The 72089-nt window shown below is 35.2% G+C and overlaps 2 protein-coding genes and 1 long non-coding RNA gene across 3 annotated transcripts; all 3 read right to left on the reverse strand.

Annotated features, from left to right (window-relative positions):
- Window positions 1-18719: 18719 nt before the first annotated feature.
- Window positions 18720-19261, reverse strand: LOC122598599. Its single transcript, XR_006323661.1, has 2 exons — window positions 19142-19261; window positions 18720-19006 (listed from the first exon to the last, which is right to left on the reverse strand). It is a non-coding gene; the product is annotated as an uncharacterized LOC122598599 (long non-coding RNA).
- Window positions 19262-25591: 6330 nt separating this feature from the next.
- Window positions 25592-35956, reverse strand: LOC122597028 (arogenate dehydratase/prephenate dehydratase 1, chloroplastic-like). The gene is made up of 12 exons (XM_043769667.1): window positions 35790-35956; window positions 35031-35109; window positions 34233-34325; window positions 33949-34153; window positions 33792-33868; window positions 33332-33374; window positions 29774-29785; window positions 28064-28182; window positions 27890-27986; window positions 27374-27434; window positions 27175-27256; window positions 25592-26115 (listed from the first exon to the last, which is right to left on the reverse strand). The coding sequence occupies exons 1-12, from the start codon at window positions 35954-35956 to the stop codon at window positions 26059-26061; spliced, it is 1092 nt and encodes a 363-aa protein (XP_043625602.1). The 3' UTR covers window positions 25592-26058.
- Window positions 35957-58170: 22214 nt separating this feature from the next.
- On the reverse strand, window positions 58171-58560 carry LOC122597030. Its single transcript, XM_043769668.1, has one exon. It carries the CDS (start codon window positions 58558-58560, stop codon window positions 58171-58173), a length of 390 nt encoding a protein of 129 aa, XP_043625603.1.
- Window positions 58561-72089: the final 13529 nt, after the last annotated feature.

Raw genomic sequence — 72089 nt, forward strand, 5'->3', positions numbered from 1 at the left:
AGTCGTAATGTCATAATGATGGCTTATCCCTTAGTGGCAACTTGTTGGCTCGTCTCTCGGTGTAACTTGTCATTAGGTAGTTATCCATGATTATTACCCATTATAAATACCAATTTATTGCCAAAAAGAAATGGGTTTTCATCCATTGTGCCTTTACTTTGACTCTGCTCTTCACACACTATTCCCGTTGTTTTGCCAGGCTTCACTCAGGTATATTTTCTTCATCCGTCTTCTGTTTAATCCTTGTAATCGTAATGTCGAAAAGAAGAATAGAAAATATCACCATTATATTGAATCGTTATGCCTACCAGAGCTTCGTAGTTGCGTATTTTTCACAAAACCCCAATTTAGTCCGTTATTCGGAAAGAGGGAAATCCATATGCGATCCTCCGGTGGGTTTTGTAGGTATGTATGTGAAGGCGTTTACCCTTGGTAACCTTAGGATCCACTTCTCATCTTTCTTTCTTGCCGTCGTAGACTACTACCAATGTCATATCTCTACTCTTCATCCGACTGGTATTGTAACAATCATTGCTTTCCAAGTCCTATGTTATGCAAATCATATAGAACCATCTGTTGCCTTATTCAACTTCTTTTATAAGTTGAAGGAATATGGTGATTGGGTTACTGTTTTGAAGAATGGTGATTATGAACTTTTTATTACTGGTGGTACTGAGGTCGGGGATTGGAAGAACTTGTTTGTTTTCGTTGATCAATTGTTGATTCCCCCTGGTCATAGTGGTTTGTTAGATAGGAGTAGGTTGAAGTATGAGTCGATAGGTGTTCCGAGTGTTTTTGGTGTCAGACAGGCGAATGTCGATTACCTGTGTTCTTATGGGTAAAGTTATGTGTATACCCAAGGTTGTATTGTTTAAGTCTTGAGTTGCAAGGTGTTGGGAGTATGGCACTTTGGATTTTGCGATTGAATTTGATGGTAAGGGTAGGTTAATTCCTCTGCACTTTTTGTTTTCCTTTTATAAGTTAGGATAGATACTGATCCTGGTTACCTGTGTTGTAGAGATGTCTTTTAAACAACTCATTGATAGGCAGCCTATGTTGTCCGGTGTCGTCTTTAAGCCAGTGGTTCTGGCTCCTCCGCCTGCTCTTTCAACTGATATCTAGGAGGGACTTTCCCCTGATCAGTTGCATGAGGTATTGATCCCTGCAACTTAAGAGCCGGTGGAGGAGTAGGACATCATTGACGTCTCAGATGGTGTTGGTGAAGATGTTGAAGAGGGGGAGAGAACCCCAAGAGAATATTGTTGGGAGTCTCTTGAGAAAGAGAAAGAGTTCGTCCAAGAGTGCTATTGGTCACCAATCAAAAAAGTTGAGAATGAAGGTCAATAAGGTTCCTCTACAGTCCTCATGTAAGTCTTTATTAATTTCTTGTTTCTCTCTGAGAATTTTCTGTTATAAATGTGACCTTTGTTATTTATTGTCGTAGCCTTCAACCCTCTTGAGGAAGCCCTTGATGCGTCCTCCTGTCATCGTGATCTGTAGAGCATTGCTCCCTCTGGATGGGTGAATGGTTTGATGAATATGGAGGTGTCGGAGCTTTCTGCTTTCTTCAACCGCTCTATCTTTTGGAGTGCTATTATTGGTGGTGCTCTAGATTCAAGATTGTGGGAGAATGCTGAAGAGTCCGGACCATCGAAGGAGCAATCCGAGGAGTTGATGACGGATAAGCTTGCTCTAGAAGCCAAGGTGGCCGACTTGGAGTTGGACTGTGGGTCCTTATAATCTGAGCTGAGCACTGCGAGGACTGATGCACAGAGGATCATTGCGTAGAAGGAGATAGAGGTGGAGTCTTTAGGCAACCAGGTGCGGGAAAAGGATGGGTTAGTGAAGGAGGCACAGGATGCACTTGCAGAAAAGTCAGGGAAGTATGGGATGCTGATCGTCGAAGTTATTCCTCGTGTGTGCAAGTCCTTCATCAATGTCCTGGAGGTTGGCAAGCTGTTGTCAAAGGTCTGTAGTTTGAACAAAATTAATGCTGAAGCGGGATTAATGCGTGCTCTATCTGCGGATTGTATGATCAATCTAGAGGATCGCACTATCCCGGAAGACACAGCTGCTTGCCTTGATTCTGCTCTGGATGATCTGGCCAACATTGATTCTACATACCTCCGAAATATCACCTCCAATCCTGAAGCCTCTCCATCTGATCTCCTACTAACTTCCTTCATGATGTTGATGAACTTGTGTTTGAACAATCTTTCCATATTTTAGACAATTCTTTTGGTGTCCTGTGCGCCAATGGACAATTTTAAATATTTGAATGGATGTTTAGTAAGACCTTCCTTTATGTTGGGGAAGGTCATTGTATATCGTCTTTTGACACCTGCAATCAAATTAACCTACTCTTAACTTTGTCATTTTTACAATAAGCTCATCTTTGAGTGGTTTTTTGGCCGTTCCCTTTTTATTCGGGAGGCTCTTTTTGTTGCTTCGTGAATGTCTTAATGGGCGTCCCCTTTAACATTTACATGAAGTTTTTCTTATTAATTTCTTTACGCGCGTTTTGTTTTATTTTGATCGATCTTGTAAAATTTTGTTGAAAGCTTTATTTTATTTGCAAAATAATTGGTAGGAGGACGTTACATAGTAAGGTTCCTAGCTGCTCGCTTTCTTTATCGGGACTTATCCGGTTAGCTAATCCGGGTTTATCCCTTTTGTCTTTTTAGGGAGTTTACTTTTTGACGGAGGTCTCTATGAACCTCCATTCTTCTTCCCGAGCCTCTGAATTTAATGCTCTTCTTTGCACCTTGATTCCTTTTGCGTGTCCTCCGCTTGAACACTGGTCTCTCCGGGGGACTGCATTTTCATTCCTAGGTGAGTGGAGGTCTCTCTGCCTTCGTCATCTGAAGAGCTTCGTCTGTCCCCGTGAATCCGTCATTCATTTAGTAGGTTGGATGACAATGTCGCCATCTCTACTTCGCTTTGAAATTTTATTTGCGAATGGATCGTTGATGCTACGATCCCAAACTTTCGCATTGCCTCTCTCCCAAGGATTGCGTTGTTTCCAGAGTCTATTGTGACTACCAGAAACGTAATTTTCCCCGTTTTCCAGTTCGGGTATTTTCCGATTGTCACTTCTGTACGAAGCTCCCCAATGGGCCACATTCATTCTCCTACGAATCCTATCAGTGGCCTGTCGACTTTACGTAGCTTTTCTCTCACGCTCCTTCGTAATTCGGAGAAGTATTTTTCATAGAGGATATCGCATTCGCTATCATCGTCTATCTGGATGTTCCTCAATTTTAGTCCCGCGATGTCAGCTTCAATTACAATTGGTTCGTTGGAGGGGACTATGTCCTTTAGTGGCAGGAATTGATAGTGCTGCTCCTGAGGGGAATCCTTGTGCACCTCGGAGCGTATCATGAAGATTTGTGCTGGTGGTGTTTTCTCAGTTTTATCTGGTTCACTCTTTACTCTTGTTGCTTGGCGGATTCCTTTGACAAGGTGGTCCAATTTTCCTGACTCTACAGCCTCCTCTATGGCCCTTCTTAAATTTCTACAGCTGTTTGTGTCATTCCCATGGTCTCTGTGGTACTCACATTACTTTTCAATGTTTTTCTTTTTTGTTATTAGTTTGGCTGGGGTCGGGAAAGTCGAAGTGATCCGCTCTGTGAGGAAAATTTGTTTTGGGGTTTTGGTGAGATTGGATAGGATATCAATTCCATTATCTTTGTATCTTCCTCCCCATTAGCTATCTTCTCGTCCATATCGGGGAACCTTCTGTTTCCTCCGTAATCTTTACGCTTTCTCCCTGAGGAGAAATCCACATTTGTGGTTTCTCTGGCGTCTAACTAGATATGAGCTTTGCCTGTTAGCCCATCATAAGTTTCGGGCAAGTCAGTGCTCAGGTGTTCAATAAGGTCTATCGTGCGTAGCCCATGGATAAGTACAAAAATCCTTTGGCTCCCCGACAATCCTCGCACCTGTTGCGTTTCATTAGTGTATCTGGTGGTGATGTCTCTTGTCTTTTCGTCTTCTTTCCGCTTAATGTTGTGCACAATAATGTGTGTCTTTCTATGCTTTTTCTGCATCCTGAGCTGCGATTTGAATTTATTCTTGAGCGTTTCGAAACTGTCAATGCTGGTTTTAGGCAGTCCGTCGATCCATTCTCGTGCATCATCTGTTAACGAGTATGAGAATGCGTGGCATGTGGTCGGTATATCCCACCTCTGAATTAAAGCCGCTCCGATAAACTTCTTCAGGAAGTCGTCTGGATCGCTCTTCCCATCATAGTACCCCAAGTGCTGTGGGTATTTCATCTTAGCTGGGAGGGGATGACTCTGTATGGCCAGAGAGAATGGGCTCTCCGTGTTGACCGAATAAGAGAGATCTACTGGCTCCGGATCTTCCCTTTCGTAGGAGTCATAGTCCAGACGGATCGCGTTCCTTCTGGCTCGGGGGAATCCTTATTGGTTTCCCCTTGGCCTTTCCTCGTTTTGTCGTGTTTTTAGAAGGATCTCCGGACCCCTATTGGCCCTAGGTGAGTGCCTTTAGAATGGTTCTTGAAACGCTCATTCTCTTTGACTTGTTGAATTCAGTCGTTCTCCTATCTGTATCCCCGTTCTCCTTGGCGGGGTTACGGCTGTTTGGGTCCGTCGTTCCTGTTGGGCGGTTATCCCCTCAGCCGTCCTTATTGGGGGAAACTCTGCCTCAATGTACTCGTCCACCGAGTCAGAGTCGTATTCGTGTTTCAAATTCCTAGTGACGTTCCGGACCTGATCTGCCTCTCTTAAGCGGTTCATGATTGTATTTAGTGTGTTATAGTTAGCTCGTACATATGCTTCGTTTATTTCATGCTCACTTGATGTTGATGCCCCGTTGTTACCCCCTAAGGGTATCTGTGTTCTTTGGCTTATAGATGTAAAGCCAGGTCTGGTCTGCTCCTGGCTCTGCCTCTGGAAGGGTATTACTGTGAACCCACTGCTCCGGGGAGGCGTCACTGTGGGCCTATTTGGTCCTTGGTCGGACGGATTTGTTACTGGTCCTCCAAAATGCTGGCCTTGTAAGGTTGTTCGGATCCTGGGCGGGTTTAGGCCCTGTGATACCGGCCTTTCAGTCCCTTGGCCTTGCGGTGTTACTGCGGGTCCGCCTAACCCTGGCACAGATCTATTTGGTGTACGTTCTTCCAGGGCGGTCCGTTCCACAACGCGCTCCTGCGATGCAAATCTTCCTGACGCACGCTCTTCTAGTGCGGATCGCTCCATGGTGTGTTCCAGTAATGAAGATCTGGTCGGGTACCATTTTGAGGAGGTGACCATGGGTCTATCCTGGTTCGAAGTTTGGGTCTCAGATCTTCCAAGGGCACCCTACATGTTCGACGTTCACCCAAATTTCAGCTATGGCCGCCTGTTGTAGTGATGGGCGGACGATAGTTCTAACCGGGCGTGTCAAAAGAGAATCCACCTTGGGAGTCTGATCCTCCCGGGGGTATTCGTGATCCTCCCGAACCAGGTGTCCTTGGGGGGTAATCTCCGTCAGCCATAGACTATTATGATCGTGGGTGGGATTTTCTTTGTGTTTTTTGTTGTATTTTTTTTTTAGTGGTGTCCCACGTATGGCGCCAATTTGTTTGATCAAATAATCTCACTATGGCTCAACCGGAGGTGTGAGTAAGGGGAATGAAGATGTTGATGTTAGTTTGAAAGCGATTCCCTAAAGGTAATAGGGCTATGGTCGCTTTATGCCAGTTGTGTGTTGATCCCAAGTCGTTTCGCGCGACTTAGGTTTTAATAGGTGTAACACCCGTCATTTAAAAACCTGGACTTTCAAAAACTTTCGCCTAACGGCGTTTAATAAAAACGGAAAAGGATCTCGTATAAAGCTGCCTATCCGTAACCAGATGAAACATTTGAAAACATTTGGTGTTACTATATGCATCATCAAAATAATAAAAGAAAATCCAAGTCTTGGCACCAACATAAATGCCAAGCATTATTACATAGTCTTTAATCATAATATCGTAAATGAAGTAGCCAAACAAAAGGCTAAGGGTAGCTTAAGCATCAAGAACACAATGGTATCGTCTTTAATGTCTCTACCCATGCTCACCAAGCTATCCTTTCTTTAGCTCCAAACTCATCTAATCTGATGGCACAACATTTTCAAAGATCAAGTGTTAGCTTAATAAATTAGCTAAGTAAGAATAACATATTTGAAAACATTTCCCAATCAGATATATTAACAAAAGCATATCATCGTTATATGTTAATATCACATGAGCATCAAAAACATCATAAACATAAGAAACCTGTAAACATCATAAGCATCATATAGCATAACACATCAGGAATTCATCATAGTCCTAAATGTGCCTATCATCATAAAGCTTTACTTTTCATCTTTCTTTACTTTCTTTATTTCTTTACTTTTCTTTTGCCTAGACGTAGGCTATGTGACATAAGCCACACATACTTAGGGATGTGGGGTTGTGTGTAGGCGGTCATAGACCATACAGGGAGTCCTCACACCCGACATGATGGGTAACCAATAAGGGGTCCATCAGCGTCGTTAAGGAAAGACAAAGTAATTTCCAACTAAATAAACCGTTTATGCCTTTACGCATTGGTGGTTAGTTACTCCACCCGGAATAAACAAACATAACTATGCCACAAGGAGCAACTCAAGTGACCACGTACGCACTAGCTTTACAACTAGCACGGGTTAAGCTTAACACAACTTTACATAAGCTCGAGACTTCTTTATTACATTAGTTTAGGCTACACTTTCACCTAAACTAATCACTTTTATCTTTACTTTATATTAACGTAGGCTACACTTTCATCTAAGTTAATCACATATAATCTTTACTTTAGGGCCCTTAACATGCACGTGAACATGGCAATCCTAATCAAAGGACTAGTGACTAGGTGATAAAGGCACACATGTAATCATATCATAAACATGTCGCCATTATGTGTTCACATATCAAAAGCATAACATTATATCATGATCATTTAGCTTAAGCATAACATCGTATCATGACCATATAACATAACATGGCATCATATCATATTCACATTTCATATGCATATCTTCATTCCATAATATGGGAACTTACCTTATGCCTTTGCAACCTGCATATACATGTCATTCATCATAGAAAGGTAAGCATCATATCCCATATCAACCTCCCATAATCCCCTTTACTTTACTTTTAATCATACATAAACGTTTGGAAGGTTTTACTTATGAAAAACGTGTTTTGTTGTACCACCAGGTGACAAAAGATGTTTTCTTACCTTGGTACAGCTTATGAACATGTTATGAACTGATTATAGTGCTTGCTAAGTGCTCCTGACTACCTATAATGAAGCACGAATGATCTAAGCATCGAATGACAAAACTCAGCAAAAATAAACTAGGTGTGGCGCACCTAGATGATGGGTGCGCCGCACCCCCAATGACTACCACTAGGTGTGCCACACCAGAACACAGCACCTCCTCTCGGGAATAGTGAGTGCACCGCACCTCCCACATGGGTGCATCGCACCTACAGCTGGACGGGGAAAAACCCACTGTTTATGAATCCTAAACGAATTCCAATCCAATCCACACCCCATGAACGACCAATAAACATAAAAATGGCCTATTTCAAGCCTATTTGCTGCTATGAAAACATCAATTGATTCAAGGCTTGATTTCAAACATTATGGTGATATTTAATCACCCGAAAAAGACGTTTAATCATTAACAAAACACCATTAATCCAACCCAAACCCTAAAACTCAAAAGGAATTGGTATGAATGAATCCATGAGTCATAAATCAAAGGAAAAATACTCACTATACCTGAAGATGACAAGAGGGGATGCAAATCTTAATCAAAACACTCTCGAACCAACCAAACGACAATGAAATCGATCAAGGAATTAATTATGGTAAAGGGTGGTGGTTAGGGCTCAAAGAGAAAAGGATATTATGAATGATTAGAAACTAAAGACCTGCTCTTTGACCCTAATCCCATTTTTGACTTTCACCCTATACAACTCAATAAACACTTTAAACACCTTTAAAGGCATATAACTACATCTTATACACATTACTACGTCAATCAATAAAACATTCAAGCCTCACACGCATAACACATTAACTACATAGTAGCATTAAATCTAACATAGACTTAACGGACATGTTACGTTGACTTAACGACTCAAGTCAACCGTTAAATAAAAAGTTTGGGATGTTACAATTACGTCCTCCTTAAGAGGATTTCGTCCCCGGAATCTCATCAGAAATGAATAACTCTGGATACTTCTCTTTTATCACGGACTTGGTTTCCGAAGTTAGATTTTCACCATGATTATGCTTCCATTTGATCAACACAAGGTCAATCATTTTCCGGCGTATTTTTTTTTTGCTTTCTTCCAAGTATTGCTACCGGTTCCTCAATCATTCTTTTTTTCGGATCAATGCTCACATCTTCAATAGGATTAACACTCGATTCTTCCGCCAAGCATTTGCTCAAATAAGAAACATGTAATGTGTTGTGAATTCCATCCAATTCTGGAGGCAATTCCAACTTATAAGCAAGATCCTTAATGCGTTTTAATACTTTGAAAGGTCCAATGAAACGTGGACTTAGCTTTCCTTTCTTTCCAAAACGAATCACTCATTTCCATGGGGAAACTTTCAGCATCACCAAATCACCAACTTTAAACTCAATCGGCTTCCTTTTCTTGTCGGCATAAGTCTTTTGTCGTTCTCTTGCTACACGAAGTGCTTCCTTCGCAACATTAACTTTTTCAGCTGAGATTTCAATGATTTCAGGTTCCGTAAACTGTTTTTCACCGGGTTCCATCCAACAACTTGGAGTTCTATATCTCCTACCATAAAGCATTTCAAATGGTAGCATTCCAATGCTTGCATGATAGTTGTTATTATAAGCCAACTCGATCAATTTCTAGTGACCATCCCATTTCCATTCCGGAATCTGCAATTGCTGTAACAAACCGTATGGCTTTTTGTGTTTAGCTTTCTCACGTGCACAAATCAAACATCTTTCAACAAAATGAGCAACTTCTCCCTTGATGTTTGGCCACTAATAGATAGACTTCAAATCTGCATACATCTTTGTAATACCGGGGTGAACCGAATATCTTGACCTATGTGCTTCTTCAAGGATCAACTCTCAGCTACCTTCAAGCAATGGTACCCAAATTCGACCCTTATAGGTTTGCAATCCACGGCTGTTCATTTCCATAACAAGGCTCTTCTTCTTCTTACCGATACTTTCTTTGTCAACATTTTCTTTCAGAAGAGCCTTAGCCTGGGCTTCCTTGATGCACTCAAGCAAACCAGACTTGGCTTGGACAACCATACTCATCAATTTGCAAGAAGAATTCTGCACCTTTCGGCTTAATGCATCTGCAACAACATTAGCTTTACCAGGACGATATTTAATCTCACAGTCATAATCTTTTAGAAGTTCCATCCATCTTCATTGTCTTACATTCATATCCTTTTAAGTGAACACATATTGCAAACTTTTATGATCAGTGTACAATGTACACTTAGTGCTATATAAGTAGTGTCTCCATAGCTTCAATGCAAACACCACAACAGCTAACTCTAAATCATGTGTCGGGTAGTTCTTTTCATGAGGCTTCAACTGACGTGAAACATAAGCAATGACTTTGTACCTTTGCATAAGAACACAACCCAAACCTGAAATAGGAGCATCACTATAGACAACAAGATCATCGGTACCTTCAGGTAAGGCGAGGACAGGAGCTTTACATAACTTTTTCTTTAACATTTGGAAGGCCTTTTTCTTGTGCTTCAGTCCACACATACTTCACTCCTTTCTTTGTCAATTCGGTCATTGATTTAGCTATACGAGAGAAATATTGTATGAACCTTAGATAATAGCCCGCTAAACCAAGAAAACTCTTGATTTTTGTGGGTGTCTTTGGCTGTTCCCAATTGGAGATTGCTTCCGTCTTTGCGGGATCAACTTTAATACCTTCAGATGAGATGACATGCCCGAGAAACTGAACTTCTCGAAGCCAAAATTCACACTTTGAGAACTTTGCATATAACTTTTTCTTCCTAAGGACCTCAAGAACGGCTCTTAAGTGCTCACGGTGCTCAGCTTCAGACTTTGAATAGATAAGAATATCGTCAATGTAGACAATCACAAAATGATCTAAGAATGGACGACATACCTGATTCATCATATCCATAAAAGCAGCAAGAGCATTTGTTAACCCAAATGGCATGACAAGAAACTCAAAGTGCCCATAACGTGTACGAAAAGCTGTCTTGGCTACATTTTCCTTTTTGACTTTTAATTAATGATAGCTGGACTTTTAATTAATGACATCTCATACCTCTTTTCCTTTATGGTCCTTGTCTCTAACCCAATGGGTTAAACTCAATTCATCAAATTTTCTTCCATCACAACACTTCATTTTTAGTCACAACTCTTTACATATACCGCATAATAACGCGTAGTGGATAAAACTCAATCACAACACACTGCACACTAATCAATTGTACAAGTTTGTCAAATTCTGACTGGGAAATCTGCACATTACCTTAGGAGATCGTCTATCGTAGCAACAAAGACATTTATCGACGGAGGAAGCGAGAAATTGAGGAATAAGGCTAATCAACATAAACATAGATTAAGCATCAAACATAACATAAGCCTTAACCTACACTCTCACTCATCCCAACCCGTCCTAAAAGCATTTCATCATAAAGCTAAAGCATAGCTACTTAAGCCTATCATTTCTCATGCGGTTTAAGTCCAAAATCCTAAGGTTTTGGTCGAATTTTGGTTCACTTAAACCATTTCTCTGATACCAACTTGTAACACCTGTCATTTAAAAACCTAGATTTTCAAAAAATTTCGCCTAACGGCGTTTAATAACAACGGAAAAGGATCTCGTATAAAGTTGCATATCCGTAACCGGATGAAACATTTGAAAACATTTGGTGATACTATATGCATCATCGAAAAAATAAAAGAAAATCCAAGTCTTGGCACCAACATAAATGCCAAGCATTATTACATAGTCTTTAATCATAATATCGTAAATGAAGTAATCAAACAAAAGGCTAAGGGTAGCTTAAGCATAAAGAACATAAATGCTATCGTCTTTAATGTCTCTACCCATGTTCACCAAGTTATCCTTTCTTTAGCTCCAAACTCATCTAATCTGATGGCACAACATTTTCAAAGAGCAAGTGTTAGCTAATAAATTAGCTAAGTAAGAATAACATATTTGAAAACATTTGCCAATTAGATATATTAACAAAAGCATATCATCGTTATATGTTAATATCACATGAGCATCATAAACATCATAAACATAAGAAACCCATGAACATCATAAGCATCATATAGCATAACACATCAGGAATTCATCATAGTCCTAAATGTGCCTATCATCATAAAGCTTTACTTTTCATCTTTCTTTACTTTCTTTATTTCTTTACTTTTCTTTTGCCTAGACGTAGGCTATGTGACATAAGCCACACATACTTAGGGATGTGGGGTTGTGTGTAGGCGGTCATAGACCATACAGGGAGTCCTCACACCCGACATGATGGGTAACCAATAAGGGGTCCATCGGCGTCGTTAAGGAAAGACAAAGTAATTTCCAACTGAATAAACCGTTTATGCCTTTACGCATTGGTGGTTAGTCACTGCACCCGGAATAAACAAACATAACTATGCCACAAGGAGCAACTCAAGTGACCACGTATGCATTAGCTTTACAACTAGCACGGGTTAAGCTTAACACAACTTTACATATGCTCGAGACTTTTTTATTACATTAGTTTAGGCTACACTTTCACCTAAACTAATCACTTTTATCTTTACTTTATATTAACGTAGGCTACACTTTCATCTAAGTTAATCACATATCATCTTTACTTTAGGGCCCTTAACGTGCAGGTGAACATAGCAATCCTAATCAAAGGACTAGTGACTAGGTGATAAAGGCACACATGTAATCATATCATAAACATGTCACCATAATGTGTTCACATATCAAAAGCATAACATTATATCATGATCATTTAGCTTAAGCATAATATCGTATCATGACCATATAACATAACATGGCATCATATCATATTCACATTTCATATGCATATCTTCATTCCATAATATGGGAACTTAACTTATGCCTTTGCAACCTGCATATACATGCCATTCATCATAGAAAGGTAAGCATCATATCCCATATCAACCTCCCATAATCCCTTTTACTTTACTTTTAATCATACATAAATGTTTGGAAGGTTTTACTTATGAAAAACGTGTTTTGTTGTACCACCAGGTGACAAAAAATGTTTTGTTACCTTGGTACAGCTTATGAACCTGTTATGAACTGATTATCGTGCTTGCTAAGTGCTCCCGACTACCTATAATGAAGCACGAATAATCTAAGCATCGAATGACAAAACTCAGCAAAAATACACTAGGTGTGTCGCACTTAGATGATGGGTGCGCCGCACCCCCAATGACTACCACTAGGTGTGCCACACCAGAACACAGCACCTCCTCTCGGGAATAGTGAGTGCACCGCATCTCCCACATGGGTACATTGCACCTACTGCTGGACGGGAAAAACCCACTGTTTATCAATCCTAAACGAATTCCAATCCAATCCACACCCCATGAATGACCAATAAACATAAAAATGGCCTATTTCAAGCCTATTTGCTGCTATGAAAACATCAATTGATTCAAGGCTTGATTTCAAACATTATGGTGATATTTAGTCACCCGAAAAAGACGTTTAATCATTAAGAAAACACCATTAATCCAACCGAAACCCTAAAACTCAAAAGGAATTGGTATGAATGAATCCATGAGTCATAAATCAATGGAAAAATACTCACTATACCTGAAGATGACAAAAGGGGATGCAAATCTTAATCAAAACACTCTCGAATCAACCAAACGACAATGAAATCGATCAAGGAATTGATTATGGTAAAGGGTGGTGGTTAGGGCTCAAAGAGAAAAGGATATTATGAATGATTAGAAACTAGAGACCTGCTCTTTGACCCTAATCCCATTTTTGACTTTCACTCTATGTCAAACCTCGTCCCTAAGCTTCCAAACGTCACATTATTAGCCCAAAGCACCTATAGGAACTATATACAACTCAATAAACACTTTAAACACCTCTAAACGCATATAACTACATCTTATACACATTACTACGTCAATCAATAAGACATTCAAGTCTCACACGCATAACACATTAACTACATAATAGCATTAAATCTAACATAGACTTAATGGACACGTTACATTGACTTAATGACTCAAGTCAACCGTTAAATAAAAAGTTTGGGATGTTACTACAGGTTTTCTCCGGGTTTATCCAAAGGTCGAATAAACTACTATGTTTGATTGTAGGGTTTTTATATACTACGTATGGTGTATATGTGATGAATGTGTCGTATGACTTCCTCCTCTATTTATATAGTGGGTAAATAACTTGGAGAGGAGGGTAAGAGAATTTGGGAAAATCTCTTCCTACTTTGTGAATATCTTGTTTCTTTCATGAGGAGATTTGTGGTAATCTTGTTACCAAACCGTGTCCGAGTTAGTCGAAGTTGATACATATGCTTTATTCGAATAATCATTGAAAAGATCTATATCTGGCGTTCTTGACATATCTTCTCTTGGAGCTTGGTAATTGATATCTTTGGCTTCGAGTTTAACTGTTCCGGACGGTGGCCGAGCTCCGTAATGGCTAAGTAGTTCTTTCTATACGAAGTTGACTGCTTCTGCTTCGGATACGGAGCTAGAGCTCCATATAGGGTATATCAGCAGATGGAAAATAAAAATAAGCAAAAAACTAATATGTAACCCATAGTTGAAACTCTGAGCAGTATGCGATATGACAAGATCCTGAATAGTGGTTCGAGGAGTATCGTGGAAGGATAGTAACTCGTTATGCAGGCTAGTTACTATTCATTATTCAATCTCTATTAATAAAGTATATAATATAATACATTGTAGATTAATGATGAGGTTTTCGGTTTGAGGTATCATAGGTCGAATCCATCGTTTTTAAAAATCGTTGAAGATATCACTGTCAAATTCCCAAGATTTTGGGATGCAGTGAATGCGGCTGGTAGAAGAAATTTTGCCAATTCAAAAGTGCACATGCGCTACGACAACTAGCGTGCCATAACATACCAAATATTTATGATGAAGGTTTGTCGTTCTATACTAGGAGTGCTCATGAATGTTTATAGTTATTTTACAATGCAATACTTCATATATATATATATAGTGAAAAGTATCTACGTTTTCCAACTAGCCACGATGTTCCACGTTTATATCAGGCGCACGAAGCTAAACATCATTTTCTTCGCATTATCCATAGAACATGGAGAAATTTTCCAACTAGTTTACGTGGGCAATACCATAAGGGTGATCATAAACACCCGAAAATCATTCTTGAAGTCGTGGTGTAACATCCGTGACTTTTGATCTTATTTGACTTGCAAGTAAATGTAATTAAGTGTAAGTGACTTTCATGAATAAATGAGAATTCTCAAGCGTTTTGTCAAGTTTTAGCGTGACGTTAAGTATAATTACATTTACGGGTTCATTTTGGCGTTTAATTGATTAACGAATAGCTATTGGTCGGATTTAGCGGAGCGGAAGTGATTAGCGTCCATTTTGTGATAAAAACCCTATCGAAAGGCCTCATTTCTATGTCTTAAATGAGTTAATATTCCAGAAGTATCGGTACTTAATGAATCGTATGTTTACGCAGGTTCACAGAAGATGCGAGAGAGGGTAAATGGCATCAAGTAACTCAAGATAAAGGCCTATGAAGTTACAAGACACAAGGAGGTGATTCGGGAGCCAAACAAAGAGGTACGAAAAGCAGCAGCAGCTGCCAGCGTCGCTGGCCCAAACCCAGCGCCGCTGGGTAACCCAGACCAGAAACCGACTTCAGCTCCTATTTAAGTCAAACTAACCCTCAAAACCCAAAGAGATAGCCGATTCAGCAGCCCTAGCCGACCATATTCAACCCTAGGTCGACTTTGCAGATTCCAAGGAGATTTTGGAGCTTCTAACATTTTCTGATCTTCATCCTCAACCTATATCTACTCTTTTATTTTACTTTCAGTTGGTAAACAATCTCTTTCATCTTTTTAAACTTTGTTATTCCTATAATAAAGTCAGGCTAGTAGGCTGAATACTTGTTTGGATCGATGTGATCATGAAGACGCTTATTGTTTTACTTTATTTGTTAAAATCTGTTGGAGTGTGTTTTACTGTTTATCGTAGATCCATGTTTTAGTAGTTCTTCATATTTTTATCGGTTCTATATCTGCATGTATTGATTTAATTCTGATGATCGGTCTATAATCATACACTAGGATTAATACATAAGGATGGAAAACAACTAATCGGTCTGTAACTAGATGTAAAAGGTGATTCACTTGTACCCGAGGGATTCAGAACTGTAGTAATTAGAATGAATAGAACATGATGCTTAAGAATGTCAGACGCGATCCTTTGAATTGGAAATGAGCATTGTGGTCACCGGAGATAATTACTATCTGGTCATGGCTTAAGAGTCGGATAACTAAAAGATGAATTAGTAACACAAACTTTAGGTCATTAATGCATAAACAATGAATCTAACGAGAATTTGTTTATAGGGTAGTGTGAGTCTAGCGACAACACTAGTTAATTAAGCAAAGTGAATTTAACGAGAATCTAGGCCGTGATTAAGTTTTCAACAGACTAGCAAATGAGTAGAATAGTATTTGGTCATACCATAAGATCGGAGATGTCAAACAAGTATTTTAATTTAATTATTGTTATTTGCTTTTTCAAACCATTTTCAGACTAAGCCTCTCGCAGAATAAGCGGTTGCGGCTTCTATTTACTTTTATTTGCATTAGTTTAATAGGAAATCGTGATAACCCTACAACCGCTTGAATTACACGTAATACTAGATTAGGTAAAGCAACGCGTTCCTGCGAACGATTCTGTTCTTATCACTAAACTATACTATATCTAATCGGGTCCCCTGTCCGTTAAGGTGTATGTGTTTTTGAGATATTAACTTGTACAACATTTTTATAAGTTTAAACACTAGAAAGAAAACCACCATCAGGAAGTCTCATTTTTGGGCCCTTAGGCCGGCCTCCCACTCAACACACAAATCGATCACACATTCATTTCCTTACCCACTTGTTATGGGTGAAATTTCAAGTGCCAATATCTTGAAGGTCCAAGATCTTGACGTCTCAGGATCTTAACGTAGTTGAATATTCTGATTACTTATTAATATCTTATTAACGGTATATTTCGAATGGTATTACTATTTCCAAATGAGCTAAGTATGCAGATTCCAAAATGTTCGAGGTAAAGCTTGGAAAGATACCTCTAACGGTATGATATATATTTCGCACATGTTACAACTCCTCAACACGCAAGAAAGACTTAGTCCACCAACATAATCGGACTTCAAGTTGATTTCAGAATATCTTCAACGGCCACAATATTAGTCAAGATATGCTCCAACATTCACTTATAAAGACCCAGAAGATCCCTACAACTTCGGATAGTTAGTTAGGTCTTAGGTCTATATAAACGAATGGGGCTGATCGATAATAGGTATCTAATCTTTTGTTTACTTACTGCTCACAACACTGGTATTCACACACTACTCTCGTTACTCTCTTATTTATTCTCACACTTAGAAATATCGATTAACCAAATTCAACCTTTGTAATCATTTTAAACACAACTAATAAGAGAACAAAGGCAGGGACGATTATTTCCTCCCATGGTTTTTATGTCAGCAATCCTTAAAGGATTAAGGGCTTTTTCTCATGAACAAATCTCGGTATTCTTTGCTCCTTATTCGTTACTTATATCGCATCATATATCTAATATTTACTTTAATCTTGCTTATTGTTATATTTATCATATAATTAGCATTACATTCTGTTTTTTATCAATAGTTTGCGAATATCTTTGACCTCCATCTCTGGTTTAAGTCGACATAATCTTTGATAAACATCTTTTATTTAACGCATCTTTGAAACTCAACATATTTTACAAGCCTTTAACCTCACGAACGAAAGTTTGGTTACATTATTCCAAGTATTCATCGTAGATTATCTTAGGTAATTTTTAACAAAAACAATTGGCGCCCACCGTGGGGCGAAAGGTGCTTTCAATTAATTAAAGATCTCTTTGATTTTAATTAAACCGATTTTGGTGATGCATATAACAAAATCAAGAAAATCATGTTTTTTGTTTGATGCATACAATAAAAAACGTGATTTTTTCGATTTTGATGAATCAATGTGTTGTTAAACACTTAAATAATGATAATTAGTTATGCACTGTGTTAGTTTTATGGACTTTAATGCATCAAAATGATGTTTTTAAATGTTTACACCGTTCTTATGTTAAGAGTGTTCCTATCGTATGTTATATGTATGTATGTATATGATATAAAAGAGATATTTTATGATTAAAACTATTTTTTTAAGTATAGTTGATTAGGTATTAGTATATGTAAACAAACATAAACAAACAAATATTCACGAACATAAATGAACGATGTTCACGACGATTGTTCACGAACAGATTATCAAGCGTTCATGAAAATAAATGAACGAAAGAGAGCTTTGTTCATGTTCGTTCATTTAACTAAACGAATAAATTTTTGTGTTAATGTTCGCTCATTTAACTAACGAACGAATACGAACGAACTTCCAGCCAAACGGTTCGTAAACTATTTATAAACTGTTTAGTTCAATTACAGTGAACACTCCCACCCCACACAAAAATTTAAATAATGGTGGTCCAATATTCATTCATATATAATAAATTGACGCCATTCATCTTTTACTTATCATCGCTTTTCATTTCTACGAACATAATATATTATGAATTGTGGATAAATTATTCTGGTTAGTAGTCCACTTGACATTAAAGTTTATGTAACATGACAAAATATTCATATTTGTTTGATGTAAAGAGACACTTTTGACTTCGAGTCCAATTAAGTGGAGTCCAAGTTAGTTTTTGCCTACTTTGAGTTACGTTATACCACTTCGTATTATCATGTAACTAGTCTTTAATCTGGTATGAACATACGGACAAAATATAATGACGATATATAACCATTTTTTCTAATTATTTGAGTTTTCTCTCAAAAAGTATTTGGTAATTATTGCATGAGTGCTACTGATTGTAAAAGATGGTGTCATGAGTAACCTAGTTACATTTGAAGAAAAAAAAAATCATCTTCTGTTGAGATCGGCCTCGGAAATATTATCAGACGGATTCTGGCCGTTCCTAAAATCGGCCTCGGAAATATTTAACGACGGATTTTGGGACAGACATAAATTTTACCGACGGATTTACGACAGACATATTTAACGACGGATTTGGGACGGTTTAATTAGCGACAGATTTGGGACGGTTTAATTGGCAACGGACTATTTTAACGACAGATTTGCGACGGGCTTTTTTCCGACGGATGAATTTGCGACAGATTATTATTTAGGGATATTGGATTACCGACGGATATTTCCGTCCCTAATCCGTCACTAAAAATTTTTTCAAAAAAAAATATATATATAAATACAGTATACAATACTGTAATGTAGAAACAATTACATTTATAAAGGAAATCAAATATGAACCAAATATAAAAATCAAATATACGAAACAAGAAGTTTAAAGAAATATAACTTTCCAATTAACAAATGCTACTATCATTATACACGTCCAAATTCCATTACATAGATAAAAAAAAAATCAAATAACAAATATAATAAAAATGTAAATAAGTATCATAGATCTAAAAAAAAATGGAAGAAGTAGAATACAGAGAAGGAAAAAAGTAGATCTCTTTGGCAACAATGAAGATCCATAGATGCCAACTCGTTTTCTTGTTTATCCAATAGAGTGTTATTCGGTCATGGGTATTAGATCCGCACCAAAGTAACAAAAACTTTTAGATCTATAGCAAAATAAATATAATTAGATCTAACCAAGAAATAAATCAAAATGTATAATAGATATTGGGAAACAAGATCTGATAGACTTGTAAATATATATATAGAGATGGAATAAAAATTCGTATTCAAGAACTTACCTTGTAAATACATACCTTGTAACATAAACTCATGTGCTGCCACCACCATTTCTCTAATGTGTATTTCTATTCTCTACCCTTTATTCATTTAATAAATAGAATGATATTAGATAAACTTTGGTGGTGGTGGTGGGTTGTATATTGATCAGGGGAAAGAGGGGTTGGTTTGTTTTTGTTAAAAGTGATTGTGAGCCGTAGGATTAAATTTTGGAGTTGATGTACTTGCCACTTGATTATGATCCGTGTGAAGGGTTTTCATTGGTTGAGGGTTGAGTAATACAAATAGTAATATTCCTAATAATATAGTCGATAGTTATTGTAAGTTTGTAACAATAGTCAATAGTTATCTATATTTTTTTATAAAAATTATTATACCCTTCATTTTTAAAAATAGTTACACAATAGTTATATGTGGAATTATTAAATTACCCTTAATAAACATCCACTACGAAATAGTTTTTATAAAATACCAAATTTGCACTTAATCAATTAATTTACACTTTAAACCTTTATTTTAATAATTAACACTTTAAGACCTTTTTATCTAAAAATAATCACTATCATAATAAATCAATTTACACCACTTGACACCGCCACCACCACCAATAGTATCATCTTTAAATCTTGATCCTTGATTTTCATCTAAGAGTCAAAAAATTACCCTAACATGACAAGAGTAACTTTTAGTTTTTATTTATTAAAAATATGTTTTCAACAAAAAAAACATAAATGTTGATTCCTAAATACAACTATATCACTAAATAGGTACTTATATGTGAATATAGATGCTCGTATACTCGAGAAAACGCAAAATCGCATACTGGTCCGTCCCTAATCCTTCGCTATTAGGGACGGATTAGGGACGCGCAATTACTTTTTTATTTTAAAAAATACATTTTCGAAAAGAGGTCATAAACTTTCATTCCTAAATACAACTATATCACTAAATAAACATATTAAAAAAAATAAAAAGTGTAGAAACCCACACATCCTTGTGAGTTTATCTACAAACACTTACGTTCGAGTATAAAACTACATATACGTGCGCTAAGTTAAAGGTGTAGACGCATCAAACAAAGCGAACAATTATGTATATATGGTACCATTAGGACTCAATATATATAAGAACACTTAATACATACTTATATGTGAATATAGATGCTCGTATGCTCTAGAAAACGCAAAATCGCATACTGGTCCGTCCCTAATCCGTCGCAATTAGGGACGGCTAATTATTTTTTTATTTTAAAAAATACATTTTCGACAAGAGGTCATAAACTTTCATTCCTAAATACAACTATATCACTAAATAAACATATTAAAAAAAATAAAAAGTGTAGAAACTCACACATCCTTGCGAGTTTATCTACAAACACTTACGTTCGAGTTTAAAACTACATATATGTGCCCTAGGTTAAAGGTGTAGATGCATCAAACAAAGCGGACAATTGTGTTTATATGGTACCAATAGGACTCCATATATATAAAAACACCTAATACATACTTATATGTGAATATAGATGCTCGTATGCTCGAGAAAACGCAAAATCGCATACTGGTCCGTCCCTAATCCGTCGCTATTAGGGACGGATTAGGGACGGCCAATTATTTTTTTATTTTTAAAAAAACATTTTCGACAAGAGGTCATAAACTTTCATTCCTAAATACAACTATATCACTAAATAAACATATTAAAAAAATAAAAAGTGTAGAAACTCACACATCCTTGTGAGTTTATCTACAAACACTTACGTTCGAGTATAAACTACATATACGTGCGCTAAGTTAAAGGTGTAGACGCATCAAACAAAGCGGACAATTGTGTATATATGGTACCATTAGGACTCCATATATATATATAAACACTTAATACGTACTTATATGTGAATATAGATGCTTGTATGCTCGAGAAAACGCAAATCGCATACGGGTCCGTCCCTAATCCGTCGCTATTAGGGATGGATTATGGACGACCAATTATTTTTTTATTTTAAAAAATACATTTTCGACAAGAGGTCATAAACTTTCATTCCTAATTACAACTATATCACTAAATAAACATATTAAAATAAAAATAAAAAGTGTAGAAACTCACACATCCTTGCGAGTTTATCTATAAACACTTACGTTCGAGTATAAAACTACATATATGTGCCCTAGGTTAAAGGTGTAGATGCATCAAACAAAGCGGACAATTGTGTTTATATGGTACCAATAGGACTCCATATATATATAAAAACACTTAATACGTACTTATATGTGAATATAGATGCTCGTATGCTCGAGAAAACGCAAAATCGCATACTGGTCTATCCCTAATCCGTCGCTATTAGGGACGGCCAATTATTTTATTATTTTTAAAAAAACATTTTCGACAAGAGGTCATAAACTTTCATTCCTAAATACAACTATATCACTAAATAAACATATTAAAAAAATAAAAAGTGTAGAAACTCACACATCCTTGCGAGTTTATCTACAAACACTTATGTTCAAGTATAAACTACATATACACTGACTCGGTTGAACATGTGAACGCCACAAACAAATCGTCCATTGGTGCGTAGATCGTAACATTAGAAATCTAAATGTATAAATACATTTTATCGTTACTTGTATATGCAAATCATTACTCTTATAGTCGAAAAAATAAAAAAAGGTATATTTGGTCTGTCGCAAATCCGTCCATAATAGCGACGGATTAGGGACGTAAAGATTTAAGTCCGCCATAAATCCGTCGTTAAAAAAATAGATTTGGTCCGTCCCTAATAGCGACGGATTAGGGACGGCAAGTTGAAGTCCGTCGTAATTCCGTCCCTAATGGTGACGGATTTCCGACGGTCCTAATCCGTCCCTGATACCGACGGATTAGGGATGGCAAGTTGAAGTTCGTTGTAATTTCGTCCCTAATAGCGACGGATTTCCGACGGTTTATATATCTGTCGGTAATCTGTCCCTAATCCGTCGTAAATGTTTTTGTATGATTTTTATTGGTTGTTTGTCTGAAATCCGTAGGAAAGCTGTCGGTAATTTGGGACGGAATTTTTTTCCGTCGGAAATCTGTCAGTAATATCAGTTTTTCTTGTAGTGAATGAAAATCGTTATGGATCAAAAAAATCTTTGTGCATTAATTTACATATTTCTGCTTTATTAATCGTTATATAATAGTTTTATCATGATTTAATTGTCAAAATTTTATGTTATTTATCTTATTTTAATACTTATTTTATAATAACTAACCACTCAATATGTTAATTTAATACACTGTAAATAAATATAGTCTCCCAGTTATATAAAATCTTCCAAAAAAAATTAAAAATGGTTTCAAATAGTTATTTTGAACAAAAAATTCTTCCCAGTTAATTACAATCGTAAAGTTTGATATCCTAGAGTGAATATAATCTCTAAAGTTATTGAATAATTTTAGCTATTTTGACATATTTTGTGTTTCAACAGATATTGGAGAAATACTCACCACAGCTGAAATTTTCATGTATGATGTGTGGACCATTTTTAGGGGATAGAACATCTTGAATTTTAATTTCTGCTCAATTATATTCCCAACTTGTATAGATCATGTGGCAGAGGAGAATATGACCACACAAATACACAATGAAGTTCCAATCCATCATATATATGGCCACCAAAATTCTATGATACGGACTTATTTAATTTTAGGGACACTTTGTACAACTTTTAACATATGTATGAACTCAATATGATTTTAGTGGGCCAATTAATTAATTAAGCTTTTACGAATTTACATTCGAGTTTGTTTATGAAAAATCGATACACCAAGCTTCATAGCAAGACGATTATTTTAGGTATCTATCTATAAATAAACTAAAACAGGATTGTAGCATATTTTGATCGACAAGTTGCGTCGTATTGAAACGACAAGTGTTTTTTTAATTATATTTATTAAACAGTAATCTATTTAATAATATTCATATATCCGTATTATAATAAGATTTCTATAATAACAAATTTATTATTTTATTAATAAAAAATATGAAACATATAAAATGAAAATTAAATATAATTTGTAACGAATGCTAGATATTCTAATATTCCTCCTTTTTTTTAGTTAAGTAAATCTTTTACCTCAAGATTATAATGATCAACTATTTACTTACGAATTGGTCTAGTTTCATTAACTAACTTACATAGCAACACCTATTATTGTTATTTACTATTATTATTATTTAATGTTTTTTTATAAATAAAGAACAACAACAACAACAAGGTACCCAATCTCGACATAAGCCGGGCTATGGGGGAGGTATGATGTAGACAAACCTTATCCTTACTCAAAGGTAGAGAGCCTGCTTCCAGATCCACCGGAGTGGAAGGGACCTCCGGCCCAAAAGTGAAAAATAAGGTTAGATCCACCGGGGTGGAAGCCTTAACCGGATAGGGATAATCTCAATCTCAAACTCTCAATCTCAATCCCACTCTTCAGATCACAAATTCAGATCTTAGATCTAGAAATTTGTTACCGTTAGGGAGAGGAAGAGGTTAGAGAGAAAGAAGAGAGAGATTATTATATTATTTTTTTAAATAAATTAGTAAATATAGTTATGTCTTTTAAATAAAGACATAACTTTATTTATTAATTTATTTGTAAAGTTACTTTCGATTCAGACGTGATAGAGATAATTTTAATCAGTGATTTGTTAGACCCCAATCCCATCCTCATAGAAAATATCTTGAGATGAGAAAGCCAAGACTCAAACCTGAGATCTTGGGAAAAACTCTCACCTGAGCCCCACATAGTGAATTTAAAAGATACCCTTGACCAACCCACTTATAAATTCAAGCAATCATATTTAATACAATTTAAAATTTAATAGATTTTCTTTTTAGCTGACAATTTAAATTTGAAAAGTGACTCGAGTTTTAAGGTCAAAGACATTATAAATAGGTCACTAATCCCGTCGATTTACAATTTTAATTACAATTTAATGGTAACCTAGGTTAAGTAAAGGGACTATTTGTCGTCACCATAATCTCATCATAAAAACAAGTATTGGAATTATTAACATCCTCGATAAGGAAAACGTAGGTTAACAATCAACGAACATTATTAATTAAATAACTCTTCAAACTATGGTTGGAGGAATAAAAACCTTGACTGCAGTTGAAGTCAAAAGTAAAAGTTGACATTGAATCATATCATTTTGGATATTTACGAGCTTGGGAAAAAGTAGGAGTTTTTTTTCCTAATGGGTGTAGTATGAAAACTTATTATCAAATTGGTATGGTTTCAAAAATATTTACCATTTTAGTATAAAACCTAATTAAATATTATATTTATAATATATAAAGACAAGAAAAAGGATTAGTTATCATCTGTTTTTTCATTATCATGTTCCTGTATTGAACAGACAATGATAATGATAGAGTTGATATCTAAATCTAACATAAGACGTTAAATATGATGATGGGTTGATGACACATCAACTTAAAATATAGCAGAAAAATCAAATTAAATTTATGGATTTTCAACTTAAGCATATTAACTCGTCTTTCGTTTATATAATGCCATATAAGAATGAATTTAAATAGTAAATGTACTTGCTAAGCAGAGTACTTGTACCACAAAGTGATGAAAGAATCTGAGCATGCAAAAAGAATTAAAGTTTGTTTGCTTATATTGAGCAGATTCAAGATGAAATCAAAAAAAAATAAATTTCATATAAATATATAGAGAAAAATAATTAATTTGTAATAACAATACATACCAAGAATCAGAACTATGACAGCTTAGGGAAGTTAGTATAAAAATATTTTTTACTTGATTAAAAATAATAGTCCTCATTCAATGTTGTGATATATTAGTACTTTGATCTGATGATGTTTCAATATACTCCGTACTTGAAATCATATGAGGAATATAAGGACTTTTATTAAGTTTTAAATATTAAATTGAAAAAAAACCGTAAATGTTATCTAAAAAGAAAACATAGGTCAGCAAAGTGATCCAATGATCACAATTTATTTTTCTTTTTCATCCAAAGGTTGTAACTTTTTTAGAAATAAATTTAAGTGGTTGTTTAATAGTTATTGTAGTTATTGGGAGATATAATGTTTAATTAGGTTTTATACTAAAAAGGTAAATATTTTCAAAACCATACCAATTTGGTAAATAAGTTTTCCCATTACACCTATTTGGAAAAAAACTCGAAAAAGTAGTAAGTTGAGTCTTAAAGGATACGATAAATGCGGTAAAGAATATGATCCCAAAAGTTTTTAGGACTGGCGGTGTATGTTTTTGGTAAAATAATGCTCATAAGATTTACGCGAGCTAAGAAAAAGGAGCATTTTTTATGGACAAGATAGTCGATAGAGCAGTACAAGTAATAGAATTTTGAGTATCTGGAGAAGTGGCGGGATAAAGAAAAGATGGAAAAAAAGGACTACTTATAAAGGATCAGCGCATACGAAAGATGGATTAAAAAACCTTTGTGATGAGATGTGTATCCTAAGAAAGTGCAAGGTACAGATCTCTGAGAAATTATAAACACAAGTTAACAACCTACTAGATATAACCCAAAGGTTGCTGTAGTAGCATAGAAATACAAACATACGAACGGAAGATGTAAATGTTTTTGCATCCCATGGATGTTTGAAAAGCAAGAAAGCCGCCATTAAGCAGCATCAAGCATCTTGAGCTAATCTCATTGTTGGTGAATCTAGTTTCAAAGCTTTTCATCAAGTTTTTGCATACTATGCTGCAATTTACAAACTTTTACTCATGTAGATGTTATCCGCATATACTATATATCATCTATTCGCTGCATCAAAGTTTGCCAAGGTTTTGAAAGGTTGCTGTTTTCTATTAATTACTTTACATCAACACTAAGTCAGCATGGAGCCATATATTTTGTGATATGAACAGTTGAAAGAACACTCATCTATTGGAATGCATCCACTGGATAGCAACCTAGAACACGAAGGAAACAGCAAAATTCCTGCAAGAATTATAGATAAAGAACTCATTGTTTGTACAAACAGATTAATCATCTTGCCATTTTTCAGGAGAAACACTAATTCTATTGACCCTCAAAAAGTCAAATATGGACTTTTCTGATAGTAGGAGTATTTTTGAACAGAAGTTATCAAACACAGGGCCGGTCTACAAGGGGGCAAAGTGGGCGACGGGCCGAGGCCCGGTTTTTTAGGGAGCCCGATTTTTTTTATTTTTATATTATATATATATATAATTAAAATCTATACCGGCTTTATAAAAAATAAAAAACTTACGCAGTCAACACAATTCGACAATTCTCAAGCAGTCAAGCGGTGCTCTGTGCCTCTGTCAAAGTGATCACATCATCTGATCATCACACAAATTGTCTTTTGTCCCTACTTTGCTTTAAGTTGCAGATAATATTTGTATTTTATGGAGATAATAATTAATTAACCTTATTAATGTTTAACTTTATTAGTTATTAATTATTATAAGAAAAAGGTTTAATATTTTATACAATTAACCATAGATATAATAAAATTTGTTGCGCTTAGCCTATAGACCCTTTTTTGACGCTCAGCCAATATCTATGAATCTTAAGGGACGACCCTGATTCAAACATACCATTTATTATTTCATATAATTCCACAAGCTTTTGTTTTAAGAGTTTTGAAGATGAAAATAACTCGTTTGACCCTTAAAAGTCCGCCCTCGTATTTTTTGGACTTGTATGGATTGTATTATATTATGAAGTTGAAATAGAAACAAATGTGAGTTGATTATCTCACATAACTCCATGTAAACTATCAAGTTTTTCTTAAAAAAAGACAAAATTCATATCAATTATTAGGATTTTTTTGTTTGACCTCAGAAGTCAACCAAAATTTCCCGTGGCTGTACACATGTTCCTAAATCAAAATTTATATACACACCATCTTAATCAAGCAGTAGGATGTCGTATACCTACCACGCCTCTCTTGTGTAATCGGTTTTTATGAGGAGAAAGATGATGTCTTTGTAATTGGATACAAAGAAAATAATATGAACCATGACCACAAACCTGCAGATGTCTAAGAGCATTTTGGGCACGAGGCTCAGCCATTGAAACTTCAATATCAATGTAAACGAAATAGTTGAAGTACATGTCACAATCACGTCAGATGTAAGCGATTAAAAAGCATCATCTACTGTCAACAAGATAAAATAAAACCAAATCTCAACAATTATCCCAGGAAGTCAACTCTAAAAAGTGAACTCACTTGGTTCTCCCTTTGATGCTATCATCGACGATTTTTAGTGGACGATTGGCCGGCTCTCGATCTATAATTAGATTTCGGAACAAAAGATTAGTCAAATGATTACTTTTAAGTAGAGGAGACAAAATAGGCATGTGGCTGGAGCTGACCCCCTAACAATATTTTTCTCATAAAAAAACTTTTGCAAGTAATAAATGAATTAAATGATAAAGATAACCCTAAACCTTTATCAGCAAAATAACATCCACCTGTAATATGTGAACATTAGATAGTATTTAAATGTCCTCCATTGAATGGGAGTCGACTATAAACTATCCATCTTTCTTGGATTCCTAGCAACCGTTGTACCAGTTTGACCCATTAAATCCATTTTACCTTTTTCCTTGTAGTTATTTTGTTACCGTTTGACCAGTTATCAAGACAATATAAACCAAACTGGCTTGTTTTCATAATGAGAGGGCTGACATTACCATCTCAACTTATAGTTAAAGTAGATCAGATTTAGACGAGAACTGGTACAAGTTACCTTTGATAAGTTGATATCCGAAAGAGAAAACACTGACAACGCTCTGAATAATACTCCGGGACCTTCTTCCAATGTGAAGACAATACTTGTCTCGAAAATGAAATTATTTTTTTCATCATTAATACTGACAAAGGATGTGGCATGAAAGATAAAGAATAGATCTTTACCTTATGGGGTTTGTTAGTTCCTAGGATTATAGGTTCTCTTGCTACTATTAGAAAACGAGTGATGTTATCTGAATCATTTTGGATTTTCTTTGAAAGAATGTTGAGCCCATATATTTCTGCTGCCCATTATAGAATAATGAAGGGAAATGGAATTGTAAATTTTGTGTATTAATTAAGAATGATTACAGGATACAAGATTATATATAAGATTATATATCAGAAAACTGAAATCTATATCTATTTATATCTATCAATTTAACCGCTTAAATATATATTTGAATACTAACTAATTTCTAACAACCTTTTAATATTTACACTTCTGACCCCTCTAGTTTCTAATCTTTCTAAAAATGACCTTAACTTCTATATACCCCCTCAAGTTGGAACCTCTTGTAGACCCAAGTTGTTGCTCAAAAATGAATGATGTGAAGAACCCAGAGCTTTAGTCATGATGTCTGCCAACTGGAAATGTGTAGGGATATATGCTGTTTGCAGAAAACCTTCTTGAACCTTGTCTCTTGTAAAGTGGCAATCAATATCCAAATGTTTAGTTCTGTCATGATAGCATGGATTAGCAGCTATTTGTTGAGCTGCTTTATTATCACAAAACAGAGTCAGAGGAACCTTAACAGGAATGTGTAAATCCTTCAACAAATAAGTAAGCCACACTAATTCACAAGTAGTAGCTGCCATACTTCTATACTCTGCTTCTGTGGAAGATCTTGAAGCAGTTGCTTGTTTCTTAGTTTTCCAAGAAACTAATGCATGTCCTAAGAAAATACAATAGCCAGTGAGTGATCTCCTTGTCATCAAACAAGAAGCCCAATCTGCATCACTAAAACCTGTGACCTTCAATTGTTGTTGTACAGGATAGAACAATCCCTTTGAAATGGTCCCTTTCAAATATCTTAACAAATGAACAGCAACCTGCATGTGAGGTTCTCTTGGTGAAGATACAAATTGACTCAAGTGTTGTACAACATATGATATATCTGGTCTTGTCATTGAAAGATATAACATCTGCCAATCAACCTCCTGTAAGATTCTAGTTCTAACAACAATTGGCCTTTATCAAGAGACAATTTACCATATGTGGGCAAAGGAAAACCAACTGGTTTAGCAGCAGTTAAACCAGCATCCTTAAGAAGATCTAAGGTGTACTTTATTTGATTCAAATAAGTCCCCAATTCATTTCTGCATAATTCTATGCCAAGAAAATACCTTGCTAAACCCAGATCTTTGATAGTGAATTTTCTATCCAAAGCCAATTTAATCTCTTTAATTTCACTATCATCATTCCCTGTGACAATTATGTCATCAACATATACCAAGATAGCAGTAAATAAGTCCCCCTTGGCTTTGACAAACAAAGAATAATCATGCTTAGACTGTTCAAAGCCTAATGAAGTAAGAAATTTTATCAGTTCAATATTCCATTGTCTAGAAGCCTGTTTCAAGCCATATAAGGATTTATTTAATTTGCAGACTTGGTTTGGCAATGCTTTGTGATAACCTTCAGGTGGAAACATGTATATTTCCTCATCAACAAATCCATGAAGGAAAGCATTATTTACATCAAGCTGATGTAAAGGCCATTCTTTTGCAGTAGCAATTGCAATCAATACTCTTACAGTTGCTGCCTTTGCAACTGGAGAAAAATTATGCTTGTAATCAGTCCCTTCTTGTTGATTAAAACCCTTGATAACCAACCTTGCCTTAAGCCTTTCAACTGTACCATCTGACAAATATTTTGTTTTGTAAACCCATTTTGAAGAGATTGCCTTATGATTAGAAGGCAAAGTGGTCAAACTCCAAGTATTGTTTTCTTTTAAAGCCAAAAGTTCCTTTTCCATCGCTTCCACCCAACCTTTATCTTGAACAGCCTGAGCATAAGTTGAGGGCTCAAAGTTGCTTAAAACATTTGCTAATGAAGCCACATAATCTGGAGGATAGTGCTCAAATTCCTCATTCTTGAATATTGGATAAACAGGGGAGACTTTAGAAGATTCATAAATTGCCATAGAAGCAATAGAATTTTTGCCTTTAGGTACAACAAAATCTTGTAACCATTTTGGTTGAACCACATTTCTATTTGATTTTCTCAAACAATTCTGGGTATTTGAAGAAGATGGTACAGGATTTTGTGGATCGCTAGTGGGAACAGATTGACCTATATTCGGTAAAACCTCACCAGAATCCTCACAAGATGTAGAAATATCACTTGAAATTGCATTAGTATGCAATCTATTTCCTTCATCTTCCAAAGTGACAAGATCAGTAGGGAAAATAGGTTTTGGATAAGCAGTGATCTGTGAAGAATTTTCTTTGAAAGGAAATTATGTTTCCTTAAAAAGCACATCCCTACTGTGGAAAATTTCTTTCGTAGAAAGATTATATAAAATATACCCTTTCTGACCAGGTGGATAGCCTAAAAACACACACTTAATTCCTCTTGGTTCCAACTTGTCTTTCTGAGGTTTAGTCACAGCAGCATAGCACAAACAACCAAACACCCTCAAATTATCATAATTTGGTGGACATTTATGAAAAAACTCATAAGGTGTCTTCCAGTTCAAGATTTTCATGGGCATCTTGTTAATGAGATAAGTTGCAGCTAAAACACAATGTCCCCAAAACTGTTTAGGCAATCCTGCAGTCAGCCTTAAAGTTCTAGCAGTGTCTAACAGATGTCTATGCTTTCTTTCAACTACAGCATTCTGTTGAGGTGTGTAAACCATGGATTTTTGATGTTAAATCCCTTGAGACCTCAAATATATCATGCACTCATTATTAACTATTTTAGAACCATTATCAGACCTTAAATATTTGGGTTTAGTGTGAAAATGATTTTGAACATAAGAAATGAAATTCTGAAGAACAGGGAAAACTTGGTCTTTTGTGTGCAAGGGATAGGTCCAAGTACTTCTAGTGAAATCATCAACTATGGTTAAGAAGTAATGAGCTCCATTTAGAGTAGAAACCTTGTATGGACCCCATAAGTCAACATGAATAAGCTCAAAAGGATTGTTAGTTCTAGAATGACTAACTGGGAAAGGCAATCTGTGTTGTTTGAATAAAACACAAGTTTCACAGAAAAAATTTGAGATATTAACATTTTTGTATTCATCAATGTGAATCAATTTGGATACAGAGGTATGACCTAGTTTATGATGAAACAAAGAAGCGTTAATTTGCTTACAAGTATTATTCAAGACTTTATTTACAAAAGAAGCTACAACAACAGAAAAAGAAGCAAGAGCAGAAGAAGATTGCCCTTTGCACACATAGAGATTTTTGGTGCCTTTGCCAACAGCTACAACCTTGTTAGTTGTAAGGTCCTGAAAAGCAAACCAGGACCCACCAAAAATGGCAATTAGGGGTTTTGAATTTAAGAGTCTACCAATAGACAACAAATTAATTTGGAAATCAGGAACATATAGCACATTAGTCAAGGTTAAAAAGGAATTAATTTTAACCTTGCCAATTTTAGTAACAAGTTTATGAGAACCATCAGGTCATTTGACTTTTATGGGATATTTAAGGTCTATAATGTCATGAAATAGTTCTAAATGAGGTGACATATGATCAGTGGCCCAGTGTCATTGACCCAATCCTTCTTAAAATCTATGTCAACAATGGAAACCAATGCTTGTAATCTGGCATGAAATGACATACCTGCATGTGGTTGACCAATTTTACCACAATCAGTATTCTGTCCCTCAATCACATGATTTCCTTTTAACATCTTCATCATCTCTGTACACACAGCAGCCACTAATTTCTGATCAATTGCTGATTTCTGATCACAATGAATCTCATTTTCATACTCCATGTCAAAAGGTGAATCCTTCTGACTTATGTCACCAAAATTGGTACTAATCTGTGCAACCATTCTTCCCTCTTTTTTGACCTTTTTTCGTTTGTACCAGTCTGGATATCCCAATCTCTCAAAGCATTGTTCATACAAATGACCAGTTTGTTTGCAGTGAGTACAAAAAGGTTTCTCTCCCTTATTATCACTAGACACAAACTTCTTGAAATTCTGATTTCCTTTATTTGCATTATTGGCAAAAAATGCAGTGTGATCAGGAGTGTGGTGAGTGACTTGTTTTTGTTTCTCTACTTGTTGAACTATATAATATGCCTTATTTATGGTTGGAAGAGGATCCATGGACAAGATTTGATTCCTAACAGACTCATAGTCATCATTAAGCTTCATAAGGAATTGCATCAACCTAGACCTGCTTTCAATTTCAGCGTACTTATCCATGATCTTACAAGTACATTCTCCCATTTTGCCACAAGTACAAACTGGTATTCCATTCAAGCTATGCAATTCATCCCAAAACTTCTTCATTTTATTATAGTAAGCAGCAATAGACATATTACCTTGAGTAACTCTGCTCAATTCCCTTTCAGTGTGAAAGATGAGAGGTCCATTACTTTGACCATATCTTTCTTCAATTTCTGTCCACAATTCCTTAGCAGATTGAGCATACAAAAAAGCTTCAGACAATTCTGCAGTCATAGAGTTCAACAACCAACATGTAACCATGTAATCACATCGAGTCCATCTTCCATAATCTGCATGAGAAGCAACTGGTTTGGTTAGGGTTCCATCAATGAACCCTATCTTCAATTTGGCTCCAAGAGCCATTTTCACTGTACGACTCCATCCAAGAAAATTGGTTCCATTAAAAGGAGTGTTGGTGAGAACCATTCCTGGATGATCAGAATTAGCAAGATGCAGCGGATCATTAACTAAACCATCAGCATTAGTCGCCATGAATGATTTATTGAAATTTTTAATACTATGAATATAAAAGTAATTTCGTTCGAATTGAAACCCTAGATTCAATTCAAGAACAAGAAATGGATTAAAATTGGGGAAAACTGCCTAAAAAACAGAAGAAAGACGAATCGATCAAGCTACGATCATCAATTCAAACGAATAACGACAGCAAGTAGCTTATCGTGATGACGATGATCAAGATCTGCCATTAACGACCTTCATTTCTCTGATACCATATAGAATAATGAAGAAGGGAAATGGAATTGTAAATTTTGTGTATTCATTAAGAATGATTACAGGATACAAGATTATATATCAGAAAACTGAAATCTATATCTATCTATATCTATCAATTTAACCGCTTAAATATATATTTGAATACTAACTAATTTCTAACAACCTTTTAATATTTACACTTCTGACCCCTCTAGTTTCTAATCTTTCTAAAAACGACCTTAACTTCTATACCCATGAACTAGCAATTGCTCCAATGTATCGTATACCATTAGAGGCTACAATCTATTTTAGATATTAAAGCAGTGCTATTATGACCCATTTAGTTATGTCAATTATAAAGGGTTATGTTTATCTTTAAAGGGTTCAACAGGTAACACATAATCAAGCTAAAAAGATAACGATTCGAACAGGTTGCCAAGAGTGTGTTTTAAATGTGTGCAACCTCCTAAATTGCTTCGTTCAAGAAATTTGGTTATTATTGTAATCACTTGTGTGATCTCATTTGACACATCAAGTACAAAAAATAGAATAGAAAGCGTTACACGGGTTACCCCGAACCTCTATGCTAAATATCAGGCGTTTGGACCTGAACCCTATTTTCACCAATCACCCAACCTGCCTAAACCACCCAATTTTCAACCTCTATTGAACTGAAAAACAATGAAACGAAAGTGTATACATCGGATCTTTAGAAGTTACCTTAGCGGCACCAGCAGTATCTTCAGTAGTAACTTTAACCACATCCAACCTGTTTAACATAATCTTACATTGATCAAGTGGCGCATATCAGATACAATTTTCAAATCTTCACTCAAAATTCAGCATCAGTTAAGAATACCACATTAATCTTTCATATTAACCAGAGGATGGCTTAAAACGCATTTCAATTCCTCTTTTCGCACTCCAGGCAATCCCAGGAGGCAGTGATTAACAATGAGCTGCACTTCTCCTACAATGTGTAGCCTATGACCAAGGAATAGATCATAATTTCTGTGAACACTTCCGCTTACAGAATTCTCAATTGGAACCACTGCTTTGTCCACTAACCACAACTCGACTGCCTGAAAACCATAACAATTTTAAGGTAAAAGTAAATATCACACACCCGAAAGAGCACAAATTGAGAAATGTATAAACTACCTTAAATACAGATTCAAAATCTTCCCAGGGGACCGTCTCACAATTTGGATATGCTTTTACAGCAGCAGCCTCGCTATTCGCTCCTGGTCCACCCTGTATGTATCATTAAAATATAAGCATAAGAATGATAGTTCTTTGATTGTGGGTCTTAAGATGCACCCTTTGAAAGTATTATTGTGACATCTTATCACGAGAAGTAGCCAGTTAGTTGTAATAGAAAGGCTTGCAAGAGATTCTGTTTGGATGTGTGCATCTGCTTTTAGAAACGATATCTGGGTATATTTTTGTGAAAATTAGAGACATGTTGAGTAAGGGGATTAAAAGTTAAGAACAAGAGCACACAGTCATTTTGTATAACCTGCATATGATCACAGCTTCTGATATTTAACAGATTATCCAAATCTAATTATATCACCCGCATATGATACCAGATTCAAGGAAAGGAGTTATTTTTTCAAAACAATAAAAACTGATTAGTGACACTTCAAGATGCAATATCAAATAATCTATTTGAGAATACAAATCAACACACCCCCTTGGACTTATCAGTGTGGATACGACTTTACGGAAAAACATTTAAAAAAATAACAGTTCACACAATTTGAATGAACGGTTGTCGGCTTGTATGTCTTATTCGCTTATAAAAAGAAAAAGAAAAAACAAACTAAACTTCTATGTGGAGTCATGGGTCGATGGACATATGCAGATTGTTGACCTACTTATCATTCAATATTTACTTGAAACTTCCATTACTATGTGATGTATGTGCAATAAAAGATTGTAGATTGTAACAGATACCTTGTATGCAATTCGTATCTTCGAGCCATCACTATTAGAGGATATAAGATCCGTTGACGATAAGGGTTCTACAATCAAAACATATTTCGTGAGAATGGATATAACACGAATATATAAGCAAATATAGTATATGCATATTAAAGACAGACCATTTTCTTATAGACACATACTCTTGCAACCCAACACTTCACTGATATATACACACATGTAGATAGTCATTTAACGCACATTGGAAAACTCTAAAAGCAAATCATTTCTTGCAATATACTACATAGTTGTCACCTTATGACATAAAAATGCACCTGGAATCACTAATAATTTTGAAGCTAAGATCAGCTTTCATGCCATCCAAAATAATATACAGTAATTTCTTTATAAGGCTAACATAATGTGCTCAAAGGGGATGTATTCTAAAAGGGAATTCCGGTACGGATTGTAATCAACACATTTCTCCTGCCTATAGATTTTTGTTATCAACTGTTATTAAAAATCACATACTAAATACATAATTTGAATCTCTCTTTTGACATCAAAAGCAAAAAGTGTAGCTTTTTTTCAATAAAATGACATATGAATTAGTCTAAAGTCAAAACCCCAAATGAAATGCAATTGACTTAATTACATTTCCATCTTATAGGCACAATAATTTAGGCAATAGCAAAAGCAACCAACCATCTGAATAGAGAGGGTTCTATTTATGTTACCCGGGACCAATGTAGTTTTGACAGAGGTAAAGTTACTTGGTAAATAATTGAAAATTTGAAATCTTTATGAAATTTGGCAATCTTGGTATCATCATCAGTATTTCTTCCAGCTTCTAAGTTTAAAGGCAAATCCGAAGGCTTTTCGTCTTCTACATGAGGTTTAGTTTGAGAAAACTTTGTGCTAAAACAACCCCATTTCCATAATGTAGCAGCATTTACCATAAAATCATTACTCAAAACACCCACTTGAGAATGAGTGTGACTGGCAGTAACACAATTGGATACAACTTTCAAATATCCTTTTTTTAACTATTAATTTTCAGGTTTTTGAGGAAAATGGAAGTGGGTTTGAGGGACACTGTCCAATTCTTAAATGTGTTTTTATAGCTACTGTTAAAAGGATTAATCTTATTCTTAAGATTGTTTTAATTTGTACTTATGACATGATTAGTAAATATGCAGGACTTAAAGGACTGAAGCAAATTCATATTTAAGTACAAGGACTGGAGCTGTTGATAAAAAAGAAAGAAGGACTAAATAAGATAAAAGAAGAGAGAAGAGAGTTGTTTCTGTCAACACTCCAAACATGCCTAGTATATATACATCGTTATGAACCATTAGGGTTCATCACCTGAAGATCGATATTTTCTGGTTTCTCTCAATTTGTTAATCTGCTCTATAATTTTTTTCGAATCAATTTAGATTGATTGTAATAGAACACATAACATATAGTTGTGTGAATCTCACCTGATTAGCAGTGGAGATTGTATTAATAATAATAATATCATCAAATCAATTAAGATTGATTTGATCTTGAGATTGATCTGAGTATAAATATTGTGGATTATTGAAGATATTCTGTTTCTGTTCATCGTATCAGAGCGGCGTATCATCATTCGATCACCGTTCGGATTATTTTTTCCTTTTCGATCGAAGAAAAAATTAGGGTTCGGGGTTTTGTGTGGTTTTTTTGGGTAATTTCGGTTTTAATCTTCATTCTCTGAAGATTAATTGTGTAGATCTTGTTGATTTCTTCGGTCTGCTTGTTCAATCGACTAAGTGAATCGTATTGACAAGTAGATCTCATCTTCCACTGATTCTTCTTTCTCTGATAGCACTGTTTGTATTCTTCTTCCTTATCTCTTTTATTTTTCCAATGTGTTTACAATAAAAAATAAATAAATTTTGTTTTCTTTCATTTATCTCTCATAAAACCATTCGTGTTAAACTTGACCTATCTCCGTGAGAGGTGTGGAATCCTGTCCCTGGCACGTTTGTGAGTGAAAGTTATTTTTTACGATTTTAAATATATATATATATATATATATTTTTTTCTTTCTGCTTTTTAGGTTATATTTCTGTTGCTAATTCGTATTGTTTTTAGTTGATTGATTGGCTGTTCATTAAGTGTGTTTTTGTTGCATTGTTCTCTGATTCTTTAATTGCTCTTGTTAATTGAGATTAATTGTTCTTGATAACTGCAATTATTTGAGTTTCTTTGCTTCAAAATGGATGATGATAATGTAAATGGTTTTGCATATGTATATGAAGAATCTGAAATCAGTGATGATACTATTACTAAATTAGTAAATTGGATTTAGGAAGTCCTTTACATTTGCATCCTAATGATTCTAGTACTTTATCTATTGTTTCAATAAAACTTAAAGGCACTGAAAATTATCAAATATGGAGTTGTGCTATGCTGCTTGCTTTAGGGGCTAAAAATAAGGTAGGTTTTATTGATGGATCTTGTAGAAGGTCTAATGTAGATGAAGTACTTGGTAGGCAATGGGATAGATGCAATGCTGTTGTTATGTCTTGGATTTTAAATTCTATTGATGAAGAGTTATATTTGGGATAAATTTTTAGTAGAAAAGCTTATCTTGTTTGGAAAGAATTGAAAGAAACTTATAATAAGGTAGATGGATCTGTTATTTTCAATTTACATCATAAAATTAATTCATTGTGTCAAAATGGTATGCCTCTGTCTGATTATTACCATAAACTAAACGCTTTGTGGAAACAATTTGATGCTTTAGTTCAGTTACCTAGGTGTACTTGCCATGCTGCTCAAGATTTTTCTAAACATACTCAATTGTTGAAGCTTATGCAGTTTTTAATGACTAAAGATCCCATTCCTGATCTCAAAACTGCTTATTCTATTCTTTCTAGAGATGAGTCTCATAGAGGTGTATCTTCTTCAAATCAAAAATCACAAACTACTGCTTTTCTTTCTAAAGTTAATAACAATAAAAGTTTTCCTTTATCAAATAATTTCTTCAAATATAATAAAGGAAATTCTTCTCAAACACCTTCTAAAGGTCCTACAGTAGTTTGTGAACATTGTGGTTTTAATGGACATACAATTGAAAAATGTTTTAAACTAATTGGTTACCCTCCTGAGTTTGGTAAGAAAAGGAATGCTGGATCTCAAAATGGTAATAAGAGGTTTTCTAGTAAATTTTTTGCTGCTACTTCTTCTTCTTCTCCTACCTTTACAGAAGAACAGTTATCCAGGATTGTCTCTCTAATTAAAGAAAATTCTGAGTCTTCCAATAATCCTAATGCAAATATGGCAGGTGGGTTTTGTAACAATAGCAAGATTTTTAATTCTAATTTTAACAAGTTTTTTTGTTCTAATATTAAAAATCATTCTAAACTTGTTAAAAAGGATTGGATAAGTGATTCTGGTGCTAATAATCATATTACTTATACTGAATAGAACATGGTTGATATTATTGATGTTTCAAGTTTAAAAACTAAAGTATCTCATCCTAATGGCACATTTGCATATATTCAAAAAATTGGAAATCTTCAATTAACTGAATATTTAACTTTGTATGATGTGTTAGTTGTTCCTGAATACTGTGTGAGTCTTATGTCTGTGTATAAAGTTGCCAAACATAGTAAAATGCTTATTGCTTTTGATGAGAATCTGTGTTATGTAATGCAACAGGGTTTGAATTCAATGACAGTTCTAGGAACTGGTAAACAAAGTGAAGGTCTTTATTTCATTGTAGAGGATTTAAAAGGTATTCCTAGGCAGATTACTTGCAATGTGTCTAAGTTTACTTGGCATTGTAGATTAGGTCATCCTGCTGACAATGTGTTATCTAAATTGCATTCTACTCTTCTTTTTAAACATGTTGATAATACAGTTTGTGATGTGTGTCATGAAGCAAAACAGACTAGAAATCCTTTTCCTGTTAGTGATCATAAAACCACTTATCTTGGTCAACTTGTGCATTTAGATGTGTGGGGTCCTTACAGGGTTATTGGAAGAGGTGGTTTTAGATTTTTTCTTACTATTGTTGATGACTTCACTAGGACAGTTTGGGTTTAGCTTCTGAAGTCTAAAGATGAAGTTTTAAATAATGTAACTATTTTCTTTAATCTTCTAAAAAATCAGTTTAGTCAAACCATTAAAACTTTAAGAAGTGATAATGGAACAGAGTTTATTAATCAAGCCTTTAAAACTTTTGTTGAGACAAATGGTATTGTTCATCAAACCTCTAATGTTCACACTCCTCAACAGAATGGGGTGGTGGAAAGGAAACATAGACATTTGTTAAATGTTGCTAGGGCTCTTATGTTTCAGGGGGAATCCCTCTTAATCTATGGACTGAATTTATTCTAATTGCTACATATTTGATTAACAGATTGCCCTCTTCTGTGCTTAATGGAAAGTCCCCTTATGAGTTAATTTTTGGCCACATTCCTAATCTCTCTCACTTAAGGTAATTTGGTTGTTTATGTTTTTCAAAAAATCTTAATAATTTTGACAAATTTTCAAGTAGAACAACCAAGTGTGTCATGTTAGGATATTCATCTTCAAAAAAAGGTTATAAACTGCTTTCTTTAAATGATAAGTCTATTTTTGTGTCAAGAGATGTTAAATTTTTTGAAAATGTTTTTCCTTTAAAATCTAATAAAAATTTAAATACAACTTCAAAAAATTATTTTTCTGAACAACTTAATTTCTTTGATGAAAATGAATATCCTGATCCTCCCAATGATGAAGAGGGAGATAGTGGTAGTAATCCTAAAAGTGATGGCAGTACTTCTCACTCTGGCAGTGTACCTGGTAACTCTACCAGTGAAAGTACAACAACACTTGAGGATGTTAATGATAATAACTCTGAGGGAAACAATGAAGATCAGAATATTTTTTTGAATCAAAATTTTGATAATCAAAATGAGGATAATGATCCTAATGTTAATGATATTATTCAACCTTTGAGAAGGTCTGAAAAAACTTCTGTTTTTCCTAGTAACAAGTATAAGGATTTTGTTGTCAATAGTAGTGTCAAATATGGTTTGGAAAAATTTGTATGTTACACTGCTTTAACTAATACTTGTGTGTCTTTTATTTCTGAGTTAAATAAGAGTACTGAACCTCAAAAATATAGTGAAGCTTGTAAACACACTGTTTGGGTTGATGCTATGAATAAAGAAATAGAAGCCTTATATAGAAACAATACTTGGGAATTGACTGAGTTGCCTAAAGGTAGAGAACCTATTGGGTGTAAATGGATTTACAAAATCAAATACAAGTTTAATGGAGAAATAGAAAGATATAAAGTTAGGCTTGTAGCTAAAGGTTATAGTCAAAAGGAAGGTGTTGATTTTGATGAAACCTTTTCACCTGTGGTTAAAATTGTTACTGTTAGATGCTTAATTACTCTAGCTGTTCAAAATAGTTGGAGTCTTTATCAACTTGATATTAAAAATGCTTTCTTATATGGTGATTTATATGAAGATGTTTATATGCAACCTCCTGAAGGGTTTTCTGATATTAATGATAGTAGAGTTTGCAAATTGAAAAAATCTTTATATGGTCTTAAACAAGCACCTAGATAATAGAATGCCAAATTGACTGAAGCTTTAGTTAATAATGGTTTTATTCAAAGTAAAAGTGAATATTCTTTGTTTACTAAAGATAGTAATGGTGTGTTTATTGCTCTTTTAGTATATGTTGATGATATCATTGTTACTGGCAATAATGATAATGAAATTAAGAATTTTAAAGAGTATTTGAAAACTCAATTTCAAATCAAAGATTTAGGAATATTGAAATATTTCCTTGGTATTGAGGTAATTAAGACTAAAAAGGGTTTATGTTTAAATCAAAGAAAGTATTGCTTAGATCTTTTGTCTGACTATGGTTTGTTAGCTGGTAAACCTGTTCATGTACCTCTTGATCCCAATGTGCATTTGTCTAGTGAAGCTTCTAATCTTGATCCTGTTCTGGATAATATTACTGAATACCAAAAATTGATAGGAAAATTAATTTACCTCACTCATACTAGACCTGATATTGCTTATACAGTTCATTGTTTAAGCCAATTTATGCATAAACCTCTTAAGTCTCACCTTAAGGTTGCTATAAGAGTTTAGAAATACTTGAAAAATGCTCCTGGTAAGGGTATTTTTGTATCAAAAGCTGATCATATGTCTGTACAAGCCTATGTAGACTCTGATTGGGCAAAGTGCATTTCTAGCAGAAGGTCAGTTACTGGTTATTGTATTTTCTTTTGTGGTTCTCTTGTGTCTTGGAAAAGCAAGAAGCAAAACACTATTTCAAAATCATCTACTGAAGGTGAGTATAGGGCTATGGCTTCTGTCACATGTGAAATCATTTGGATTGTGAAAATTTTACAAGATTTACATGTTTCAAATGTACTTCCTATAATAGTGTTTTGTGATAACAAATCAGCAATTAAGATTGCTTCCAATCCAGTTTTCCATGAAAGAACAAAGCATTTGGAAATTGACCTTCATTTTGTGAGGGAAAAAATTCTTGCAGGAGTAATTAAAACTGAGGAAATAAATGCAGCAGACAATGTTGCTGATATCTTAACAAAAGGATTAGACACAAAAGCTCATGATTTTTTATGTCAAAAAATGGGAATGGTCAATTTGTTTAAACCTGTTAGTTAAGAATAAGATTAAGGGGGGATGTTAAAAGGATTAATCTTATTCTTAAGATTGTTTTAATTTGTACTTATGGCATGATTAGTAAATATGCAGGACTTAAAGGACTGAAGCAGATTCATATTTAAGTACAAGGACTGGAGCTGTTGATAAAAAAGAAAGAAGGACTAAATAAGATAAAAGAAGAGAGAAGAGAGTTGTTTCTGTCAACACTCCGAACATGCCTAGTATATATACATCGTTATGAACCATTAGGGTTCATCACCTGAAGATCGATATTTTCTGGTTTCTCTCAATTTGTTAATCTGCTCTATAATTTTTTCTGAATCAATTTAGATTGATTGTAATAGAACACATAACATATAGTTGTGTGAATCTCACCTGATTAGTAGTGGAGATTGTATTAATAATAATAATATCATCAAATCAATTAAGATTGATTTGATCTTGAGATTGATCTGAGTATAGATATTGTGGATTATTGAAGATATTTTGTTTCTGTTCAGCTACATTAAAGAACATGCGCTGACGGTGGGCACAAAATAAAAGACTAGTCACAACTCACAATACTCGTTTTATTGCCTTTCTATATCGGTTTCTTTTTTTTTTCTTCTTTCCCAACATATCGGTTTATTTTCTTTCTTTTATTGTTCTTTTTTTCGTTCCAAATATAAATAAAGAAAATAATTAGGTTAATAATTGATGAAAAAATTTCATATATGCCATTGTTAAGTTATAAAATTCATTATGGTGTTCAAAGATGGATCAGAGAAATTAAACATCGACAAAAAAGATTTTCGACTTAAAATTATGAGGGCACCATGAACCAAAAGCATACAAACGTACACTAGGGAGAATGGAAGATACCTGCGTAATGTGGCGACGGTTGAGGTGTGACGACGACGACTGGGGTGGGGCGGCCGTTGATGGTAGTAGCAACGTCGACGTCGTTACAAACACTGTCGTTATGCTGTAAATTATTTCATTAAGGGTATTATAGGCATATTAAGTGAATATATTCAAATTTATGATCGTTTTGATAGATGTAAGTTTTTATTTTTGAGAAAATGTAAGAAAGTCAAATGTTTTATCTATAATTCTTTATAAAAATTATCACACCCTTCATTTTTAAAAATAGTTACACAATAGTTACATACAGAATTACTAAATTACCCTTAATAAACATCCACTAGACAACCACTTGACACCGCCACTATCAACAATAGTACTATCACCGACACCACTAAACCGTCTTGCCAATACCTTGCTCGTAATATAATATAGATATATATACATGGCTTAATCAACTTTTTAAGTTGTATATTTAGGCCCATTGTTTTAAACCTATGAATCATTTTCGTTTTTGTAATTATCAATCTGCCTTATATATATTTTCCTCATGGTCTAATGCGAAATGCGAGTAGGCTAAAATGCATAACATCTTTTCTGTGACATCCATTTATATTTTGAGAAATGATTGATGATTAAAAAGTTTATAGACAAAATAAAAAAGGTTTTAAATTTGAAGGAATTTACAAAAACTATAAAATGTTATGTTCTGAGGATAACTTTTCATGTCCAAAGGGGGTTGGCATTGGATGGATTATGGACGAGTGGTGGTGTCAAAATGAGTGGTTAGACCACGCACTCCATAATCCATTTTCTTCCAATCATTACATATGATCTGACTTTATTTTTGTTTTTAAGTTTACTTTTTATTAAATACTAGTGAGTGGTGAAGTGAGTGGTCGGATGCCGACAAAATTCGGATGAGTGGTGAGTGAGTGGTGAGTGAGTGGTGGAGTTGAGGTGACATAATATGATTGGTGAAAAGTGAGTGGTGAAAAAATGAGTGGGAGGTGGGTTGCCATCCCCCAAAGGGGGAGGGAGCTGAAAGGTTCAACCCTCTCATCTTCCTTCAAATAACCAATCAAATTACTTCACCTCATTTCAACATTTCAACCTTTTTTTCAATCTTTTTAGTGGCAACCGAAACTTTCAACATTTTCTTTAAAATTTTTATTATTTATCTTTAACATTAATAATTTTGCATTTTAAACCTTTCAAGAATATAGTTAACCAAATTAATATTATTGCCATCATTTCATCATTAACTTGATCATTATTCATTTCTTTAGAACACATTCGAGTCATATCTTTGTGATATTATTACTTATCTTTGTGATATAGCCGGAACATTTGTAATGATATCTTAATTGATATTCCACGATGATCAAATGGAAATCCTACCAATGCTAACATCTTTTCCAACGTTTAACGTAGGTCTCATAATTACATTTATGTGATTAGTGAGTTAACGAGAAGTCTAACTGTGACCTCGGATATTTCCTAAAAAGTCTTTAAGGATAATAGATTGTGGTTGTCGAACGCTTCGGCTGTACTAATCATGATTTATATTCTTTGAAGCAATCTTGTGGTTGAAAAGCCGCAGACCGAACTATGTTAGAGGATTGCTTTGTGCATATCTCAATGATACATAGGAAATCCAAAAAATGTTATACATTTCTATCGGTCATTTCATTAATCATTTTGATTTTTGAATATGTTAACGGATCATTCTTATCCGGTTTCATTTCTCATCTCACAAACACAAAAAACACTAACACCGTGCTATAATGTTTATACCAACAACTTCAACCTTACATTTTAGTCACCTCTAGGATTCTTTGGGTTGGGCTAATGATTTGGGTTGATGTTTTGATGGTCAATATTTCTCCATGTGCACAAAATCTAGTTTTGATTCATGATTATTTCTTTTGATATTTTATCAATCAATGTTTGCATAATGACATTGGTTTACAACTTTGTCATTATGAGGGGGAGAAAATATTATGATTGATTGGGGAAGAAATAAGAATAATTGATATGGATAGCAAGGAGAAAAGTTGAGAAAAGTTTGTTTGGTTGTTTCAAAAGGTTTATCTTTCAAAGATGAGAAGATCAAGATATTCATGATGTCAAAGATTTTCGCTATATTTCAGTCAATTGAGCTCAGATTTTCACTAGATCTTAGTTGATTGAGATCTTGGCTTGAAAAAGAAAATCTACATTGATTCCAAAGATAAGAATGAGACCGGAGATGAAAGGATATTCTCTCAAGATGGTACAAAATGTACAAAGATGCTCCAAAAAGGTTTATACTCATGAATGGAGGGGGAGCATGATTACATCATAACAGACTTATTCAAACTTCATTCAAATGTTTACTCTCCAAAGTGTTCAAGTCGATGTGACAAAGATCGAAGCTTAAAAAGTTGAAAGATTGGTTAGAAGATTCAAGTCAAAGAAGTAAAGCTTCAAAAGAGTCTTCATCAACATACTTCATTCAAGATCTTCAAGTCATACAATAATATTTTTTCAAGAAAGCATAAAGACTTGTTCGACTTCATTATCCTTTTTCAAAAAGCTCCAATGCATACATAAAGGGGGAGAGTACATATTCATGAAACTTCTTGGAATGAGAAGAAGTTGAAATTCCTCAAGAATTGAAGATTGAAGAATCAAAGCCAAGTTCATACCTTCCGCATTTCAAAAGACAACTCTGATTCATGATTCAACAATCCTCAAAGATTCAAGACACACACATATTCTTTATTCTCTGTTCAAAAGAACATTGAGAATCATCACATGATTTAACTTCAAGAAGTCCAAGACCAAGACTGAATCAAGTTCTCCAAAGACGAAAGAGAAAGCTTTGAAGACTTGTTTCAACAAACCAATTGTCTTTACCACCGGGCTCATCAAATTCATTCCTACAAGACAACATAACACGTACTTTATTCATTACAATATATCACTAAGGGGGAGAATGTTAGAAATCCAAAAAATAGTGATAAATTATAATTTAGATTAGTGGACTTACTTGTTGTTAAGTCATAGATGTATGATCACTAAAGTTGAGGGACTAAATGTGATAATTAGCATAGGTATGTAATTAGACTATAAATACCCTCACACCTTAGAGATCATAACAAGCTTGGAACCTTTAATCATTTCATTCCTGTAACAATTTACACACACATTAATTCCAATCATCCACTTTCTCTCTCAAAACACACACTCCCACACCAAGAACACACACTCTATTTCCATGTATTTGGTTGTCCAGTTTATCTTCTTAACGATTCCAGTCAGTTGGGAAAGTTTGATGCAAAAGCTGACGAAGGTGTTTTTGTGGGCTATTCAGATATAAGAAAGGCCTATAGAGTTTATAATTATAGACTCCAAAAGGTACATGAGACAATTCATGTCACATTCGATGAATCAAATGAAGCAATAAATAAACGACCAAGCCTTGATTTATCTCCAGTTGTCCTAGTTGATTTTGGTGTATCTGATCATGTCATCATTCAGTTTCTACACCAAAAGATGTTTCCAGTCACCAAGACTTGGAACCAGTTGCACAGAAGAAAAGCTCCAGTGACACTTCATTCGATCCCTCCATCAGTTTTAATCTAACACATAAACTGGTGATTGGATCATCTAGTACATGCTACAACAACATCAGAACCAATCCAAACCTCTCTAGTTCTTCAAGATATACCTTTGTTTGAAGATAATCATGTTAATACTCCAGTTAACACTGATGATGAAGTCGAAGTAGTTTGGGTTGATCCCTCTCCAGTTGCTACAGCTATTAAAGATCGTCAGGTGACTTGCACTGATGTTATGCTATATCAACCTAGTCAATACACTAAATGGACTTCAGCTCATCCAATTGAGCAAATTATTGGGAATCCAGATAGTGGGGTTTAGACTAGAAGAGCCACAAGTGAACAATGCTTGAACGTCACCTTCTTATCACTAATTGAACCGAAGAAGATTGACGAGGCTTTGGCAGATCCAAGCTAGGTTGAAGCTATGCAAGAAGAGCTCAACCAGTTCGAAAGGAACAATGTTTAGGAACTTGTTCCTTGTCCTCCAGGGTTAAAGAAAGAACCCATTGGTACGAGGTGGGTCTACCTAAACAAGATGGATGAAGATGGCAACGTTGTTAGAAACAAAGCCAGATTGGTTGCCAAGGGTTATTATCAAGCAGAGGGTGTTGATTTTGATGAAACTTTTGCTCCAGTTGCAAGACATGAAGCCATTATAATATTCTTGGCTTATGCAGCTCATTTGCAATTTAAAGTCTTCCAGATGGATGTCAAAAGTGCATTCCTGAATAGAACATTGGAAGAAGAAGTGTATGTTAAGCAAACACCAGATTTTCTTAATGAAAAGCATCCTCACTGGGTATACAGACTGAACAAAGCTTTATATGGTCTTCGTCAAGCCCCAAGAGCCTGGTATGACACTTTAACTAAACATCTTCTTAAAAAAGGTTTTAGACGAGGTGCAATAGATAATACCTTGTTTATTTTGAAAGAAAAATGTAATATCTTGCTGGTACAAATTTATGTTGATGATATTATATTTGGGTCAACTGATGATGCAATGTGTGAAAAGTTTTCTAAAATCATGTCAACTGAGTATGATGAGTTTAATGGGTGAATTAACATTTTTCTTAGGTTTACAAATTAAACAAACCATGGATGGCATTTTTATTAACCAAGAAAAATATGTCAAAGATTTGTTAAGAAAATACAAATTTGATTCAGTCCCATCAAAAAACAAACCCATTGCAGCTCCTTTAAATTTGGATTCTAACCCAAATGGAAAACCAGTGGACCAAAAGGAATATCATGGAATGGTTGGTTCACTGATGTATTTAACTGCAAGTCGACCAGATATAATGTTTGCGACATGTTTATGTGCCAGATTTCAGGGTAACCCAAAAGAATCACATTTGCACGCTATAAAGCGCATTTTCAGGTACCTGAAAGGGTGCCCTAGCATTGGTCTTTGGTATCCCAAAGGCTCAGGGTTAGATCTAATGGGTTATTCAGATTCAGATCATGCAGGGTGTACGATAGATAGAAAGTCAACAACTAGTGGTTGTCACTTCCTAGGGGGAAAACTGGTGAGTTGGACTAGTAAAAAGCAGACTTCGCTCTCAATGTCAACTGCTGAGGCAGAGTACATTTCTGTGGCCAGTTGTTGTGCCCAGATACTTTGGATAAAAAACCAGCTACTTGATTATGGTATGATACACAAGAACCCCAATCTTTTGTGACAACACCAGTGCAATTGCTATATCTCACAACCCGGTGATGCACTCAAAGACAAAGCATATTGACATCAGGTATCACTTCATTCGTGATCATGTTATGAAAGGAGACATTAAAATTCATTTCATCCCCACTGATAAACAGTTAGCTCATGTTTTTACGAAGCCTCTTGATGAGAAAACTTTTAAGCATCTCATCAGTGAACTGGGTATGTTAAATCCTTATTAAATTGGAGAGGCCCTCCAGTTGAGGATGGTCCAGGTGATCCTTGATTGGTTAGAGATTGAATGCCTTGATGTACTCAAAGACCAGTCCTTGATCACATTTTTAGTGGGAAAGACTTAAAAAATATTTTTCCAATTAAAATTCCTTTTATTTTGAAAAATGCAACTGGAGAACTTCTCAGTTGAAACTGGCATCTGGAAAATCTTCCCAGTATGCTAGTTTGGTCTTGTCTTAAACTGGTGGTCAACCAGATTTCATAACGTTATGTTTTATTTGGTCAATACTTGTGACACGTGATGGTACTCGAGTGTTTGTAACGCACTCACAACCGTCACCTGACGTGTCTTACGTGTCAAGACTTTTTGTTGATAAAGAATGCACTTTATATGGGGATTGTTGAAGATAATGGGCGCGTGAGAATACCAGTCGTCGTAGCTTTAAATGCAAATGGAAGGTTGATGTGTGAAAATCTAGTTAAATTAAAATCCTTAAAAATACTCTGAATCGAATACCACACACAATCGGGCAGTGGACCCGTCCGTATGCAATATAGATTAAAGTAAGTAAAGGTTCGTTCCACGGAGACTACAAAGAGCTAGCGACTTTTAAGTAGTTAAAGAGATTTTGGTCATTAAAGACACGACGTCATCTTGATTTTTATATTAAAAAGTTAATTGATTAAAAAGAGTTAGAAATTCCGTAGAATTTATTGAAAAGAGAATTTGTATATCAAGATTAATTAAAAGATCATCTACTTCGACTCCATGACACAACTTATTTACGTTGCACTTAAGTTAAAACCAATTCAATATATTGATTTAATAACAAAGTTAGACAAAGAACTCACTAGTTGGCCACCTAGCTTATTACCCTATCCGATCCCATTAACCAATCTTTTGACCCCTAAGTTCCGGTTACCACCTTCCCTATCAAGACCTACTAGATTGACTAATTTGTATTGTTATTGTAAACAATCTTGTCTATCGATTTTACTAAACCGTTAACACTTTGAATTCTATTATCTATTGCCGTTTATTGTTTTGTTACCACAAGTCAACACCTATTAATTGTACCTAATTAACTAGAACAATGTACTCCTAAACTTAGATACCTCTAAATCATTCATACATTATTAACAAATCAATAGATAAGATCACAAGAACTCAAAACATTAAGATCTCGACAAAACGTTTAACTATCAACTTGAATTCATAATAGTATGCAACCATAATTCATTCTATCACTTCTTCTAAATAGATGATTAAAATACTTAGCTACTCATATCAAGACAATTAAAACTAACAATTATCAAACAAATAAAATTCATAATAATAATTTGAAATAATATAGTTTTGACTAATAGTAATAATAAAAAGAGAAAGAGAATCAAACAAAAGAGTGTCGCGGCTGTGATATTGAGTCGAACACCTCAAGGATAAAATAAAGAAACAAAAGTCTCTTTTGCGGCTGGTCTCATTCGACCGACACTGCAAACCTCACGTCCCAATTCTCCTCCTATGGCTGCTGCTAGTCGGTTTTCACAAAACAAAAGTCCAAAGACTTTTTCTTTTTCGTCCAAATACCCCACCTTCCTCTTCTCAAAAACTTACGTTCCTAGTAGCCGGCCCTTTTCTCCAAAAAACTCTCGTACCATACCCCCTTATTCTCCAAAACTAAAAGTATATATATATGATGTTGTGCCAAAACCCATTCTGCCGACCTTCAAAACCGATCAAAGGGCTTCGGCCTTTTTGACTTTCTTTATTTGGGCTCACACAAGATCTGGCCCAATGGCCACTTGACTTGTTCTAGTTTCAGTTGGGCTCACGCACAAAGGACCCAAGGCTTTGGGCTGCTGCTACTTCATTTGTCTAATGGCCCGTAACCTTTGAATTGTTGCTTTTCTTTTTGGCTGAGTATTACACAAGATCACCACCATTTGTATTTTCAATAATTCAATATATGTTTTTGCTTTTTTGTTAACTTGATGGTCATGTGAGAGTTAAGCTACTTATTTTTCTAACTTATTTTTCCAAATCTTCATCATAAATCTTCATTTAGCTCATTCTTGACATAATTCATCGTATAGACCTATAATCAAATAATTCACATATAAAGTATAAAAATCTATAAAAATGATCATAACTCAAACATAAAAATAATAAAATAAACGATATCGCGTAAAATAAATATATATAAACTATGCGATATCAAAGGTATTAAATGTTTTTGAATTTCAAATTTTCTAAAAATCAAATTTATACACGATTTCAAAAATTTGGGGATTAAAATATCTTTTGTATATATATTGGTAATATTTTATTGCCTATATATATACCCCCACCAAAATCATTTACCATTTACTTCGCACAAAAATTCCTTCATTTACTCTTCAATCATCAAAATCGTTTCTTTCTCTCTCTCTTCTCAATAAATCAAGAAAATTCTCATTTTCAGTTTCCAATCAAAATCAAATGGCTCCTAAATCTTCATCTTCTTCTCGTTCTCGTGATGTTAACTTGTTCACAGTTTAGTATGTTCCATCTGGGAACATTCATCCAGCCTTGGGTTGCCCAAATCCAAAATTGATCAAATTAAATCCTAACAACCCATTGGCTTCCTTGAAAGGGCAACGATATGCCGATTCACTCATTGGGAGAATCCAATCTTTTCTTCGTGATTCTCCCCTTGGCGATTGTTTTTCGTTGAACCCACATAAGATATATCATGATTACTTATGTGAGTTCTGGTACACGGCCACTATTTCTGATGACTGCTCATCCATCTCCTTCACCTTAAAGGATGGGTCAGTCCCGTGTACCATCTCTACTGATACGTTGAGGGATGCCCTTAACCTCAACTACTGGAGACAAGGTGAATATCCAGTTGTAATCTCCCAGAACATCAATTTTCGCCATGTGCTCCTTGACATGGGCAACGAAGAAGTATTGGAGAAGGGAATGTTACGAACCAAGGGACCCATGACTATAAAAGGTCTCTCTCAATCTTGGAAGTACCTTATGGTCCACTTGGTTGAAAGTTTGGGTGGGAGTTCTGGTGGCTTGGACCAGATCAACCCCTTTCAAGCAGAGATGGCATACTGCTTGTGGAATGGTTTAAGGGTAGATTTCGCGAACATATTGTTCAGAAGCCTTGTCTTCAAGTTGAAAGGTAACAGGGGTCCTTGCATACCCGTCTCGCGATTTCTATCTCTTTGTTTTTAGTTAATTCTGGGCAGAGAAGAATACAAAAAATACACAATCCTTAAACTCTGTGCCAGAATTGTTGAGAAATTTGTATAACCTTGTGTCCACAACTGATGAGGTCCAGATTCCTCCGAGAATGTTGCTGGCATTCTCTAAAACTGATGCACCACCACCAGTTGAGTCAGAAAGACAACTGGGCGGGCCTCAAAATAATGAGTGACCTACTAGTTCGTCTGTAGGTATTGTGACTGTTGCAGAACTTGGAGATCTCCAAACAGGTATCCAGTCTGTTCCAAAGGCCAGAAGGTCTACCAAGAGTCGAAGGAACAGATCAGAACTTGCTACATCTGGCCAGTCACAGCCAGTGATCGTGGTTACAGAATCTGAAGCCCATGATATTGCAACTAAGGAAAGAGCAGTTGTAGTTGAGGCTCCAGTTACCTCTTTCCAGGGAGAAGATGCTTTGGCAACAGATCCTAGAACTGATGAAACCATTGAGGAAACTCAAACTGGTCATCAGGAGTCTGAACAACTTGTTCAGCCACCCCCAACATTTATGGATCTAGGCATAAATGAGGGTGAGTTTCAGCTTGAGTATTCGGACTCATCTGAGACAGAATCTGACCAGGAAATGGCTGATGCATTTGTACATGATCAGCTCCCTTCCTTTTCTGGTCAACCCCTAGATGAACAAATTTCAGTTTCACCATTTAACTTCTCCACCTTACAAGAAATTCCACAATTCGCCTCTTGCCAACTACTATCATCTATGAATGTGCCTAGAAATAGATACATTCTAACCCCACCGTCGCCGTCATTCACACCTGAGCATTCTCAGCATGAACGACAATTTGAATCTTTTCCCCTTATTTCTTCAACAACTCCTCTTGTCTCTTCTGGTGCTACTACAACTAGAGAACCAACGCTTGTACTACCTCCTCCAGTTGTATCTGTAGCCTTTCGAACTGGTCCAGTGACATCATCCCCTCCGTCACTGGATAGCCAGTTTGTGTCTTTTCAAGCTGATATCTCAAACCTTTTAACAAGGGTGGAGGATATTCAAAAGACACTGGATAAATACCAAGTCCATTTCCAAGTAAAGGTGGTTGACTTGGACAAAATGACACTGGATAAGACACTGGACCAGATGACAAATGTAAAGGTGGTTGACCTGGGAATTAATAAGTTCTCAGCAAATGAGGACTTGGTATTTGGAAAGCTCAATGAGTTGGTGAATTCCTTCAATCAACTGGCAACATCTTTAAGGGAGGCGTTTGCACTTACTCAAACAGGTGTCACATCTTCAATCACTAATCTGCTGAATACAACTGTTAGATCTTTAGAGGTGGATTTGAAGGAACTGGAAAGACAGGTTAAGTTGCTGTTTGAAAAACCTGATCTAGATGTGACAGAGCTTGGTAACCAGTTGGCGTCTTCAGTTGGTCACAAGATAGAAGAAACTTTGGCTGCTAGACAACTTTTGAAAATGTAAAGACTCAGTCTAGGGAAGTGAATCATCTTTGGAGGAACTTGAGGTTGGTTTGTGGGACTTTCAAGAAGTGTAAGGATATGCAATCGTGGCTGCCTCTCGCTAATTTACCTTCAAGTCATCAAGACTTTGAAAATGTTCGTTTGGGTCTCGATGCTGCCAAGGGGGAAAGGTCAGTGCATACCTCTACTACTGCTGTTGAAATTCCCAAGTCTACTGGAAAAGAGTTAGTTGCTGCTGGGACTAGTACTGAAGCTAGTCAGGTTGTTGTTGCCTCCAGTACTGAAGCTGGTGGCAAGGTGATTGAAAAATTTGATGATGTTGATGTAAGGGGGAATGTGGACAAGGGAAAGGCCATTGCAACTAATGATTCTGAGAAGGTGGCCACTGATGCACCTATGTTGGAAACTGGCAATGTTGACCAATTGCCTCCAGTTACTGAAAGCGAGAGTCAGAAATTAGCAAGGGTTGGGTATCTGGTCAAGGAGAGGAAGAAACAATTGAAGGTCAATCACTTTGAATCAAGGAAAACTCTTCCACCCACTCTTGTTGATGTAACTGACGCACAACTCCTTGGCTTGCAACAATTGGAGTACAAGAAAATAAAAGAAGATCCAAGGATTGTCAATGCCCTGAAGGAAATGCTGGAAGTAGAACTGAACACTACCAAGACGATGAAGTTGGTCTTGATGCCAAGTGTTTGAATGTATCAGTGGAAAAGGCAAAAGAGATAAGGTCAGAAGGGATTCTTAAACGTATTGAACAAGTGAAGAAAGTGGTCAAACAAGTATTAACTCCATCCAAGTCCAAGGGAAGAAAACAAAAAGCTTTGTCAAGGGATGCAAACCTGAGGACTTGGGTAGAACCATCTGAACCCACAACTGATGACATTCGAGCTGCTACTCACAAACTCAACACGAGCAAGATAAAACTGACCAATGAATCAGAGGCTCGCACATACTTATCTGATGTACAGCGTCTAAGGCACATTAAAGGTAAGATCACTGATGTGAAGGTTTCGATCAAACCTGGTGCCAAACATTTTGTGGTTGAGATGAAATTTACTTACAAAAGCGTAGCCTCGTCTGTTCAAAAGTGATGAAATTTACTTACAACCCACATTTTCTCGCCTCTAGAATAAGTCGGTTGAGTTCCTCGCACATTCTTCCAAAAGCGTAGCCTCGTCTGTTCAACCGTTGATTATCATAACAATCAACATGACCGTCTCTACATAGTCGTTGGAACTCATAATTAGAATATGTTTGGTTGTTTGAGCATGCCCCTTCATGGGCAAATTTCCCGCATTTGTAACATCGTCTAAGTTTTTATGCTCTTCTTTTAGCAGCTGATCTCGAAATACCAACTCCAAAACGCCTTCTATTACTTTCTTGCCGACATTCCTTTCTTAATTCATCGCATTTATTTTTAATTATTAAAACTAATTCGCTTGGCAAACGATTTTTATTGTATTTACAAATCAACGTGTACATTACTAGAAAATGATTATACTCAAACTTTTCTCGCATTTTGAAAAATAGTAAAGTAAAAAACGAAGAATTGGAGGAGAGGACTAGTTCTTTAAGGTCTGCTAGGTGAAAAGACCAAGTCTCCTAAACATCTCATCTATTTATTTCTCCTTTTTGACCCAAGCCAATATTCCTTCAAGTCAATTGGCTTTTGAAATACGTACCCTTTTGAAAAATGAAGAATGGGGGGAGTGGAACTACCCATTCTTCTACCCTGCAATCGTATTTGGCCTCTCCCAGGCAATAGAGGTAGAGGGTATTGTGAAATATTCATTGTACAACAAGTTGATTGATTGCCATCATATTTCTTGCCATCTATAACATTTCCTGGGTATTCCTGTGCATGAACAGACCGGTGTTGGAATTTCAGATAAGTTCCATTCGCGCCCACATAGCATTACAGTTGTACTACAATTGTTACGCTCAAAATAAATTTTCTGCCTTTTAGTGTGCGAAACTTTGAATGGTTTGTCTTCTGGGTTTGTTGTTTTGAAATTTGCTGATTCTAACGTTTGCTTCTTCCCCTTTTCAATTCTCTCATCGAGGTCACATGTCCATTTCCACAAGGCTTCTACATGTTCTTTAAATCCAACACCGTTTGTTCTCCAGTTGGAAGCCATGTTTGTGAAGTTGAAGCTTCACCCAGATTCAGGGATGATGGATTGAATTTCGGTATTTGTTTACCAATTGGTTCCACCGGTGTTTGTTTGGAGTATTGAGGTGTGAAGTCTTCTACTGCCATCTGAGCTAGAATGTTTCTCGAACTGGTTGGATTATTGTCAGTAGTCAACAGTTTTCGCCATAATTCATTGTTGTCCATGAGTGCTCAATTCTTTGTATAAGTCGCTAGAAGTAGGGAAGAAAAACCTTGAATGATTCAGAAGGAGGTGAGAAGACTAGTTCTTTAAGGTCTGCTAGTAGAAAAGACCAACAAAAGGAAAAGAAACTGAAAAAGAAAAGAAAAGAAATCGGGTTGCCTCCCGCAAGCGCTAAATTTATTGAGCGAGTCGTTAGCTAGACTTTTGGTCTAAAGGTTTATTCGCTGATGGTGTGGAAGTCATAGGTGACTTCCCATGCATTCTCTACTTCCTCTTCATGATAAATCTTTAACCTTTGACCGTTAACGATGAAGGTATTTCCCTCTCTCCCTTCAAGCTCAACATATCCAGACGAATATGCGCGTTTAACCACGTATGGACCGGTCCATCATGATTTGAGCTTTGGTTGCTTGAACTTCTACTTTGATTGAAACAAAAGTACTTTGTCCCCTTCTTTGAATTCCTTAATTCGAAGCTTTCGATCATGCCATGCCTTCGTTCTTTCCTTGTACATAGGAAAATGTTAGAACTATGTTAGAACATTGCTTTGTGCATGTCTCAATAATACATAGGAAATCCGAAAAATGTTATACATTTCTATCGGTCATTTCATTAATCCTTTTGATTTTTGAATATGTTAACGGATCATTCTTATCCGGTTTTCATTTCTCATCTCACAAACACAAAAACCACCAACACCATTCTATAGCATTTGTATCAATAACTTGAACTTTACATTTAGTTACCCTTAGGATTCTTTGGGTTGGGCTAATGGTTTGGGTTGATACGTTGATGGTTGATATTTCTCCATGTGAATCTTGTTTTAGTTTGTCATATTTCTTTTCTCAATCAATATTTGCATAATGACATTGGTTCCCAACTTTGTCATTATGAGGGGGAGAAAAAGATTGTGATTGATTGAGAAAGAAAATTTTGAGCTTGATTTGTGCAATCATGGAGTTAGTGTGAAAAGGTTGTATTGGTTGGGTGTATTGAAGATGAAGTTGAGAAAGAATAATTAGATTTCAGTCAATTGAGCTCAGATTTTCACAGTTCTTGACTTAAAAAAAAAACTGAGATGATTACAAAGATAAGAATAAGACCAAAGATGAGAAGATATTATCTCAAGATGGAACAAATGTTCAAAGATGCTCCAAAATGTTTATACTCATGGATTGAGGGGGGGCATGATTATTTCATAAGAAATTTATTCAAACTTCATTCAAATGTTTACTCTCCAAAGTGTTCAAGTTAATGTGACAAAGATCAAAGCTACAAAAAGTTGAAAGATGGATTGGAAGACTCTAGACATAGAAGTAAAGCTTCAAAAGAGTCTTTATCAACATATTTTATTCAAGATCTTTAAGTCATACAATTATACTCGTTCAAGAAGCTCCAATGCATACATCAAGGAGGAGAGTACAAGTTTATGATACTTCATTCCAAGAAGATGAATTTCACTCAAGAATCGAAGATTGAAGAACCAAATCCAAGTTTATACCTTCCGCACCTCAAAAGACAACTCTGATTCATGGTTCAACAATCTTCAAAGAATCAAGAAAGAACACACACTTGTTCTCTGTTCAAAAAGAACATTGAGAATTTCTTCATGATTTAACTTCAAGAAGTCCAAGACCAAGATTGAATCAAGTTCTCCAAACACTTGTTTCAACAAACCAATTGTCTTCACGACCGGGCTCATCAAATTCATTCCTACAAGACAAGATTAACACGTACTTCATTCATTACAATATATCACTAAGGGGGAGAATGTTAGAAATCCATAAATAGTGATAAATTGTAATTTAAGTTAGTAGACTTACTTGTTGTTAAGTCATAGATAAATGATTTCTAAGGATGAGGGACTAGATGTGTTAATTAGCTTAATTTAATAGTTAGACTATAAATATCCCTCAATACCTTAGAAATCATAAGCCTTTTCCCCATTCCATTTTATTCCTGTAATTTTACACACACTTCATCCCAATCTTTCCTCTCTCTTTCTCTCTCTCTCTAGAAACACACACTAAAACACCAAGAACACACACACACAAAATCCACCATTGAATCTGTGAATTCGGAGATGAAATCGTGTTATCTACAAATTCCTTCACGTACCATGAAATGACACTTTTCCCAATTTAGAACTAAATGAGCTTTTTCACATTTATCAAGCATTTTATCCAGGTTAGCCAAACATGTATCGAATGAATCTCCGAAGACAGAGAAGTCATCTATAAAAACCTCCATTGAAGTTTCTATCATGTCTTGGAAAATGGCAATCATGCATCTCTGGAAGGTACCAGGTGCATTACAGAGTCCAAAAGGCATCCTTCTATAAGCATAAGTTCCAAAGGGACATGTATAAGTGGTCTTTTCTTGGTCGTCTAGATCTATAGGGATTTGAAAGTATCCCGAAAATCCATCGGGGAAACAAAAGTACTCATTTCCTGCTAGTCTTTCAAGCATTTGGTCAATAAAGGGTAGCGGGAAATGGTCTTTTCTGGTGGCATCATTCAATTTCCTATAGTCAATACAAACTCGCCAACCAGTGACAGTTCGTGTGGGCACTAGTTCATTGCGTTCATTCGTAATCACAGTCATCCCACCCTTTTTTGGTACACAATGGACAGGGCTTACCCAAGGGCTATCGCAGATAGGGTAAATAATTCCAGCATCAAGTAACTTAATTATCTTATTTTTGACTACATCTTTCATATTCGGATTTAGCCATCTTTGTCTTTGAACAATCGGTTTTATATCTTCAATCAAATTAATTTTGTGTTTGCAAAATGACGGGCTAATTCTGGGTATGTCAGATATACGCCAAGCAAAAGCACCTTTATGGTCTTTCAAGACATCTAAAAGTTTGGTTTTCTGATTTTCAGATAATAAAGATGAAATAACAACAGGTAAAAGAGACTCCCCTTGAAGAAACGCATATTCCAAGTTACATGGAAGTGGTTTGAGTTCTAAGTCTGTGGATGGCTCTTCTAGAGATGTTTTGATCCTCAATCGTTCTTCCTTCTTAATTTCCTCAAATGCCTCGTCCTCTAGTGGACTTTCGTCTGTGCTCAGCTTCATTATTTCTTCAGCTTCCTCAGGTTTCACATCTCCATCTTCTTCATCTTCAAATTCTCCCAGATGCTATCAACGAACTCTATTAATTCCTGCGTGTAGTCATTCACATGTTCGTCAATCACATCAATGCGAAAGCTTGTATCATCAGTAGAATATGAGTGTTTCATTGCTTTATCAATAGTAAAGGCCATTCTATCATCTCCAACACCTAAGGTCAATTCCTTATCGTTTACACGAATTATTGCATCAGCAATGTATAGAAAAGGTCTCCCTAAGATTAATGGTACTTTACTATCCTCGTCCATTTCAAGTATAACAAAATCAACTGGAAATATGAAACATCCAACTTCTATCAACATATTTTTAGCTATGCCTAACGGATATTGAAATGAGCGGTCAGCTAATCTAATGCTCATTCCCGTGGGTTTTAATGCTCCTAAGGACAATTTAGCATATAAAGAATAAGGCATCAAACTTATGCTTGCCCCTAAATCTGCTAACGCATCACAAGTTAATATGTTTCCAAAAGAACAAGTAATTATGAAACTGATTCTGCAAAATGGTTGTGCATTCTTCATTCAAAAATGTTGAAAACACTTCCTCCAACTTGTCATTGTTGTTCCACAATTCTTTGATGAACTTAGCATAGTTTGGCATCCCTGCAAGTACATCAACTAATGGCACATTGATGCGAATTTCTTTGATCATCTCAAGAAATTTGCCATATCTTGCCGCCATCTTCTCCTTTCTCAAGCATTGTGGGTATGGAATCTTTGGTTTGTACGCCTTCAGTGGTGGTTTAACTAGTTCAGTGGAAACAGTTGGCCTCTTTTCTGTTGGTTTTGGCTCCATTTCAATCTCTTCTGGCACACTTTCATCGTTGGTGAAGTCATCTTCTACATCTTCTAAAGGTTCAGTGGAAACAGTTGCACTTTCAATGTTAGTTTGGTAAATGTTACCAGCTCTTGTAGAAATAGCATTTACATGCTCGGTTCTAGCGTGAGGGGGCTTATATGTTTGGTTTGAGTTTGAGTTTGAGGTTAAGGGTCTCGGATTTGGTTGTGTGTTGCTGGGTAGTGAGCCAGTTGGTCTGTATGTTGATGTTTCACTTATGCGATCCAACTTCTTTTCCAAGTCAGTTATATACGCTTGGTGATTACGAAGGCCTTGTTCGTGGTTGGCTATGAGGATATCAAGTCTCCTGAAAAGTTCTTGGTTGGTTGTTTTTTGAAAATTCGTGAAGTTTTTTTTATTGTTGCTTCAAGTGATGTTAAAGTGGTTTCCTCATTTGACTTTTGGGTTGGCTGTGTGGGTACTTCATTATGTGGTTTTTGTTGGTGATTTTGAAAATTCTGGTTAGGTTGGTTTTGGAGATCTTGGTTGTTTCTAGGGTATCTTGTAGGGAAAATGTTTGAGTGAGAATTAAAACCATTGGTAAAGTTCCCTTGGTTGCGGTTTTGACCCCAACCACGTTGGTTATTTCCTTGGTAATTCTTTTGCAAATAATTCGCCTCTTCATGAACCCCAATTGCATCGCAATCTTCAGAGTTATGGCTTGCCCCACCATGTGGGTAACCATATTTCAGATTATTCATCTCTTTTCCTAGGTTGTCTAATTTGTTAGTGAACAAATTCATCATAGTATCAAACTTTGCCTCCATCCTTGAACTTTCTTCCTTTGCTTCTACGAACGATACTGCCTTTGATTTCCCTTCCTCAACCTGGGTCTTTGACATTCTCATCATCACTTTGTCCGCCATGACTTGATAAGCATCATTTGCGCTTTTGTATAAAAATATTCCTCCACCAGCCGCATCAAGTAGAATTTGGGAATTCTCATCTAGACCATTGTAAAATATGTTTACAATTTGTTCTTTGTCGAGACCATGACCATTACAAATTTTTAAGCAATTTTTGCAATCTTATCCAAGAATCGATATAGTTTTCTTTTTCGTATAGCTTAAAAGTTCTTATGTCATTAAACAATTTTTGTTGCATCTCGGGTGGAAAAAATCTATATGCAAAAACTTTTTTCATTTCATCCCAAGAATCAATTGAACCTTCTCCTAATCCATTAAACCAAAGTTTAGCTTCCCCTGTCAAAGATAACGGAAAAAATCGTAGCTTAACAGGTTCTACCATGTCTCTACCATATTTAAACATTTCACAAATTTCCTCGAAATCTGCAATATGTTTATATGGACCAGAAAGAAATTTACCATCAAATTGGTTTTCTTGAATCATTTTCATGTGGTTTCCTTAACCAATGAAATTATCTCCTAATTCAGGCTTCACTATGGCGGAACCAGGGATCGGTGCCACATTTCTTTGCCTGCTCCACATGGGTTGATTAAGTCTATATATATAATTATTAGTCCAACAGTCCTCGGTCCTCAGTCCAACAGGTCAGGAATCCAAAGTTAAATATGTACTCGAGGCTCATAGGTCAAGAATCGGAATAACTCAAGTGAGATTAACCACAATCCTAGTCGAGGTTAACAGGATTCGAGGTAACCACACTGGTCATGACTTGTTTTCCTTACCACAATCACCCAAACAATCTTGATGTGTAGGTTACATTCGTATGTCATTATCCCTAAACTAAATTCCCCGGCAAGGGCGCCAAAAACTTGATGTGTAATTTGAGTGCATAATTTTGTTAGATCGTAATTGCTCGTAAAAATCACTCAAGTTTTAAATTTATAAAACAATGATATACTATAGTTATATTACACACGGGCAGTGTACTCTGTCGCGTATACTATAGATAGTAGTAAGTCCAGGATCGTCCATAGGGAATTAATATTAGTAGTAAATGCAAATATTAAATTTAATCTAAAAAGAAAGTGTAAAATTGGGGGGTTGTGACCGAGTTGTCACGTTGCTTAACAAACTACGAGTGATCTTTTGAAAGCTTTTAAATGACTGAAAAGGAAATTTTGGCATAAGAGGAGTAAAAGATAAATCTAAAAATCGTTACGGCCTAAAAATAGTTTTTAACTATTTTTAACGAAAAGAGTTTATTTAATTTTTAGAACTAGAAAATGTTTTCAACCCCAGTTTATAATCGGACTATCACTATTCGATTAATAAACTAATAAGTGGAAAGACTATTAACCTTTAAACGAATACAGTAACAATATGAAAACTTAACCTCCAATATCGCGACAACTTAGAACCTTGCGATTTGAACAAATTTGCAGAAATCTAAGACAACTTTTTAATTGTATGAAACGTGATTTTCAAGCCCAATATTGACTTTTAAAGTCAAAGAAACCAAGTAACAATTATACCAAAATAGCAACTTTGTTTTACTTAAACTAGCTACTGCGGCAACCGGTAATGACTCTACTTCTTAACACGGCTAGACTAGACCTCGGTCTAACTATAATGACACTCGAAAGAACTTGAACCCTTCACAATTAACCCGTAAACTATATCGAAAATCTCGAAAAATACACGTAAATATTTTTCATGCGAACATGCGAACTGTAATGAAACTTAAGACACTACTTAATGGATCATAAACGAGCTTATAACAACTTTTAGAACGAAATTTTAACGTATGGATTTTATGCAAATTCAGACCGAAGTTTTACGAACGAACTAAAATAGAACTTAAATAGAACGAGATATGCACTTGTCAAGAAACTTGATATGCTTGTGAATAGCGACTGATTAATTTAGGAGTACAAACTGATGTAACTACAGTGAACGAACTTTTGATCGGAAAGTGAACGGAAAATATAACAGGAAGGTTTCGTGACTAATAACACAACTTATAAACTAAACCACTTTATTACAAACTAATAGTGAATAAATTGGACAATGATTTAGAAATTGGTTGTGACTGGAAATGGTTAGGAAACCATGAAAAACTTCCCAGGCACGCCTTCAAACGTTCTCTGCAAGCTCCCATATATAGCCAAATTCTCCAACTGCCTTCTTAATTTTGGAGACATGATCAAGCCATACTACAGTTGTGAATAAGAGTCTTCTGTCCAAATAGTTGAGTGACTGTCAGGTGTTGAAGATATGGTGTGATACAAATTTGACTCTTTAATTTTGTATTTTTGAATGTCAAATGGCATTAAATGCATGGTGAATATCTTCATTTCGTGGCTTTACTGGTCTGATCACATCTTCTATTCGTAAAAGTAAAAATGAAAAGTTGTAGATTTTTCTTTCATCTTTGCGTGGCCAACTTATTCGTCAAAAACGTATATCGGATGAAGAAGTTATGACCAAAACAGTGCATCAACGTCAATTTGTAACTTTTCAAGCACTTTGTCACCAAAATCCATTACATCCTGTAAAATTACTCATACACACAATAAGTAACTAAAATACATTAATTTACATTCAAATGAGTTATAATTATACATTAAATTGCACAATAACGCTAAATTAAATAAGTATAATTTAAGCGTTATCAGCAATCTAAGCATGTTGTCGAGCGGATTCGAGATGGATGCCTTTTAAATTATTTTTTTCATTTAAAAACCCTCGTTTCGATTAATCCTGAGGGATTACTAACTTATTTTACTAACTAATTGCAACGTGACAATTCGGTCACAAAACCCCCTATTTTTAATTGGATTGCTTTCTCAACAATTACTTTACTTTAGTCCTTGTGATCGACCTTGGATTTACCAAGCTAACTATATTATACACAAATTGGTCCACTGCCCGAGAGTGTGTTGTTATCAGTCGCTAGCTGATTCGTGTTTATAAATTTTAAGACTCGATTTCACACATCAGCCGCCTCTTTCTATCACCATCCTCCATTGCCGCTTGTAAATATATACAGATCTATACTATATATATATATATCACATATATATAGAGTTTCTTTATTTTGAGAACAATTATTTCTGTACGAACTATGAAAACTCTTAAATTATATATTTGTTCACATATTTTTTTTGTTCATTCACATGTTAAATGATATAAAAATATATGTTGTAGAAGAAACGTTTTCAAGAAACCTTTAAATTAGCCTTTTATGAACTTGCGAATGAATTTGTTCACGTTTTTTGTTCACATGTGACAAACGGCTATATATAAGGTTTCGAAAAAAAAAAAATTTCTACAACATATGTTTTTACAACATTTCACATGTGAGTGCAAAAAAAAAAACATGTGTTTCAATATGAAATTTAAGAGTTCTTACGGTTCTTACAAAAAAAATTGGTTCTCAAAATAAAGGTCCCCTATAGAAATACATTGAATGTAAGTAAGATAAATATGTTGTGGATGATTGTGAGTGGTGGGCTAATGGATGGTGATGGTGATAATTGGGTGAATATAAGATGTGTTTTATTTATTTATGAATGATGATGGTGATGATTGTGAGTGTGGAAAAGACAGTATTGCCCCTCGCGTGAGGGGCACATAATATCCTAATCGGTAGAAATAGACAGACATGTCTATGTGGACTGAGATCACCAGTATGTTGATATCATAGGGACCAAAAAAGTCACTTTACATAAGTTTGGATGATCTTTGCAAATGATGACATAACACAAGGACAAAAATGAATTTTGTTCTAAATTAAAATAGAATAGCTGAGATTGAAATTATGATAAATACATAAGGGTGGGAACCACGGGTTTATATTCTATCGTGTTCTTCATTATGTCTTCTTCAACTTGAGATCTAAATTTCCTCCATTAAAATACAACTACTGTTCTTATTCCTATCTTACAAATTCATTTATAAAAACTTATGTATCAAAATAAGTATTGCAAAGTAGGTCCTAACACATATTTAAGGGAGTTCCTTGATGAATTCATTAAATACTTTTTGAAAATTATATAAATCTAATGTAGGTCGTAGGACCTACCTTGTGTATAGCTAGATCCGCCTCAATGGTGATACAAAACGTGTTGGATATTTTAATGTGATCAATTTTATCATAATAAGACATTATATAAATAGGGTGGTGCTGAGTGAACACTTATTGTATTTATTATGAATCCCCTAGGAGCAGGGTCCAAAGAGCAGCAACCTCTGGCAAGGGTTAAAATTAAATTGCTATGGTAAATAAACCTCAGATGTTAAATTTCGGAACTTGAGGGGTGTTTTTTTTATTATTAACGAAATTTTTTAAGTTTTAGATGGCCTTATTTATGTTATTGCGTAGGGTACTAAAGTCCTTGGGACGGGCCTGTTTACACTAATATCATTAGTTCAATACACAAGTAAAGCATATAAACTATTAAAATTGAAGTTAGGTTGGTTTCAAGTGGTTTAGTTGCGAAATTCGTACGGTAGCAAGTGATTAGCCCTATAATTTATAAAGTTATGTTACTCATTTTTATTCTATGTCACAAGGTAGGAATAAGAGATGAAAATGTTTTAAAGTTAGTTTCCAAAAGTTTAAGGCATTTTATTAAAATCAATAGTCAAGATTTAAAAATCTTTTAATTTTATTTATTAATTTTAATTTAAGTGTCAAAATCTTTAATTTTATTAATAAAGTTAGAAATAATTTTAAAAGATCTCATTATCGAATCAAGTGGGCTTCTCCATGTGGCCCATTTGTATTATAGGCTTCGATGTATATATGTACAATTGGTTTGTGTCTTTTTGATTACATACAAAACTTTGTCGTTCAGGAAAAATAAATAAAAACCTTATAGGCTAATTGGAATTGTGTAGTACATGCATGTAGTACAAGTCTTACTAACTAAAGATGAGCATTTGATATTTAAAGTGTTATTTATAATACTTTTTAAAAGCCAACAAAGAGTAATATCCAGCTAATATCAATGATGACTAGTATAAACTAGTCAAGAGACATCCCAAGTTTTACCTAAAGTCTTGAGTTTGATTTTTAGGGATGACAAGTCCCAGGGTTTTTTCTCCGAATACTTGTAACGGCTCATGGTTAACATCTCGTTGTCTAGGGTACGTGCAAGGCTTCACCAATATTTATACGGTGAGGTTTTCCTGATTTCGCATATGACTGAATATTTAAAAAAATATCCAGCTAATATAATCCCACCCAAATGTGAACAGCATCTCCAAACACCTGGATTAGCTACAAAGTGGGAAGCCTAAGCCCACCAAAAACACCAGTTCTAAAGAATACTCGTTAGAGCTTGTTGGCACCATCTCAATGACCCACTTCTTTAAAATCCAACCTGAATCGGATTTAAACTTGAATCCTTATTTTCATTTCCCCATACTAATCTAGCCAGAGCTTGTCGGCTAAAGTGTTACTTTTATGACAAATATAATAAAATATAATTAAGGGAAAAGTTGCCAATGAGGCATTGCTTCATTTGATGGCAACACAATACCAACAAAGAGAGTTGGCATCTTTTCTTGGACAGCCTAGCTACCCACATGCCCCCCCCCGGCTTTCATTTCTTATATTTTGTTCACTTTACGAAACACAATTCTCCCAAGTCCCAATGGTCTTCACCAAACTTATTTCTTAAGGTTCATTCACTCCATCCAATCTCCAATCATTATTTCCCTAAAGGTACTACTCCATCCTTAGTCGTAAGCATGTAATTAAGTTTTATGTCAAATTCTTACATATATTCAAATTTTCTAAAACTTTTATGTTCTATAACTTTAGCATAAATTTCACAAGGTCCTATATCTGAATCTATTGTTTTTATACAAAAAACATTGTATATCTGATTATATGAACTCACCCGACATATATAATAGTATATATTTTATTTTTTCATGTCAATAATTTGTTCATGTTTTTATCATGGATCATGTTGATAACTAGCTTCCTATGTCGATATATCTATTATGTGTTTTTATGTAACAAAGATGATTCTTCTTTTATATATTATGTGTAAATTTATTGAGTTTTTTCGGTGTATAAAGGTTTAGGATCATAAGTTATATATGGCTAGTGATGCACCAAGCTGGGCAGATCAATGGGGTGCTGGTGGTATAGGTGCTATTGAAGAAGAAAAGATTGACGAAAAGAAAGAAAATGTTAGCAGCAAAAAGGGCTCAACAGCATTTGGTAAAGCAAATTCCGTAGCAAAAGAGGGAGCCAAGAAACTCAAGAACGGGACGTCGAATGGGATCAAATGGATCAAAGATAAATGTAGAAAGAAGAACGCTAACACAGATTCAAAAGAATAGAAATCATTTGGCCTTTGATTTGTAACAAATTATTGTATACTCAAGATTCTAATTTGCATCGATCCATCCCTTTCTTATTATTTGGTGTTTCCTTTATTTGGAGCAATACTAATGAAAAAGTTGTATGATATATTTTTTGAACAGCAAATTTTATAAAACGGAGTATAATATTCATTTGTATTATTCATATATATACACCATAACACAAATTATTATGTGAAGCAATCTATACACCATTAATTTTTGACAATATACTAATAATTGTGCTTATCAGTGTTGTACCGTACAACACAATAATGCATATTTGATGGTGTATCGTTAAAAATTGGTGGTGTACAAATCACCTCCCAATTACTATGCACAGACATTTAAACATAAATAGGAGTTTGCTAATCATAACTTGACCCTAACATAGAATATGTTTAACATGTACATGTAAATGTACATGTATTATATGTTGGAAATTTGGTGTAGAAGTTTAGTTTTACTTTGGATACCAATAACCTGTACCTTTAATTTATAATCTCTATCTTTAAATTTATATATACTACGGTAAAAAATAGCTAACTTAATCCCTTATTAATAGAAAACTTTATTGTACTTGAGCACCAGCTTTATATGCTAAAGGTCTCGAGTTCGAGACATGGAATGAACATTTAAAAGGAATTTCACAATAAAATCCTCAAGTGAAGCAGGTTTGAGTCCTGTAGAAAGGACAAAGTTTTGTTTCTATTAAATGTCGTGCCTTCGGACGGTTTAGTTGGGAGTTTCTCCTCCTACTAGGTATTGAGGGTGAGAGGACTCTCTAGCGCGGATCCGGTTAAGACAATGTAAGCTAGATCCCCTATTACGAGCAAATGATCCACCCTTAAAAAAAAAAAAAAAACTTTATTAGCTCTCAAAATTAATTTTGCATTTCTTATTTTGCATTAACAAGTCAAAGCATGCGGTCACCGAGTACTTAATCAAATTTTCTAAGCGTATATATTCTAACATATTTTGCAAGTATCTAACATAATTTAATATGTTTTAAATCTATATAGTTTTCACTTTTCAGTCAATCATAAATCTACTTGACAAGAAACCATCCCATATGATTGGAAATCGACCAACCAACTTTTCTAACTCATGTATCAATCAAGTCATATGAGTCGGATCTGGATCAATTATTTTACGGATCGGAGTTAAGATTTCTAACCTAGTATTAGAAATTTTCAACAAGCCAACCATGAACCCAAAGTGCCAAATATATCCACGCCTCATTAGTAGCCTAAGTATAAATAAAACAATTTCTAATACTATTATGCCCAAAAAGAAATATTGATGTAAAAAACATATCATCAGTGGAGTTATCATCCACAGCACAAATGAAGTCCCTCACTTGATAACACACCAAATCACTCATATTATAACCAATTCTATACAGAACCAGCCTCTCTGGCCTGCTTTGCATTTCTAATTTAACGCGTATTCAAATGCCAGATGAGCAAAAAAGAAAAGATCCTCATGACTACCCGAAGCAAAAGAACATGAATAAGTGCATAAGAATTTTTTAAAGCTATTCAAGTAACATATGAACAAACTAAAGTAGTTTGTAGCAACTAGAAAGTTTCCAGGAGAGGAGAAAAAAAAAAGGAAATGCTTAGTGCCACCTTCCGCGGGTTTTGAGCCCCCATACCTTGATGGTGTATGGGGGAGGTTAAGATGTAGGCAGACCTTACCTCTACCTAAGTAGAGAGGCTGCTTCCAGTTTCTACCTAAATGGTAGAAAAGGCCCTCCAACCTTTGCATGGGATGAGGATTGTGATAACTGTCATCTGAGCGTATTTCCTGAAACACTATTCCGGTCATTTCAGTTCGTTTCGCTTATGTACGTCATTAGATTTTAAGACTTTAGCGATGAAATAGGTGGATTTATGACTTATTTGGACTCTTTGAGCATTTAGACTTTAGAAAGAATTGTGCATGGACTCGAGAACAGGAGGAATACTAGTTGTTTTGTGGAAATGCCAAAAAAATGAAATACTTAAAATTTAATCTATTAAAGATTTAATAAGTTAATATAGTCATGTTTTTATCCATTAGAAAACTATTAAAAAGTTACATTTGAATGTGTCAACGATGTGAATTAACGGGTCTCGAGTATTCTTAATTAGTCGAGTCAAACGAGTTTTTGGTGGAGTCAAAGTTGGGTCAAATCCTGGTCAAAGTTAGGGGAGGAACTAACAAAACCTAACCTAACCCTAATTTCTCCCATTTTTCACACACTTCCCATCTCACTTCTCCCTCTCCCTTCTCTCTCTCTCTCAACCGACCTCTCCCCCCTCCCCCTCTTTTTTTTTTTTTTTTTCCGGCCACCACTTTCCACCACCAACCGGCCACCACCAACCACCACTGTATTCCGGCCGGCCGCCGCCACAAACCACCACCTATAGTCATATTTCTTTAAGTTTCTTCTTTTCTTTTGTGATTTGAGTAAGTATTGCATAGATCTTTGTATCTTGATGATTTTTCTTCATCAAAAGAAAGGTTTTCTTCCAAACATATATTCATATATATTTTCGGCCATATATTTTTATATAAATCTTTGGATCCGAATTTTTCTGACCCGTTTTGTTTAGACCCGAAATCTTCTTTACAATATATATATATACTAATCGGTTATATAATGCATATATATATATATATTTAATCCGATTTTTGTACATATATACATATATATTTTCGGGTTTTTCATGTTGGTGTATATATATAGATCCGAAATGTATATGGATCCGGAAAGCAAAATCCGAAAACTCAAAGATCCGAATAGTTTGAGACACAAATCGGTTAGATCCAAAAACTTTAAACCGAAAACCTTTGAATCTGTGATGAATAGCCCGAAATCTTCTTCAAATCCGAGTAGTTACACCCGAAAACTTGAATCTTTGCTCCGAAATCCTTGTATCTGAAATATTAGACCCAAAGATATAATCAACTTGGTATGTTTTGATGCTTGTACTATGAGTTTGGTTATTGTTCATATATATATTACCGAATTAATTCAAAACCGGGTTATAAAAGTGATTATGGGTTATTTTTGAGTAGATCTAACATAGATTTGAGTTGTAAATCATGATTTTGGTCTTGAAATTGTGTTTGTGATTTGGATCTAATCTTGGGGACTCATTTTCTTGCCGGTCAATGCTGGTCAAACCACGGTCAAAGGGCAGATTTATAACTTGTCTATTTTGGTCCTTCTGATAAATTAAAAGTTTGAGTTATTTTTGGGTATTAATGGATCTTTTGGTTAAAAATGGGTTTAAGTCATGATTTAGTCAAATTAAGGTTTTTAAGAAAGTTAAATCATATTTTAATTAATTTGAGACATGTTTATAATCAAATCCCAATTATCATAATATTGGAATTATTATGGATATATATATATAACTGAAAGGAATTTGTAAAAACTATATAAAAATTGTACATTTGTATGACACAATGACTTTCCGGACTTAAGATATTTTATAATGACGTTGATACGAAGACTTGACGGGATATAAACAATAAAACATGACATTATTAAACGAATTATTTATTTGGAACAACTTATAAGGACAAAGGACTATTATATATATATATTAAGACATTGGACAAGAAATAATGGCATTTCCTAAGACACTAGTATAAGACATGGACTTGTGCAATTAAGTAAGTACTTACTGGATGACTTGTGGACAATGTAGGGCTTTTGGACAGATAGTGTGCATGTTTCAGGTGTATCTGACTGTTCGTGTTCTTGACATTGATCTATAATACTTATACTTGTGCTGCTTTCAGGTGAGTTTCGTAGCCCCTCTATTTATAAGTTTTTGGGGTGAAAAGTATACTTGTTCTTTTTAAACAGTTTGTCGATTTCTGTTTATGTTCAATATTTAGCCTGTGCGTATAGAGTTACTTATGGCATTTGACGTGTTTCTGTCTTGTTGTTTGTGTGTGATTATGTGTTTGTTGTTGTGCTTGATGACATGCTTATTTGACGTGCTTAAAATGGAGACTTGAGACTTTGAGACTATGGACTAAGGCAGGTACCGTAAGGCCAGAATTTGAGACATTGAGACTTTGAGTACTTCGGGTACATTGAGTACCTTGGACTTTGAGACTTGGACTTGAGACTTGTGTACTTTGACTTATATGGCGTAACTCTGCTCATTATATATTGAACAAATACTTATTTTTGTACTTAAAAGAATCGACAAAAGACTTTCTTTCTTGACTAGACTTTTTGACTAAAACCTACGAACTCACCAACCTTCTGTTGACATGTTTTAGTATACTTTTCAGGTACTCAGGCTAATCAGGAATAAAGACTGTTATGCTAGGCCTGGACCTCGAAGATTAGTGCTCCTTCATTTATTGTCAGACTTTAAGGCTAAATGCCTTGGATTATACCGGTTATGGACTTATTGTATTGAGTTGTTCTAGCTTAATTATGACTTGAACTCATGTTTCGGGATTATACTAATTATATTCTATTTCATTTAGTAGTATCTATGTAATTCCATGTCGTGTTGTACTTTTCATGTCACCTCATGTTTCCGCCAACGGTGGGGTGTTACAGAATGGTATCAGAGACGTGGTTGTAGAGAATTAGGTGGAAAAACCTAGACTATAACCTAAGAACCCCGTATAGCATTTACGATAGGAACCATAGATGCATTCTAGACGTGCTAATGTCGCTTATATTTTGAGTTCAAGTTCTATTGAGACTTATTATCCTTGTGCTTATTTTGTCTATGGCTGTCATTTGGTAACTGTGTACTTGTGGTGACTGTGTGCTTTCGATGTTATTGTGATTATTTATGCGTATTAGAGCAAGATGAAGTGATGGCGCTAATTAGTATCGCATAGCGATAATCATAGAAAAGCCTGATCAACTGTTCTATGATTACCGCCATGCCTTGCGACAGTTATTCACATCAGTGATTGCACTTGTAGTGAGAGTGTGGTAGCTACCCTGGGCTGCTTAATGGGTGTTGGTTAGGTGGAGGGTTAGCCGCTGGTACATCCTGTATACATACCGAGCCAATACCTAGAGAGCATACCAGTACTGTGATCCGACCTTGCATTAGATGTACTAGGGGTGTGGAGGGTTAGCCGCTGGTACATCCTGTATACATACACCACTAGTGCAATGGATGTAGGTGTTAGATTCGGACCACATTTTAACTGCGATTTAGGGTTATATATTATTAGTATATATATGTATTGCATTGATACGAATTGCATGACTAGTTTAAGTTCTAAATAATATCCCTTAGACCGTAAGACGAGAGGGCTTGCTGAGTGTAACATGTGACCTAGAAATTGACATTTTCGAGCGTTTCTTAGCGTTTAATGCTCTAGAGATATACTATCGTGTGTGGAATGACGGTGAGACAAGAGCTACTACAAACGGAGACGATCGTCGTGATTATTTAAGTCATCAATGTTGTACTGACATGAAATACATGAAATGCGACGAAGGATGGACCAACTTGTAATGAAGCAGAGGATGCGCAGTATGAGGAAGGAGTAAACAAGGAGACCAGTGAATACTATGAAGAAGCTGATGAAAGAATTCGTATTAGAAATGTACTAAGAGAGCCTAGAAGTGGTGTCAAATGTTGCTTACAAAAACTTCAAGGATTGTGGTGTACAAGATTATGAAGACAAAGGTGGAGCAGTCGAGTTTATTCAATGATTAGATAAATGGAAGCTGTGATTGGCATTAGTGGGTGTACTCTTCTTCAGAGGGTTATGTGACAAATTTCGTTAATTGGGATGTGCTGTCTTGGTGGAATGG

The sequence above is a fragment of the Erigeron canadensis genome, chromosome 4 (assembly GCF_010389155.1).
Source record: "Erigeron canadensis isolate Cc75 chromosome 4, C_canadensis_v1, whole genome shotgun sequence".
NCBI lineage: Eukaryota > Viridiplantae > Streptophyta > Magnoliopsida > Asterales > Asteraceae > Erigeron > Erigeron canadensis.

Bases quoted from the DNA above. Each gene is read 5' to 3' on its own strand.
- LOC122597028 (XM_043769667.1), bottom strand. From the start codon at position 35,956: ATGGTAAATGCTGCTACATTATGGAAATGGGGTTGTTTTAGCACAAAG. The intron at 35,110-35,789 runs ATTTTCAATTAT...CACGAAATATGT, and splicing joins AAATTTCATAAAGATTTCAA to TTTGATTGTAGAACCCTTAT. The intron at 27,987-28,063 runs GTAAAGATCTAT...TTCATTTTCGAG, and splicing joins GAACTAACAAACCCCATAAG to ACAAGTATTGTCTTCACATT.
- LOC122597030 (XM_043769668.1), bottom strand. From the start codon at position 58,560: ATGAGCATTAGATTAGCTGACCGCTCATTTCAATATCCGTTAGGCATA.